Consider the following 71,472-nt stretch of genomic DNA (forward strand, 5'->3'; position numbering starts at 1 on the left):
CGCTCACACAAGAGGGAGTGCCGTTCTGTAGAGGAACGATTTACCACCATTACTATCCCCATTAGTAAACTGGTTGTCAACACATTCACGTAAGCACTTTGTCTTTCAGTGATGAGAGAGAGAGAGAGAGAGAGAGAGAGAGAGAGAGAGAGAGATGAGAGAGAGAGAGTGATGAGAGAGAGAGAGAGAGTGATGCTCTAGAGAGAGAGAGAGAAAGAGAGAGAGTGATGCTCTAGAGAGAGAGAGAGAGAGAGAGAGAGAGAGAGAGAGAGAGAGAGAGAGAGAGAGAGAGAGAGAGAGATGCTCTAGAGAGAGAGAGAGAGAGTGATGCTCTAGAGAGAGAGAGAGAGAGAGAGAGAGAGAGAGGATATGGTAAATCCCACATGCTCGTGACATGCTCGTGGAGATGGTCAGAGCCAAACAATCTCGTGGAGGAGGTTAAAGTTACAGTTAGTAACAGTACATTATTGCTTACTCACACACTACTAAGGTCAAGTCAAGGTCACGGATCATTTTTTCCTGACCACCCAAATCTTCAACTGCTTTCTTATTGATTTAGAACGAGCTGTCTGAAGATGAATGGGTAAATCAATAATTTGCTAAATGCTGAGCACGCACACACACACACACACCCACACACACACACATACACACAGCCCAGTCACATTTAAATCTGGTCGGAATTAGTTGGCTGGGAAGACCAGCAAATTGAAACCCAAACACCACCATCTTCGTAGCTCCCATCAGGGTCTGAGAGGAGAAACACTGGACAGGCACTATATTAACCACCCAACAAATGTATTATCTCCACATCAACAACTCTAGATGGGGAAGGACTCGAAGACCCACTCTGAGTTACACTTCACTCACAGTGTTGACTCACTGTACATCACCGGAGCCCCTCAATGTTTCCCTGGTTGACTTTTACATGAAGAGTTACATCAGCTGATGGCAGCTAAGTGTTTATGTACCTGTTTATGTACCTGTTTATGTTTGAGTAGCTTTCAAGGCTAATGTGTGACAGACACAATAGCAGCAGCTCAACAAATGGCTGTGTAATCCCGGAAACGTGGCCAACAGAGTTCAAGCTTCCGTGCTCGAGCGGTAAAAGAACAATTAGCCAACAATCTGAAACGCTCAGTAAAAGTGCAAAGACGTGTCCTGTGGAACTTCTCTCCGCTACTCTACAGGTATTACTAAACATCTGTGGAGTTGACAACTCAAAAGCAGTAAATCACCAACAGTATCCAACAGTTTCAGAAAACAAGGTACTTAAAGTTTTAAGAGTAGCAGAAATAAAGTTGAATATACTGGGCACTTTAGGCCACATACTGTAGTAAAGGAAGTAAACACACACCACAGTCAACATTTGAACCATTATGTTCCTTTAGTAGAAGCTAGTGGCTTAGATTTTTCTTCTCCATTGCTGAATTGCCAGGCTTTCATTTTGGAGATGTCCCCCTCTCTCGCTCCTCTCTTCTCTTCTCCTTTTCGTGAAAGGTCTGTCAATCACTTGATTCGCGTTTGGCACACTTGTCCTTTATTAAACCCTTGTCCTTAGATGTTTGGACCGGGGAATCGTCTTTAATGTTTTGTCATGTGTATTTCAATACGTTCCCAGCTCCTTCGCAGCTAGGATCCCCCTGGGAACGGGTCCATCGTTATCCTTTTATCCGTTTAATTCTTTTAGCATGTGACATTTAATCACCTGATCCTCACTCTCTTTATTCAGCACCACATGCAGACATTCTCTCTCCCTTCTCCTCTGTGTCCTCTGTTTCACTCTCGTACTTGGGACAATGTGAACGGGTAAGCAATGCCATCTGGCATTCATTACCTTACTCTAAGTTCAGGTCACTTTTAGCGGTCATTTAAAAACGTTACGTTTTATTTTTTTTAAATGGAGTACCACAAATTCGTCACTGAAACAGAGGTATTGACATGTAAAAAACATTGCAGCCATCTTAGACCTGTGAGTAGCCTTCAGAAACACCTTGCCTGCAATAATTTGAACATTACAACGTGCCTTGAAAATTATCCCATGCATGTATTCCCTTAACATCCTCTTCGCATATACTATTTGTCTTAAGGGTAGGGCAGCATTGGGGTTTGTTCATTTCACACTCCGTTGACAAGAGGCTTCAATGGTAGGCTTGACACACAGCGGTGTATCTGCCACCTTATTCACAGTACATGTAAGAGAGACACCTGCTGGCTGACTGTGATACTGCACGTTGTGCATCTGTGATTTGATGTCGGAATTTCCATTGTTGCATCTCAATAATATCTCCTTTGTCCTGAAGTGTGCACTTGTTCACTGCGCTCCACACAGTTTGCATTGCATTGGCGTAGGCCTGGGCTAGTGGGAGTTTCCACATACCTGTAATTTCCTTTTAAACCCACAAAGGGGAGAAAGGAGAGATAACCCTCATACCCCTGTAATGAATGAAGGTTTTCCCAAAGAGGAGAGGGCTTTAACCCCTCATTACCAAGTTCCTATGCTGACCACCTACACACATGCATTTTGGGGTTCTCAGATACTTTTCTCAGATACATACACGTGTTTATGAGCTTTTTTAAAATAATTTTTATTTGTACCCAAACAATTCAACCCAAAAGTCCTGTCTCCGTTAACTTCCTGTCTTTTTTTACTCCTGTCTGTGTTGTCTCCGCGGAACCTTTGTGTCACCAACCCCGACTCACCAAACCCATGAAGCTTTCGAGAATGATCCCCAATGCTGTGTGATCATCACATCCTTCCTTGAGCATGGCCCAAATGATTGAGTAATCATTGCACAACACCATTGGAAAGAGTTGAAAATGAATTCATAGTCTTTCGTGTTTTATTGCCTTGGTGGAGCTGTATTCTCCTTGGCAACCACAGCTGCCTCTGCTAATAAGAGCTGCTCAGTAGAGCACAGTGGGAGGATATATATAGAAAGAAGAGGGATAGAAAGGGTGAAGAGACGAGCTTGAGAATGAGGTAACGGTTCCCCCTCAGGAAGAGTCTTAGGCTACATGCTAATCATCGGAGCATTTCCCCTTCTGGCTCATTTCTGGGTAAGATGGGCACGGCTGCCAGTAAGGGAGAGTAGTGATTTACCTCACACCAGGAAGGAGAAGTTTTGGTAAGACAATGTGATATGACATACAATAATAATGGAGAAAGGTGGGTTGAAAGACACACGAAACCGAGGCCGTGTAATGAATGATTTCAATAAACTGGTTCCCGTCAACCACAAAAGACACAAATATAGATTACACACAAAGCCCCGAGCCCATTCAGTGCCCAGGAGATATTCAGTGCCTTGAGAAAGTATTCATGACCCTTGACTAGTTCCACATTTGGTTGTGTTACAGTCGGAATTCAAAAGTGATGGCATATGTTTTCCTCTCTCGACCCATCTACACACAATACCTCCATAATGACCAAGTGAAAACGTGTTTTTAGGACAATTTGTTTTACAAATGTATTGCAAATGTAATACAGAAGTATCTCATTTACATAAGTATTCACACCACCGAGTCAGCAATTTCAGTTGTGACTCTTTCTGGGTAATCCTCTAAGAGCATTCAACAACTGGATTGTAAAAGATTTGCCAATTCAAAATTCTTCAAGCTCTGTCAAATTGGTAGTTGATCATTCATGTCAAAACTGTAACTCGGTCATTGAGGAACTTTCACTAGCTTCTTGGTAAGCAACTCCAGTGTTGATTTGGCCTTCTGTTTTAGGTTATTGTCCTAGTGAAAGGTGAATTATTCTCCCAGTTTCTGGCAAAATGAAGACACGACCAGGTTTTCCTCTAAGATTTTGCATGCTTAGCTCCAATATGTTTCTTTTTTATCCTGAAAAACTCCCCAGTCCTTAACAATTACAAGCATACCCATAACATGATGCAGCCACCACTATGCTTGAAAATATGGAGAGTGGTACTCAGTAATGTGTTGTATTGGATTTGCACTTTGTATTGAGGACAAAAAGTGAATTGCTTTGCCACATTTTTTGCAGTATTACTTTAGTGCCTTGTTGCAAACAGGATATATGTTTTGGAATGTGTTTATTCTGTATAGGCTTCCTTCTTTTCACTCTGTCAATTAGGCAGTGGTGTGAAGTACTTAGGTAACAACACTTTAAAGTACTGCCTAAGTAGTTTGTTTGGGTATCTGTACTTTACTTTACTATTTATATTTTTTGACAACTTTTACTCCATTACATTCAAAAAGAAAATAATGTATTTTTTACTCCATATATTTTTTGTGTGCTTTTGAATGCTTAGCAGGACAGAAAAATGCACCCATTCACGCACTTATCAAGAGAACATCGCTGGTCATACCTACTGCCTCTGATCTACCGGACTCACTAAAAACAAATGCTTTGATTGTAAATGATGTCTGAGTGTTGTAGCGTGCCTCTGTCTATCCGTAAATGTAAAAACAAGAAAATTGTGCCGTCTGGTTTGCTGAATATAAGGAATTTGAAATGATTTATGCTTTTACTTTTGATACTTAAGTATATTTAAAACGAAACACTTTTAGACTCATACTCTATTATTTTACTGGGAGTCTTTTCACTTTTACTTTTCTCTTTACTTTAACTCAAGTATGACAATTGGGTACTTTTCCACCACTGCAATTAAGTTAGTATTGTGGAGTAACTACAATGTTTTTGATCCTCAGTTTTCTCCTATCACAGACATTAAACTCGGCAACTGTTTTGAAGCGGTTTACGTACTTTCTGGCAACTGAGTTAGGAAGGAGGCCTGTGTCTTCGTAGTGGTTGGGTGTGTTGACACACCATCCAAAGTGTAATTTATTGTCAAAGGGACGTTCAATGTCTTTCTTTTTTTAAACCCATCTACCAGTAAGTACCCTTCAATTAGAAAACCTCCCTGGTCTTTGCGGTTGAATCAGTGTTTGAATTTCACTGCCTGACTGAGGGACTGTCACAAGGTACAGAACAGCAGGCAGGCTCAGGCTCAGGGTCAGGGCAGGGAAAATGGTCAAAACCCAGAAAACTAGAAAACAGGGACTAGAGATGAAAACCAGTAGTGCGGGAAAACTGCTGGTAAGCCTGAGGAGACAAGACAAACTGGCAATAGACAAACAGAAAACACAGGTATAAATGCACAGTGGAAGATGGGGGAAATGGGCGACACCTGGAGGGGGATGGCGGTAACTTACAAGACAGTTCAAACAGATCAGGGTGCGACACCGTGCAACTTATCTCGTGGCTCGTTAAGCAAATGTTTACTCCTGCACTTATTTAGGGTCGCCATAACAACGGGGTTGAATACTTATTGACTCAAGAAACTTCAGCTTTACATTTTGTATTATTATTATTTTTTTTGGGGGGGGGGGGCAGAATTCCACTTTGACATTGTGCGGTATTGTATTTAGGCCTGTGACAGTATTTTATTACATTTAGTACATTTTAAATTCTGGCTGAAACACAACAAAATGTGTAAAAAAGACAAGGCACTGTCGACACAGCATTTACACAGAGCTGACGACTGTTAAATGAGACTATTGATACTACTGTGTTCCCATCTCTGAACCCATAGTTACTGATCAATAGTGTTGGCATCGGGGGTAGGGGTCTGACCGTTTACTACATACACCTACACCGCTGTGTATAGATGGGATACCTTGAGGTGGCGAAGAAAAAAAGCTTCACAGAGAGAGTATGAGCATCGTGCATGACCTGCCTGTTATCTATTTTAACCTTGATGTTCGACAACTTAAAATGTTATCGATCCAATTCCATTTGAAATCTTCCTCACAGAGCAGTATTTTCCCTGAACTGCTTCCTTATATCCAAAACCTCCAAGCACTCAGACAGGAGGTGGTGTGTAACGTGAGAGTGAGAGGACACAACACACTGACCAGAAACGAGTCTGAATATGTTTTTTTTTTAAACAGAGAGAGAGAGAGAGGTGGGATGGTATAAAATGAAGGTTTCTCCCTAGGTAAGCAGGCTTGAGCAACACAAACAAGGAGAGAGGGAAGGAAGCAGGAAGAGAGAGTAGATTCTGGCATGTAAAAACGTTATATTCAACATTGTAGTCAAAGGGACAGAGGAGGTGTGGAGAAGTGCAAGCATATTCAAAGCCTCACTTCTACCTCTGCAGTCCTACTATAAGGATCCAGGTGGACCCCTAAAGACCACCAGGCAAACACCGACTCCAACAACCAGAGACCACCTGATTAGGACCGAGGGTGAAAGACTGACAGGCAATAGTAATCTGGTTAACCTCATGTAAGTGACACAATTTGATCATTTAATTCTTACGATTCTAAGCCGTGGAATGACCATCTTGTTTTAAGCTCATTTAGCTATTTGATTTTTGAATTGTAGGTATGCAAATATTTATCAAAACGTATTTTATTAAATATATAGCCCATAGAAATGCGTTGAATAGCACATTCATAAAAGACAGTCAAAAAAGAAATAATGAGGAATAAGGTCTTGAAGTGTTTGTCCTATATTTAGGAAATATAAGAAAGCTCAGGAATATATATATACAGTGGCTGACTGTTACTATATATATATATATATATATATATATATATATATATATAAAAAGGGGGGTAGGCACAGAACTAACCTCATACTTCCATTATTTTTTTTTTTTAATATAGTACCGGTTACCTTCACACTTGTGGGGGTCGTGTTATTGACAGTCCCCCTTTTCCATAGAATGGACATAATAATCTGTAGGCCAAACCGTTCGGACACTACAGATGTTTTTTCTGAGAAGACACATTTTTGGGATGTCTCATGGTCTGACAAACACCGCTGTAGCTCAGCCACCTTCCACGCAAATGCAGAAGGCTGCCACAGATTGCAGATATTTCTAATGTAAACTGACAGATTTTGATGGGGATTTTTTTATTAAGTTACTTAGATTGATGCACCGGTACGTCAATAGACTCTATGAGGTTCAATAAGCCATGTTGTGTTGTGTATTGTTGTGTATTGCAACCTGGACTCAGGGCTTGACGTAACATAGTAAAATTAAATCCAGGAAACTCTAATTATTTTGATATGTTACGTTTCGTATGGTTCATCCATTTTGTACGATATGTTACAAATTACAATTCGTATGATACGTTACGATTTGCAATTCGTTCAATATTTTATGAATTTCAATTCATATAAAACGTTACGAATTTACAAAATGTATGATATGTTCCGTATTCCAATTTGTGTGGCTGATTAATGTTAAGGTTAGGGTTAAGGGTAGGGTTAGGAGTTAGGATCAATTGTTAAGGTTAGGCGTTAGGGGAAGGGTTAGTTGCAAAGTAGCTAAAAGTGGTAATTAGCTAAAATGCTCAAGTTGTCCTTGATGAACACAAAACATTTGGGTTGTTAGATGTTTACTTATACACCTACCCATTCACCCCGTCCAACCACCCTACTTTTGATTTTGCATTAAGTAACCTTTTGTCTCGTGTAACCATACCAAACGTAACATATCATACTAATTTGAGTGTCCCAGATTTACATTTACTATGTTACGTCTAGTCTATGAGGCCAGGCTGTGCATTATTGTGCATTTTAGTGTAATGCAATTATGTGGGGGCACCATTGCTTGTGCAGGCTTAATTGTATTTCTATATGACAGTGTTGAGAGTGAACAATGGCTGTAGAACCTCATGATGTTTGGTGTGTCTGTTTAACAGAAGCCACGCCAGGTCAGGAGAGAACATTGATCAAAATGATATTCGGTAAGAGGATGGTCAATGTCCATTTTGATTGAGCTTGCACTAAGATTTAAATATAGTGATTGTGAGATACTCAAGGTTAGGTATTGGGACACTAAAGCAAACGTAATAAACCACTCCCCACAACTATAGAGCCCTGAGGGTAACGTTAGTTCAGCAGTGCCAGTCTGGATAATATTTAACCAATCCCAGACAATTTTGTACAGACTATGCATACATAGTGTACCTGTAAAATGCCGTCCAAATCCCATGAATCGACCTCGTGGAAATTGTGTCTGTTGTAATTTAGCTATGCAAATATCCACTGGTCAGGAACACTCACAAGCAGCTAATTTGGTTTGGATAGCTCCTATATGTTGACTGGGTATTTTTGACGGTCAAATCATCTTTGGTTTGACACCGTCAGATACTGTCATTGCTGTGGAGACGATTCAAATTCACAAATTCACACTCTCTCTCGCTCTGCATCCCTCACTCACTGTCTCTGTCTCCCTCCGTTCAGACTCTTTATTTCCGTGTCTGAACGTTTTGTTTATCACAGTTGGGTGGCAATAACATGAACAGTTCATGGTGACACGTCGATTGTACTGTACTATGGAACAGCGTTTTGTTATCTATTGCTGATATATTAACGTCTTATTCAGAAGATATTTGGGTTCGGCGGGGCTCATTTAACGGAGGCGAACTTTGAAACCAATAGAAAGCTCTGCACTTGCATTACTTCCTTGTTCTGAAGTTGGAAAACAGTAGTGTGATGAGAGGGCCAGGGGTCACACCGTGGGTCATCGTGGATCGTACAATCAGCTTCTGTTCTCAACAGAGGACCATTCTCTTTAATCCTGTCCTCTCTTTGTCTCTCTCTCTCTCTCTAACTGTCCCTCTCTCTTGCTCACTCTCACATAACCTCTCGGACAACGCGAGACCACATAGGTTCTGCAAAAGTAAACCAGGCAATTTGCACGAACATAGACTGGTTTTGACTGTGTTGATCCCTTGGGTACATTGTCAACCTTAGGTATGACTCCTTGATGCTTTTGTGTAGCATGACCACAAAACCACAGATCTGTATTGAAGTCAGAGTTAATTTGTTAGCATTGTTCAATGAGGAAACAGTCGGGCTCACAGTGAAGTAAGTTATTGGGTTATGAATCACTTAGAGTATGCAAGCTGTTAGTTGACATCAAAGAAAAATGTACCTATTGTTGACCATTGACTGGAAGGAAGGAAACATTGAGAATCCCAGAAGGAAACGGACCGATTATTTACTCCAGTGACACAATTAAAACATTTCCAGAAATGTCACCCCTGTGCCACACTTAGCCTGAGGGGTGGAGGGATATTATATCAAGCTTTTGTGGCAATACGATTGCCAAATCCCAGAGTGAGGAGGTTTTTTGAACAAGTGGAGTTACAGTAGAAAAAACAGTCTCCGTCCCAAAATATGATTGTGATCACGTATGCATTCCTGGGTTATGAGACATATGTCCTCTGGCTCAGAGAGCATCGTCGGACTGGAACTACGACTGATTCTACAGACTCCTAATTATTCAGTCAAAACAACAGGACAGGACTGGCCCACGCCCTGACCTGAAGGCGACTCACTACACACACCAGGTGCTGGTGTTTGAGTGTGTGCGTGCGTGCGAGTGTGTACGCGCGCGTGTGTCTTTGCCCGTCTACGTGTGTCTGCTCCTGTGTGTCCGCGCTTATTTGTGCGCGTGCATTTTTTCATACATTCATGGACGAGAGATAGGAGAACAGAAAAAGAGAGAGATAGCGCCACCAGATCAGTCGAGCTAGTTTGTGTGAGGAGAGAGATAGAGGAAGTACACATGCAGAGAGAGGAGGGCATAAGGTGTCCTATTACAGATAATGGTTTGGTGTTGTTTGGCGAGCATGGGGCTGGGTCAATCACAACAAATCCCTGTGGATTTCAGCAGCACGGATACGCACAGGAACACACCGGCAGTCGCTAATACAGCAGCATACTTTTACAGCAGCAGGGCAAGTTAGGCAGCCTGCAGGACAGATCGAGTTTCGCCGCCGGTGAATTGAGGGACAAAGAACAGGGTTTCGAGAGGGCGAGAGAGAAAGATAGAGAGAGAGAGAGAGAAGGAAGAGAGAATAACCATACGGACCGGCACAGAGTTGTGAGAGGTAAAACTGTGGAGGTAGAGGGATAGGAGGCACAAGACGAAAGGGAAGGGAGACTCTGTCGAAGGGAGTTCTACTCGCTCCAGAGACCGAAGGGCAGTGCATCTTCTGTACCCTGTGACCTGTGAGTCTGGGCCAGCTGAGAGGGGACTTCAGCACCATGAGTGTGAGTAGAGATGGAGACCACCGTCTGTGAAGATAGGGGATCAGGCCAATCGCCCGGTGGAGTAGCATCGTACGGTAGTGGTTTACAGGTTCACAGGGGTGAGACTTTAGAGAAAAACGAAACATATGGGATGACATGGCCATGTGTACCTGTCTATGAATGTACAGTCCGTGTGTTTAGCGAACAATTGTTATATATGCAAATAGTCCCTTGCAAAGCAAAGCGATCCTCAAGTGCATTTTAAAGTATTGCCATGTTGAAGTTTTAAAGTCTCATTTTGAGGCGACTGTTCTGGCAATGTCTAGATTCTTGTGAGATCGATATGTGTGAAATAGACGTAGATTCGGGTTATTGGGATTGTACACGTCTGTAGTTTTTGTGGTCAGCCTGCAGCATTACGTAGGGAAGACGATGTGCCTTGGTGCTGTGATCAACGGTCAGTTCGTGTACGGAACTGGCGTGCATTTGCATGAATGTGTCTGTGTGTTTGTTGCTGGAGATTAAAACTCACAAGTAACTTCTCTAAAGGCCTTTCTTGCTCTCTCACGTTAAAATGCAATCCGCAAAGGAGAGAGAGCACCTTTGAATACGCCAAGGTGAAACATGCCAAGTGATTTTATCAGTGAAACCTTCTGTGGCCCAGCTCTGCTTCCCTAGGTGCTTCCTCAAATGCAAACTTGGTCTAGTCCCAGTGTTTACTCTACTGCATGGGCCAAATGGGCCAAACTACCTGAACACACATCTGTCTTGCTCCCTCACAAGCATGTACATCTGCATACATCTTTCTACATGTCACTTCTATATATCTAACTTATCCTCTCTCTCGCTCTTGTTTTCTCTCTCTCTCTCTTTATCTATGTCTTTCTCTGAATATCTCTCTCTCTCTCTCTCTCTCTGTCTCTGTCTCGCTCTGCATATTTCTCTCTCTCTCTGGGATTTTATTCCACCACACCTTGTAAGTGTATGCCAACTGTTTGTCAAATTGAATTCTTGCAATGAGTTCATCATTGACATACAGCAGATTGTCTGATTCAGGTTTCGGTTGTGCTTTTAGATATCGTGTTGCAAAGTAGGCGATCCTTCAAGATGCACATTTGAGTAAATGAATGGAGAAGGGCCAGCAGTTAGTGACCTCCAGTTTATATGTGGTCTATAAATCACTAGGAGTCTCTGTTTTCAATAGTTTGCTATGCGCAGTATATTGCTGGTCACCTTTGATGAAACCTTGCAGGCTTTTCTGTTGAGTTTGGTACTGGGCAGTCAGCTGTCAGCTCCTAGATGGCTCACCCTCCTCTTCTCCCACCTCTTTCTCTCCTTTCTGCTCGCTCTTTGTAACCATATTTCCTGGTCACACAGCTTGCTGATGTTCACCTAGATACGTTTGTGTTTACAGTACATCTACGTGCAGAGTTCCACAAACCAGCAGCGTCTCTATGACTCATGCAAATCATAAAATATTTTGAATGACACACTCGCACGTCTCTGTGCGTGTGAGTGTGTCATTCAAATCAACATTTCCATACGGTCCGTGTGCACAGGCATGCAATTCCGTGTTGTGTTTAATGCTAATCGTATGGGAGCGATCTCTTTCACTTATCTGCCGTTGTCGTTCAACACTTTTCCTAAATGAGTAAGCATTTTCCTTAATGAAAGACTGGTACCATACCCTGTAACCGTCCAAATTATTTTTATATAATGGAAGATTATACAGTATGTGAATCAAATATCAATATGAAGTTAGCTTTTTAGGTAAACTTGTGTATCTCTGGTCTTACTGTTGTGTTACATGTGGAAGAACTCCAAGGCAAATTGAACGCAAACTCATGTCTAGCAGTTACTTCATTTGAGGCTTTGCCATAGGACGCTTACAGTCAGGCACAGTGTGTCCGCCTATCTGACACACATAGCCCCCCCCATTTTTAGAAATGTTTGCAAATGTATACAACATTTAAAACAGAAATACCTTACTTACATAAGTATTCAGACCCTTTTGCTATGGTACTCTATATTGAGCTCAGGTGCCTCCCGTTTCCATTGATCATCCTTGAGATGTTTCTACAACTTGATTGGAGTCCACCTGTGGTCAATTCAATTGATTGGACATGATTTGAAAAAGCACAAACCTGTCTATATAAGGTCCCAAAGTTGACAGTGCATGCCAGAGCAAAAACCAAGCTATGTGGTCAAAGGAATTGTCCGTAGAGCTCCGAGACAGGATTGTGTCGTGGCACAGATCTGGTTAAGGGTACCAAAAAATGTCTGCAGCATTGAAAGTCCCCAAGAACACAGTGGCCTCCATCATTCTAAAATGAAGTTTGGAACCGACAAGACTCTTCCTGGAGCTGGCCACCCGGCCAAACTGAGAAATTGGGAGAGAAGGGCCTTGGTCAGAGAAGTGACCAAGAACGCGATGGTCACAATCAAAGAGCTCCAGAGTTCCTCTGTGGAGATGGTTGTCCTACTGGAAGGTTCTCCCATCTGCAGCACTCCACCAATCAGGCCTTTATGGTAGAGTGGCCAGACGGAAGTCACACCTCGGTTAAAGGCACATGACAGCCTGCTTGGAGTTTGCCAGAAGGCACCTAAAGGACTCTCAGATCATGAGAATCAATATTCTCTGGTGTGATGAAATCAAGATTGGAGGAAAATTGGCACAATCCCTATGGTGAAGCATGGTGGTGCCAGCATCATGCTGTGGGGATGTTTTTAGCGGTCAGGACTGGGAGACTAGTCAGGATCGAGAGAAAAATGAACGGAGCAAAGTACAGAGGGATCTTTGATGAAAACCTGGTCCAGAGATCACAGGACCTCAGACTGGGGCGAAGGTTCATTTTCCAACAGGACAATGACCCTAAGCACACAGCCAAGACAACGCAGGAGTGGCTTCTGGACAAGTCTCTGAATGTCCTTGAGTGGCCCAGCCAGATCCCGGACTTAAACCCGATCAAACATCTCTGGAGAGACCTGAAAATAGCTTTGCAGCGACACTCCCCATCTAACCTGACATAGCTTGAGTATGTCTGCAGAGACGAATGGGAGAAACTCCCCAAATACAGGTGTGGCAAGATTGTAGCGTCATACCCAAGAAGACTCAAGACTGCATTCGTTGCCAAAGGTGTTTCAACAAAGTACTGAGTAAACTGTCTTACTTATGTTGTAAATTTAATATTTCAGTTTTTATTTTTAATACATTTACATTTTTACATTTAAGTCATTTAGCAGACGCTCTTATCCAGAGCGACTTACAAATTGGTGCTTTCACCTTATGACATCCAGTGGAACAGCCACTTTACAATAGTGCATCTAAGTCTTTTAAGGGGGGGGGGGGCGAACAGTTTTGACTGGGCTGAGCGGGAACTGTACTTCCTCAGTGTTAGGGAGGCGAGCAGGCCAGAGGTGGATGAACGCAGTGCCCTTGTTTGGGTGTAGGGCCTGATCAGAGCCTGGAGGTACTGAGGTGCCGTTCCCCTCACAGCTCCGTAGGCAAGCACCATGGTCTTGTAGCGGATGCGAGCTTCAACTGGAAGCCAGTGGAGAGAGCGGAGGAGCGGGGTGACGTGAGAGAACTTGGGAAGGTTGAACACCAGACGGGCTGCGGCGTTCTGGATGAGTTGTAGGGGTTTAATGGCACAACATTTCTAAAAACCTGTTTTTGCTTTCTCATTATGGGGGTGTAGATTGATAAGGGGGGAAAACAATTGTATCCATTTTCAAATAAGGCTGTAACGTTTCTGAACGCAATGTATGTCCGACTTCTCTTTTTCAACGAAGTTGAGGTTGTTTTGTTTTGCTGAAAATAGGGGACGCTGTATATTAATACCACTTGAGAATGGCTCACTACCATGTTGCTTGATGTCAACACATACAGCACAAAATGATTCACCTCCCTTGGCATTTTTTAAAGTTTGTTTCATTACAGCCTGTAATTTAAATGTACTTTTATTTGGATTTCATGGAATGGACATACACAAAATAGTCCAAATTTGTGAGAAAAAAAAACTTGTTTAAAAAAATTCAGAAAAAAATGTAAACGGAAAAGTGGTGCATGCATATGTATTCACCCCCTTTGCTATGAAGCCCCTAAATAAGAACTGGTGCAACCATTTACCTCCAGTAGTCACCATAATTAGTTAAATAAAGTCCACCTGTGTGCAATCTAAGTGTCACATGATCTCTCACATGATATCAGTATATGTATATATATATACACCTGTTCTGAAAGGCCCCATAGTCTGCAACAATACTAAGCAATGGGCACCACCAAGCAAGCGGCACCATGAAGACCAAGTAGCTCTCCAAACGGGTCAGGGACAAAGTTGTGGAGAAGTACAGATCAGGGTTGGGTTGGGTTATAAAACAATATCTGAAACTTTAAACATCCCATAGAGCACCATTAAATCCATGATTAAAAAATTGAAAGAATAGGGCATCACAACAAACCTTCCAAGAGAGGGCCACCCACCAAAACTCATGGACCAGTCAAGGAGGGCATTAATCAGCGAGGCAACAAAGAGACCAAAGATAACCCTAAAGGAGCTGCAAAGCTCCACAGCAGAGATTGGAGTATCTTTCCATAGGACCACTTTAAGCCGTACACTCCACAGAGCTGGGCTTTACAGAAGAGTGACCAGAAAAAAAATAAGCAAACATGTTTGGTGTTCGCCAAAGGCATGTATATGGAAGACAGTACTCTGGTCAGATGAGACTAAAAGTGAGCTTTTTAGCCATCAAGGAAAACACTATGTCTGGCGAAAAAAAACAACACCTCTCATCACCCCGAGAACACCATCCTCATAGTGAAGCATGTTGTTGGGATGTTTTTCATTGGCAGGGACTGGGAAACTGGTCAGAATTGAAGGAATGATGAATGGCGCTAAATACAGGGAAATTCAGTTTCAGTCTTCCAGAGATTTGAGACTGGGACGGAGGTTCACCTTCCCAGCAGGACAAACACAATAAGAATACTGCTAAAGCAACACTCAAGCAGTTTAAGGGGAAACATTTAAATGTCTTGGAATGGCCTTGTCAAAGCACAGACCTCAATCCTATTGAGAATCTGTGGTATGACTTAAAGATTGCTGTACACCAACAGAACTCATCCAACTTGAAGGAGCTGGAGCAGTATTGCCTTGAAGAATGGGCAAAAATCCCAGTGGCTAGATGTGCCAAGCTTATAGAGACATACCTTATAGAGACTTGCAGCTGTAATCGCTGCAAAAGGCGGCTCTACAAAGTATTGACATTGGGGGAGTGAATAGTTATGCACGCTCAAGTTTTCTGTTTGTTTTTGTCTTATTTCTTGTTTGTTTCGCACAAAAAAATATTTAGCATCTGCAAGTGGTAGGCATGTTGTGTAAATCAAATGATACAACCCTCCCAAAAATCTATTTTAATTCCAGGTTGTAAGGCAACAAAATAAGAAAAATGCCAAGGGGGTGAATACTTTCACAAGCCACTGTACCAATAAAAATCTAAAATAAGTATTTTTGGATTTGGGGTTTAATGGTATAATCTGTAAACAAAAGCACAGAAGTGTAAATACAGAAGACCAGCAGCAGGTAAGCACTGAGTTTACCCAGCCACTAAGAGCCCTGTCCCTCCCTATAGCAACCACTTTCCTTGTCCCTCCGTCAGTATGACCCTCCATATCTGCGGGATGGCGTATTGTATGGGGGGCACCCATATTTAGGACAGCCTCAGTCTCAGCAGGACTTGGGTTCGCTGTTGCTCAGCGTGTCATGAAGGACCAGGTGACAGACCGTAGACTTTACACATAGTGTATTAGTCTGGTGACAGATTTGTACAGTATTTGTGCCGCCAGTTGGAGAGATCTGACTAAACAGCCAGTACTGTAGATACCTAACAGACTGCTTGAGAGGCCTGTGATGTTGTTGTTTTCACGGTCGTGAAGGTTGTTTCACCAGTCAGCAGGTTTCATCCACCGGGGTAATGACTTATGACTCATGACAGCTATGATGGCAGGTACTTGCGTTGCTCTACAACTGAACAATTCTATAATCATGAACACAATGTCATTTAGAGAACAGTAAAGCCGGGGCAGAGCTGTCAATTACATAACTTGAATTAAGTCATCTATAGCTTGACTCATTATATTACTGTGTGTATATAACATGCTCCACCATTTAAGATCTATTGTCCCTAAATGGAGTGGAGTCGAACAGTGCAAAGCAACTACACAAAGAGCAGAGAGCCACACCTGAGCCTGTGTCATATGACTGTCTCTGTCTCTGTGTCGGACCGGGCCTTGGAATTGTGCCCACAGCACTAGGAGTGACAGTCAAACACAACCTTGTGATGGGAGGCACCACTGTGTTTCGTGTGTGTGCTCCTGGTCCAATCGGTCATGCCTCCCCTTCTCTCGGCCCTAGAACCTCACACTCGTACGCACTGTCACACATTCTGCACTGAGCACAGTAAGATTCCCTTTGTCTCATTCACTGTCCTCTCTCTCTCTCTCTCTCTCTCTCTCCAGACTGACACCTGGCTCGCTGAAGAAAGCAATAGACCATTAAATCCTAGACAACAAGGTAAGCCATTGTTGTGGAATTGATACATTTTGAAATGATATTGCACATGTACTGAATACTATGCAATGTCACACTGTCCAATGATGCTTTAGTTGCACGTGTCTACGTTTGAAATAGCTACAAAATGCTGATTGCTCTGTCTCTATCTTCCTCTCTCTCAGTTGTAGTGCGGCCTGGTCGGAAAAGAAAACTCATGACGGCGCCGAACTCCCAGAAAGGGAAGTCCTCGTCGAGGAAGAGGGTCCTGATCACCGTGTTGATGGTACTGGTAGTGCTGGGGATCCTGGTCACGGCTGGATACTTCAGTGAGTCCAGCTTCAACACCCATCATAACTGCATCCCAAACGGCACCCTGTTCCCTACGTAGTGCAGAGCGCCCATAGGGATCAAGAGTAGCGCAGTCAAAAGTAGTGCAATATGTAGGGAATAGGGTGCCGTTTGGGACTCAAGCCCACCTCTGCACCCTCTTCCCAACCTTTGCTAACACAAGACATACTAGTACTTTACCCCCTCTGTGCAAATGCTCAATGATTCACAATCAAACAGTAGCGTGAATGTTTCATTTCAGTCGCCAAACCATATCATTTCAAGAACCTGTATCTGTCTTCTGTACTCTCTCCTCCTTTCACCCCCCTTCCATTCTGTCCCCAGTCACACAGCTGATCAACAGTAAGTACTTCTTCTGCTCCCGGTCGGTGAAGTTCATTCCCCTGGACAAAGCGTGTAATGGGATGGCGGACTGTTCAGGAGGAGAGGACGAGCTCACCTGTGTGACCAACATGACGGTCAACACTACCTTCCCAGGTAAACACACACACACATGCACAAACACACAAGCATGCATACATGAACACACACACACGGACAGGTACTCACACACACACCACTCCATCTATACATCTTTATACATCTGTCTCTGTGTCACTTCTATATGTTTCCTCTCATTCTTATTCTCACTCACTCACTCACTCACTCACTCACTCACTCACTCACTCACTCACTCACTCACTCACTCACTCACTCACTCACTCACTCACTCACTCACTCACTCACTCACTCTCTCTCTCTCTCTCTCTTTGTCTCTCTCTCTCTCTCTCTTTGTCTCGCTCTCTCTTTGTCTCTCTTTGTCTCTCTCTCTCTCTCTCTCTCTCTTTCTCTCTCTTTCTCTCTCTTTCTCTCTCTCTCTCTCTCTCTCTCTCTCTCTCTCCATTTCTCTGTGCAGTGCGTCTGGTCTCTGAGCAGAGTGTTCTCCAGATCTACAGTGCCGGGACAGGATGGAGGAGTGTGTGTAGTGAGGACTGGACCCAGCAACACACAGAGAAAGCCTGTCAACAGCTGGGCTACACCTAGTGGGTCTCCTCCCAACCTCACTCACTCACTCACTCACTCACTCACTCACTCACTCACTCCCTCACTCACTCACTCACTGCTCACCTAGCAGCTTAGCTACAGTTTCTCCCTTAACATATTCAGTTTCTCTTGAATGTCTTTAAAATGTCTCTCCGTCTCCACTCGTTCCCACAGTAAACCCGTCAGTAGTACCATCTCAGTGAGGAACTTGTCCTCGTCCCTGAAGACAGGACCGTTCTCAGGGGTCAGGGTCGCAGCCGAAACCACCCCCATTTACCAGACTGTCATTGACCGGTAAGCATTAGAAGACGGGTGGTAAATTGAGCCTGTTACCGTGGTGTGACTCTACTGTGTACTGACGCTCACTCGGACACTTTCCAGCTGTGAGATTTAGTTTCAACAGAAAGGAGAACGGAATCAGCACAAATATACACAGTTCCTTGGTATCAAATACGGTTGGATAATTATCTTAATAAATGGAGAATTGAAACCGGTCTAAATGAATGTTCCCCACTTTGGGTACTTCTGTCTGTACTTCTCTTATGGTACTTGTCTTATTTTTGCCGGGCTATAAATGTAAACAGTCATTTGTTCTTTATTGAACTGCCTTGTAAAATAAAAGTTGACTAAAAGTCAATGACTATATTGACCATGCAGCTATGCCTGCATCACTGTTACACTGTTCACTATGCAGTGTTTCTGTTGGTTCACGCCCATCCCCCTGCCACTGTTTGTAGTAAGATGGCTAGTTAGGCTCAGGCAGTTGTGACATGCCAAATAGAAGGCATGAATGCCACTCATGACAGATTGGATGGCACCACCATGTCTGTTTACTCTAAAACAGCCAAAGGAACTGGAAAAACAGGTCCTCTTTTTTTATTTTCTTCTGCTTCCTTTTCTTGTCTCTCTCTACTTGTGACGTGTACAACTGAGTCATTGTTACGCATACTCCCTCTCCAACTCCCAGCGTACACGTTACAGTCATCTCTCTCTCTCTCTCTCTCTCTCTCTTTCTCTCAATGTGTGTTTCTGACTGTGCAATGCTCTCTGTTTTTCTGCCACAAACCATTTAGGAGTTTCTGTTCTTTCCCCGTCCTTGTTTCCGTAATTAGAGGAAACAATAAGTACGAGTATGTGATGTCTGACTGACACTAAACCAACACTGAAGATTAACTCTGGAATCTGTCTCAATGTCGACCTATGATGTTTGGTATTCGCGTTTTGAATGTGTTTCTATGCACACCACATGGGATGTGTGTATGTACTGTGTGTTGACTTCCCCTCTCTGTTTGATTCCAGCCAGGTGTGTAACTCAGGATCCGTGATCTCCCTGACCTGCTCCGGTAAGCCTCTGCCTCTGATGCCCAGCCTCACACTGCAGTGCATTCGGAAAGTAGTCAGACCCCTTGACTTGATGTCACGTTACAGCAAGGGTGGAAAATTACTGTCCTCGAGGGCCTAATTGGTGTCACAGTTTTGCCCCAGCTCACACACCTGACTCCAATAATCACCAAATCATGAGCTTCAGTTTAGAATGCAATTTGATTAATCGGCTGTGTTTGCTAGGGATGGAGAAAAAGTGACACCTCTCAGGCCCTCGAGGACTGGAGTTGACCACCCCTGCGTTACAACAGTATTCTAAAATGGATTGAATAAAATAATTCCTCGACAATCTACACACAATACTCCATAACGACAAAGTGACACCACTCCAAACAGGTTTGTAGACATTTTTGCACATTTATTAAAAATTAAAAACAAATCCCTTATTTACATAAGTATTCAGAGCCTTTGCTAAGAGACTGAAAATGGAGTTCAGGTGCATCCTGTTTCACCTGTGGTAAATCCAATTGATTGGACATGATTTGGAAAGACACACACCTGTCTATATAAGGTCCCTCAGTTGACAGTACATTTCTGAGCAAAAACCAAGCCACAAGGTTGAAGGAATTGTCCGTAGAGCTCCGAGACAGGATTGTGTCGAGGCACAGATCTGGGGAAGGGTACCAAAAAATGTCTGCATCATTGAAGGTCCCCAGGAACACAGTTGGCTCCATCATTCTTAAATGGAATAAAATTGGAACCACCAACACTCTTCCTGGAGCTGGCCGCCTGGACAAACTGAGACATCAGGGGAGAAGGGCATTGGTCAGAGAGATCACCAAGAAGCCGATGGTCACTCTAACAGAGCTCCAGAGTTCCTCTGTGGAGATGGTAGAACCTTCCAGTAGGACAACAATCTCTGCAGCATTTCACCAGTCAGGCCTTTATGGTAGAGTGACCAGATGGAAGCCACTCCTCAGTAAAAGGACCATCATAGCCCTCTTGGAGTTTACCAGAAGGAACCTGAAGGACTCTCAGACCATGGAAAAACAATTCTCTGGTCTGATGAAACCAAGATAGAACTCTTTGGACTGATTGCCAAGCGACACGTCTGGAGAAAACCTGGCACCATTCCTACAGTCAAGCATGGCAGTGGCAGCATCATACTGTGGGGATGTTTTTTAGCTGCGGGGACCGGGAGACTAGTCAGGATTGAGGAAAAGATGAACGTAGCAAAATACAGAGAGATCTTTGATGAAAATCTGAGTTCTCAGGACCTCAGACTGGGGCGAAGGTTCACCGTCCAACAGGACAACAACCCTAAGCACACAGCCAAGACAACGCAAGAGTGGCTTCGGGACAAGTCTCTGAATGCCCTTGAGTGGCCAAGCCAGAGCCCGGACTTGATCCCAATCAAACATCTCTGGAAAGACCTGAAAATATTTGTGCAGCAATTCTCCCCATCTTATCTGACAGAGTTTGAGAGAATTTGCAGTGAAGAATGGGAGAAACTCCACAAATACAGGTGTACCAAGCTTGTAGCGTCATAAGACTCGAGGCTGTAATCGCTGCCAATGGTGTTTCAACAAAGTACTGAGTAAAGGGGCTGAATACTTCTGTAAATGTGAAATCTCTGTTTTTTATTTGTAATACATTTGTAAAAAAACAAAACAGTTTTTGCTTTGTCATTATGGGATATTGTGTGTAGATTGATAAGGAAAATAAACTATTTAACCTAACAAAATGTGGAAAGAGTCAAGGGGTCTGATTACTTTCCGAATGCACTTTATGTCACCTTCCTCTCCCACTCTACTGGACTCCCCCACTCTTTCCCCCCCGACTGATCATTGGTAAAAGACTTGAGTGATATTCATCATCCAAGTTCTCTAGGAAATGAGTTATACAAGAGATAGCAACAGAAAGACCGACACACAGAGACAGACAGATGGGTTCGGACTACAATCTCCATCTCCGACAGCGATGGAGAGTGCAGGCAAACATGACAGGATCCAAGCAACAAGCCACTTTGTAAAGGGTCCGTGCTAGATTGAGTGTGTTACTTAACTAACAGGTAGCAACGCTAACTGCCAAAGGTCTAATTAGCATTTTACCCCACTGCCAATTCTACATTTTCTCGTCAAACTACCTTCGCGTACAAGGCAACGTCTGTTCTTTACTAAACTGTCTTTCCCCTGTGTGTGTGTGTGTGTCAGACTGTGGACAGCGGGGGAGATCGGACCGTATCGTGGGGGGTGTGGATGCATCTATAGAAGAGTGGCCGTGGCAGGTGAGCCTGCAGCAGAATGGACAACACACCTGTGGAGGGTCACTGGTGTCACCGCGCTGGGTCGTCACAGCAGCGCACTGCTTCTCTGGGTCAGTACCACTGGACACCCAATAGGGTGGCAGGTAGCCTAGCGGTTAAGAGTGTTGGGCCAGTAACCGGAAAGCTGCTGGTTCAAATCCCTGAGCCCATCTAGGTGAAAAATACATTGATGTGCCCTTGAGCAAGGCACTTAACCCTAATTGCTGTCTGCTAAATTACAAAAATGTAAAATCACATACACCCTAGAATGTGTGCGTATCCACTCTGGATATCTACAGCTAGCTTAACCAGACATAAACGATTTAACTCTGACCATCCAATGTGGAAACTCCCCTAAAGTAAGAAATCGTATACTATGCTTAAGCATCTAGAGACAGAGGTCCTGCTGTTAACCCCTGTACCTCTTCCCTCTCCTGGTCCTACAGTAGTAAGAAAGAGCTGAGTCGCTGGCAGGTGGTGTCTGGGAGGACTTACATGGGCACCCTGGGAGGCTCATATGTAGACAGGATCATACTGAACGGACAATACCACGCAGCCCGCAACGACTACGACCTGGCCATGATGAGGCTGACCCAACCCATCACTGTAGGAAGTATGTCACTTCCCCAACGTGACATTTTAGCAATGCACAGACTGTGGTACTGAATTTGCTGGACAGTTCCCGGTTTCTCAAAGGCTAGACATAACAAAAGCCCCACATCCACCTATTTTTGTTTTGAATTGACTTAACACAAAGAACATTTCCCAGCACTCTCAAAAATGAGTGCTAAAACACTACATAATGACATGGAAATATCTACTCGTAAAAACAGTTCGATTCCAGGAAGAGAGAATGCATTCATGGTAGATTCTGACCTCTAGTGGCCAATTGATCAAACTGTCAATTTCAATGAGTCTTGCAGCATGGGACATCCCTCTAGGGAAATCCTGTATATTTAGACTGTAATGAGAGTAGACTGTGTTTGATTTATGTCATTAAAGTTCCGTTTCCTCCACCAGACTCTCGTCGGCCCGTGTGTTTGCCCCCTAAGAACCTGGGACTGAAGGCAGGAGACACTATGACGGTGACAGGCTGGGGCTACCTGGAGGAGAAGGGTGAGCACAGAGCAAACAGAACTTGCCTTTCTATCACCCTCTTCATCTCTATCCAACAAGCACACATGCTCCAAGTGTTAGTCGTCACTTTCTCCTCTTCTCCGTCTCATCCCTCTGTCACCTTTTCTCTCTCAGGTAAAGTGTCTCCTGTCCTCCAGAAGGCTACCCTCCCCCTTATAGACAGCGCTCAGTGTTCCAGTCCCACTGTCTACGGTTCCTCAATTACACCCAGGATGCTTTGCGCTGGTTACCTGAAGGGCAAAGTGGACGCATGTCAGGTACGAAGTGGAATGTTCACTTTGAGAGACTAAGATAGATTTTGGCGTGAACACGTTCAACGACTCGTCCTGTAAGAAAACAAAAAACGGAGAGGAGACCTTGTGACACTATCGAGTATCCACCCTCAACTTTGGCAGTTGCCATATGTGTATAGTGCGCAATTCCGGTGTACCTAATGCCATTGTTGGGTCATGTGTTGTAGGGAGACAGTGGTGGTCCACTTGTGTACCTGTCAGAACAATGGCAGCTGGTGGGGGTGGTGAGCTGGGGGATCGGCTGTGCCAGAGAGGGTCGACCAGGGGTCTACTGTAACGTGGACGATATGCTCAACTGGATCCACACGGTCATGGAGGTATGTATATATGTCTGTCCACACAGGAGAGGCAAGGAGCTAGTGCATTTCAATAGTGTTTCTTTGCACTTCGTTCTATGTAAAGTCTAGATGAGGTATGCTGCTGCCCTGATAGTGTGTTTTACACAATGTAATGGTTTGACCATGTGTACTTTATTCTTCTAGAAAAACCCTTGAAGCCTCAAACCATGACCAGGAGGCTCTATCGCGTTGGGCTACCCGATTTCAGCGGATCTACGTAGAGCTCTGTCATGGGAATAGAAGAGGAATCCTCTTCAAAGTGCAATTTTAAAAACCCTACAACATTACATAACTCAAACCAACACGCACACACATGCCCGCACACTCAGATAGGCACAAAAGCGCACGGACGCAAACACACACGGACACACACTACACTCCTTCTTTACTATAACAGGTTATTCACGGAGTGGCTTGTGCCATTTTTTTGAGGTATCTCAGGGACCACTGACGTGGCAGTGTAAAACGGTCGCTTAAAGGCGACAGTCGGTCTGGGTTCCCAGACGGCACCCTATTGTCTTTTAAAGTGCACGACTTTTGATCAGAACACTCGGGTGAAAGTGAAGCACTGTGAAGGGAGTAGGGGTCCATTTGGGACGAAGCCGGGGCTTTTCACATGGCTGAGCACTTGAGACAGGACTCTCACCAAGTGCCTCTGCCGTCTTTCTTTTGTCAACGAGGTTGCCGAGAAGGGTGGGTGAAATGTCTTCATGAAAACATGTGTCGATAAAGTAAATGTGCCATGCAGTTGAAAATGTGCATTTTTTTTACCAAATGTTAAATGAGTATGGGTGCTGTGACGTGACGTGAACCTCTCTTCATAGTGTATGTCAATGGAGGGGTCATTAGTCTCATCGAAACACCGTGCTGTAAATCCCATCATGGATTCACTTTCAGGTGGTCAGACCTATTCACGGTCTGCCAATCGACTTCCAGTGTGCAATTGGAATAATCCCTACAATATTGCACATTTGCAAAGGTTCTGATTAATGACGTGTGTTTTTGTTGTTGACATTGTGAACATTTCCTTTCTCTGTATAGCTGTACATATTGTATTACGACACAGAAGTTGTCTGTGTAGGATCAGAATGTCTGTATTGCACGTTGTCGTTGGTATGTTTTATAAAGGGATGCCTGTGTTAAATAAATGATCAGATTGGGATGAACGTTGAGGAATAGGATGTCTCGGGAAGTATGTGACTGTAATGATTAAACCCTGTATTCATGACGCGTAAGGCTGAGTCATCCAGTTGGCTATATGGGGATGTTACAAGACAGTAGTGACAGTAAAGTTTACTCCACAGCCTCAGCAACAGACAGACACAAATACGACAATAACTCCTTTTATGCAAACCTTTATTTCATATATATATATATGTGTACTTGTTTTCTACAATCCAGAGAGAAAAAAAAACGATTGAGGTGCATAGTTATGAGAGGGGAGAATGTGGGACATTACTACAGAGACATATTAAGGGGAGTTGCACATTCACTTTATAGTTCAACGAAGCGTCTTGTTGGAGACCGAGGGAGTTGAGTTGGGTCAGTCATGGACTGCCTCACAGTAAGTGGGTGAGTATGTTTTGGTGGGTAAGAGGGCGAGCTGTTTTCCTCAACACGAGCCACATTATAGCCCTCATACTCAGCTTGGGCTTGACAGTGGTCGTTACAATTTAGCAAGACATTATGGAAGTACAGCACTCGTTAAACCCCAACAACAAATAGCAAGTGTAGTGCACTTAGTCATCAGTTAGGATGATATTGCCACTTGAGTCCATTCAAGCCTGGCCGTGTGGCGACTACTACCCACAGGCAGTAAACGCCGTGGGTGAGGCCAGTGAGGGAGTGAAAACAGCCCCTCAGAACCCTGGACAGCTCCTTGGAGTAGAGGATGATGGGTAAAAACGGTGTACACCTATAGGTGTGTGTTGTGATTCTAACCAGCAGTAACCTGGCTACCTGTGAGCTCAGAGTAAAAGTCACATCTATTTAAATATAGAGTAAACTGTGCTGTGGGTAGCTTGAGTTGGCTACAAATGCACATGCACACCCATTGTAATAAGGATTCAAATATATACTTTTTTTTGGCTTGTTTGTTTCACTTGGCCTTGGTGGGCTAAAACAGCGCACAACTGAGCCTATAGAAAAGGAGTTTTAGAATGCAGTTTGGCCAGGGGACCTGTACTGTTCTGTACAGTATACTGCAGGTTGGAACAGTGGGTGTTCTCTGCACTGGAATGTGGGAAGCAGAGAGCAGACTTCACAAACTCTTGGCCTGGCAGTGTGAGTAGGAGTCGCTCCGGCAGTGGGCCGCAGGAGACCCATATTAGTATCAAATCAGACGACTATTACATCTACTATATACGAAGCAGACAATGTTAGGACTGAGTGGATATATATCTATTTCTGTCCCCTGACTGCCATTGTGGATCTTTATATTGGATAAATATACCCTGTGGCAATGTAATCTACAATGCTTTGTTAGAAACTTGGAGTGTCCTTTCTTTGAGCTGCAGAACATTCACATAACGTCATTTGTTGAATTTCAAGGTTGTGCAAGTTTGATGAGAGTGTATCAAATGGGGCTTAATAAGTGCTATAACAGTACTCGTAATACTACCAGCCATGCTGTTAGTCTGTGCTGCCTGAGACGTTGGCTCTCAGGGTGAGTCGTGTGGATCTGCCACGGTTCGATGCAGACTTGAGCTGATCGCAGCTTTTAGTCCATCCATAACATGCGATCCACAATGCATCGCTGCGGCTATGCGACTGCCTCTAGAGCAGCAATACACTGGGCATGCTCACTGCTGCGATCCTTCTGAATACACCAACAGAGGCTTGATAATACAAAGACACTGACAGACAAGGATCAACTGAACAGTATTGCTTTTCTCCCAAGAGGCAGGCTTTGGTGCTTTTCCTCCAATGTCAAAGGAGTAACGGTTCACTGACTTCACATGGAAACAATAGTGTGTGTGTGTGTGTGTGTGTGTGTGTGTGTGTGTGTGTGTGTGTGTGTGTGTGTGTGTGTGTGTGTGTGTGTGTGTGTGTGTGTGTGTGTGTGTGTGTGTGTGTGTGCGTGCACGACTCTGCGTGTTTCTGGTTTTCTACGGGGTACCACAATGGACAGAAGAGCCACCATGGACCACATAATCACAAACAGTTGGTACATCCGTGCATAGAACAGACAGCGCACCACCTTACCCACAATCCTAGATCCATGAGCGGATTCACGAGCTGTTTCGCGACCACAATAGCAAATTCAAGTTGTCAACCTCGCTCCGCCCATTAAACATAGGTAAGTACGTGTGAAATATGGAAACCACGGTGGCGGGTAAATGGTGAACAAGGTGATACGTGATTCTGCAAGGACCCGCGGAAATGTCGTTGCTGTATACCGTCTGCTGCCTCTCTAAAGCTACGACATTACTTGGCAAACGTAAGTCCAGTGCCACTAGTGCATCCATCAACTCGTCCTATAGGATTAAAATCACTACCGTGGGATATGGGTACGGCAGTGCTCTGCCTGACAGCGTGCCCTGGCTCTCCACGTCACCGGGGCCCCTTGTGGTAACATAAGGAAAAAGGGTACTGCAGGTCAGGTGATAAGGAAGACCTTTCCGAAGGTGCCAACCCCAACGCGGTGAGGGAATAGAAGGAGGGAGGTTCGAGAACGGATTACGCCGGGACAGACCTCTTGTCCGTCTCAAACCCGTTATCTCGCTATCACCACACACATTCTGGTTACAGTCAACCCGGCGCAACCGTCAACCCTACCTGCAAAGTCTCCTAGCACACCTCTCTCTATTCCTCACGTCCACCACAGTCCAGACGTCGATAAGGATACCCCATGTTAGTGAAGTGCCTACCATGCCCCTCCTAGGTCTACAGCACCGCCCTCTCCCTAAAACCCCTGCCCATTGTATGATCTCAGGGCGAGGAGAAGGTGTGGAGAGGAGATGGAGGGGCCTATTTACATTTCCATCTCAGATGAGTAAACCCTACGAAGTGGACATACATGTATAGTCCTAGTTCTGCAACCGCTATGGTACTTTATGCTCACGTGGATGTATAGAGGTGTGGCCGTCATTTCAAGTGGCACCTCTGAATTTGACCCAAATGTGGACAAACTAATAACACGTTTGCCTTCGAAACAGGTTGGAAATAAATGCATTTAGACAGATATGTTATGGCTTTGTCGTGGACTATTATCGCTCTGAGAATTGCATGATTTTCATTAACGAGGCAAGATGACATTCATTCTTGAGGGGACAGAGTCCTAAGGGGAATGCTTGGATTGAGTGACAATGGATCTTTGTGCTACTTGAGCCATTGCGGTCCCTGGCTCAAATCCCGACGCCCACAGCTGTCTCTATTTCTGGGGGAACAACCAACAACAGTGGGTATTCATAAAAGAATCATGCACATTAGTAGTGGGGATTTTGGTTCATATGGTGATTTGAATACGGGACACAAGGTCAAGGGGTATTGATGATGAGCCTGCTTGGTATTTGGCATCAGAGTCATCAATACAATGTTTTGCACTGTTGAAGTCGTGGGGCATTGTCCTGTATTAGGCCAATGGCCTCATTAGCATGTTAGTTCTATGGGGGTGAAGTGGATGTGAATGAAGTAGCCTACAGATTCACTATACATACAGGCCAGGTGATGGCAGCACACTAGACAGCAGTCTTTCCCGGGGTATGGACGTGTTTCATATATAAGCAACATTCACATGCGAAAAAAATGCATTTGTTATTTGTTAGAAGCGGCATCATAAACTTGAATTAATTTTCATATATATATATATACGTTTTTTGGTGTGTTTTTCACAGCGGTTTTGAGGCTCCCGAAAAGCGAAGGGAGCGGGCAGTGAAAACAGGCACCTGTGCGTCATCTAATGCAAAAATGACTCAAACAATTTCTGGGCTGGATCTAACATTACACTCCAATGACTCCCTTCTTCCTCTTCTCCTTTATCACACTCCTTTCCTCCGCAGTGACGTTGTCCTCATGACCAGGCCACTGCTTTGCCTTCCGAAGCTTCTGAACAGTATTTGTGTTCAGTATGCAGATCTAATGAAGAGCCTTGACCTCAGTAACTGTATCGTTGAGAATTGTGGTATACATCTTTCAGTTACTGTGTATCCTATGGAATAGGCACAATTGACACTGTATGAAATTTGTTCTGCATCAAAAATGGACTGTAAACGTTCCTTATAGTTAAAGGAGGGAAGCTGTTTGCTCCCTGTAAAAGGTTTGCAGAGAGTATAAAGAATCTCCATTGGCAACCTTAAATATGGCTCTTAATCAAAAGAGCTGAAGAGATGGTCAGATTATTATATATTATATAGCTGTTATAGATATAAAAAATGGCAGTTAGTAAAACTTGACAGTATGGGAGTTACTGTGTGTGTTTGTGTTTTTAATGCAGGTTGGCATTTATTGGGATGAATCTTGTCCTGGAGGCAGTTCTGCAGGTTGGTCACTTCTGGCCAAACCACAAAGTCTTCAAATGTGATTTTTTAACCAGAGGAGGCTGGTGGGAGGAGCTATAGGAGGACAGGCTCATTGTAATGACTGGAATGGAATAAATGGAAAGGTATCAAAACACATGAAACATATGGAAACCACGTTCTAATCAATTCCATTCCAGCCATTACAATGAGCCGGTCCTCCTATAGCTCCTACCACCAGCCTCCTCTGGTTTAAACCTGACCTTTACCCTGACCGTAATTACACTGATAACCTTATATATAAATCCTAACCTTAAATCTAGCGGAAAATGCTCAGCTCTGCACCCATAACAAGATTCATCCCAATAAATGTCAATCTGCCGTTTTTACGTCGTGAACATGAATGAGTAACTGGTGAGACGTCGATGTTGATTCCAGAAATGCTTGTACAGTAAATAGACTTTGAGCTGATTCAGATAAATGCCTGCAATTAAACCCCAATCTGAATACACAATTACATAAGGTGTGTCATTGGAGTGTGTCTGATCCAGCCCTGATCACCTATCATGTTCCCCAAATCTCAAGCACATATGACATATGATTTCACATTGGTTCATGTTATACTTGTGTCATTAGATAAAGATAAAACAGTCCATTGATAATATCTTTCTTTCTATGTCTGTGCAATATATTTGCATGTGTACATGTACAGACATATACTGTATGTACATATACACAGGTGTATATGTTTCATGCCTTCGGTGTGGCTTTGTTGTCCGCTTTGGCTGCGTTGAGTTCATTGTCTGTGTTGTCCTGTCCTGAGCTCACAAGGCACTCTTTACTGAGAGAGAGAGAGAGAGGTGGGGGGGAGAGGGGGGAGAGGGAGGGGAGAGAGGGGGAGGGGGGAGGGGGAGAGAGAGAGAGAGGGGGGAGAGAGAGAGAGAGAGAGAGAGAGAGAGAGAGAGAGAGAGAGGTCAGAGTCCGTGTGAAAAACAAAAGGCAAGTAAAGAAATGTTGATAAAGGCATGCATACCAATGTTCCATGACAGTTTCAAAGGGGGGAGGTGGTAGCCGAAGAGCTGTCGGTTCGAATCCCAGCGCTGACGGGAAAAATGTGAAGGGGGTGAGCTGGCAACCAGAGGGTTGCTGGCATTAATATCTCAGATGCCCTTGAGAAAGGCAGTTAACTCCCAAACAGCTCAACGGGCGCCACTCTGTGGTTGCTCCTGTGCTGCTCCCAGCCTGTGTGCGCTATCTCTCTATCTGAAATGTATTATTATTGTTTTTCAGCTGCACACACTCACATAATACATACTAACTTTATACTCTGCCGTCACTTATACACCTGAGTTGTCATCACTTATGCAACTGAGTTGTCATCACTTATGCAACTGAGTTGTCATCACTTATGCAACTGAGTTGTCATCGCTTATGCAACTGAGTTGTCATCACTTACTTCTTCTCTGCAGACTTTTTTAGGATGAGGAGCACCACAGTCTTTGTCACCATGACAACGACGATCAAGCCAATGACCCCGCCCACGACAGACACAATGATGGTGGTTACGGTATTGTCAACCACTTTCACTGGGGAGACAAGAGAGAGGGCGGAAGGGAGGGAGGAATGGGATGGTGAGAGGAAGAGAGGGTTCTATAAGAATAGCACTCAGCTGTTTCCCTATAATGAGAGCCAGGCGTACCTTCTAGGAGAAGATGAAGAAGTAACTTGACGCAGATCTTTGACATTAGGTCAAAGGTGAATCTGTAAACATTATAAATGTATAAAAACAATACATAGATCATGCTGCAACATAACACTTGACCATGGAACTGATATCAGGGTATTCTTGAGCCATTATATGCTGGGTGGCTCGAGCGTTGCGTCGTGCAGAAGAACCGCCTTTAGCCGTGGTATATTGGCCATATACCACACCTCCTCATGCCTTATTGCTTAATTATAAACTGTGTAGTTCCAGTCCTGAACGCTGATTAGCCCGACAGCCATGGTATATCAGACCGTATGCCACGGGTATGACAAAACGTTTATTTTTACTGCTCTAATTACGTTGGTAACCAGTTTCTAACAGCAATAAGGCACCTCAGGGGTTTGTGATATATGGCTAATATACCACGGCTAAGGGCTGTGTCCAGGCACTCCACGACGCATCATGCCTAAGAACAACCCTTACCCGCGGCCATAAACCACACCCCCTCATGCCTCATTATACAATGTGAAACTTAGACACATGACAAAGGAATCAGATATTTGCCTCTACTTCCACCTGAAGGCATCAAAACGACTGGTGAGCGGGTGGCCTAAACCAAAATGATGAACATGTCGTCAGTGAGTATGTTGTATGCAGTCAAGGGAGGGTGCAGTGCCTTACACTCATCCACTACGAACAGGGTGAAGATGGCGCTATGGTTGCGATGCTTCTCCTTGGGATTCCGGGCGAAACAGGTGTACTCTCCCTCGTCCTCGAAGGTCACGTTGAACAGCAGGATGGAGATGTTGTTGTGCTTACTGCTGCCCACAAACTCTATCCGCTCGTGGTACACCTGCACCCGGGGTTCCACACCTTCTATGGGGATCACTCCCTCACACAGCTGGAGAGGAATAGGGAGGGGGAGAGGGGAGAATGGGAGGAAGAGGAGGAGAAGAGGTGGGAGAGGGAGGGGGAGAAGAGGAGGGAGAAGGAGAGGGGGAAAGAGGTGGAGAACAGAGGTGAGGGGGAGAGGTGTTGAGATATGAGCGGGAGGTCAAGTTGCTCACTGAGGGGGTGTTAGTGATGGAGATAACTCCTCTAGGTCAGTGTCTTGCCTTCATGAAGGTGCCGTTGTCGTTGTATTGCCAGTTGAAGTAGAGGTTCTTGATGCCGATGCAGCTGGAGTAGGTGCATGGTAACAGCACCGTGCTGCCGTTCATTGCCTCCATGAAGGGCACCTTCCCCACTGAAACCTCCAGCGCTGAAGCACACCATACCCCTGGAAAGGACGGAGGTGGGAGGGAAGGAAGAAGAGAGAGAAAGAGAAAGAACGAGAGAGAGAGAGAGAGAGAGAGAGAGAGAGAGAGAGAGAGAGAGAATATGATTAGATTTGTAAGTAAACAATTTGGGATCCAATGATGTGGCAGACTGGAAGACAGAAATGTAAATTCTCTACAGAGAGAGAAAGAGAGAACAAGGAAGGGAAAGTGTGAGGACATCATTTGTTTTTCACCAGCAGCAGTAGCTTGCATTACCGTCTTCTCTTATCTCTGGCTATTTTTATAGAGGCCTGGCTGTTAAATGGTTGTTACTATCATCACTTACCCAAGGAGCTGGCACTGGGGCACAGTACACACACACGCAGTCCACCTCAACAAGCTCTCACAGTCTCACGTCAGAATGATATATTCACCGATGTTCCTCAAAAGTCAAATTTCTAAGTTGTTTAAGGTGAAGTTTAGGCATTAACTCTGAAATCAAGGGTTAAGGAATGAGGCTTAGGGTTAAGGAAGGGTTTATGGTCAAGGGTTAAGGGTTAAGGGTTAAGGAATGAGGCTTAGGGTTAAGGAAGGGTTAATGGTCAAGGGTTAAGGGTTAAGGAATGAGGCTTAGGGTTAAGGAAGGGTTAATGGTTAAGGGTTAAGGAATGAGGCTTAGGGTTAAGGAAGGGTTAATGGTCAAGGGTTAAGGGTTAAGGAATGAGGCTTAGGGTTAAGGAAGGGTTAATGGTTAAGGGTTAAGGAATGAGGCTTAGGGTTAAGGAAGGGTTAATGGTTAAGGGTTAAGGAATGAGGCTTAGGGTTAAGGAAGGGTTAATGATCAAGGGTTAAGGGTTAAGGAATGAGGCTTAGGGTTAAGGAAGGGTTAATGGTTAAGGGTTAAGGAATGAGGCTTAGGGTTAAGGAAGGGTTAATGATCAAGGGTTAAGGGTTAAGGAATGAGGCTTAGGGTTAAGGAAGGGTTAATGGTTAAGGGTTAAGGAATGAGGCTTAGGGTTAAGGAAGGGTTAATGATCAAGGGTTAAGGGTTAAGGAATGAGGCTTAGGGTTAAGGAAGGGTTAATGGTCAAGGGTTAAGGGTTAAGGAATGAGGCTTAGGGTTAAGGAAGGGTTAATGGTTAAGGGTTAAGGAATGAGGCTTAGGGTTAAGGAAGGGTTAATGATCAAGGGTTAAGGGTTAAGGAATGAGGCTTAGGGTTAAGGAAGGGTTAATGGTCAAGGGTTAAGGGTTAAGGAATGAGGCTTAGGGTTAAGGAAGGGTTAATGGTTAAGGGTTAAGGAATGCGGCTTAGGGTTAAGGAAGGGTTAATGATCAAGGGTTAAGGAATGAGGCTTAGGGTTAAGGAAGGGTTAATGGTCAAGGGTCAAGGGTTAAGGAATGAGGCTTAGGGTTAAGGAAGGGTTAATGGTCAAGGGTTAAGGGTTAAGGAATGAGGCTTAGGGTTAAGGAAGGGTTAATGGTCAAGGGTTAAGGGTTAAGGAATGAGGCTTAGGGTTAAGGAAGGGTTAATGGTCAAGGGTTAAGGGTTAAGGAATGAGGCTTAGGGTTAAGGAAGGGTTAATGGTTAAGGGTTAAGGAATGAGGCTTAGGGTTAAGGAAGGGTTAATGGTCAAGGGTTAAGGGTTAAGGAATGAGGCTTAGGGTTAAGGAAGGGTTAATGGTCAAGGGTTAAGGAATGAGGCTTAGGGTTAAGGAAGGGTTAATGGTCAAGGGTCAAGGGTTAAGGAATGAGGCTTAGGGTTAAGGAAGGGTTAATGGTCAAGGGTTAAGGAATGAGGCTTAGGGTTAAGGAAGGGTTAATGGTCAAGGGTTAAGGGTTAAGGAATGAGGCTTAGGGTTAAGGAAGGGTTAATGGTTAAGGGTTAAGGAATGAGACTTAGGGTTAAGGAAGGGTTAATGGTCAAGGGTTAAGGGTTAAGGAATGAGGCTTTTTTTTTGTTTTAAGCCTAACTTTTTATTGCTGGATCTCAACCTTTGGAATGAGAGGCAGATGCGTACACCAATCTGTTATCACCGCCCACAACACTCTAGCAAAACCGAAACCTACTTGAAGGTAACAGCGCTCACCGTTGCCCCCTATTGGTCGGTTTCTATGCCATCACCTGACGTCCTCAGACATGGATGGACGTCAAATACTGACTTGTATCACGGGTGACCTGGCTGGTCAACCTAGGCCAACATAGACCTGCTTAACATGACACACTGGTGTGTGTCTGCATTTGTGTGTGTGTGTGTGTGTGTGTGTGTGTGTGTGTGTGTGTGTGTGTGTGTGTGTGTGTGTGTGTGTGTGTGTGTGTGTGTGTGTGTGTGTGTGTGTGTGCGCGTGCGCGTGTTTGAGTGTGCGTGTGTGTGTTTGAGTGTGTGCCCATGATAAGTCATCATGCCTCCCCCAGTCAAAGCACCCGCGTGGTCTCCAAAATATTTGAGTCCTCTGCATTATACTGCATCCAAATCAAGTAACCTACTCAAACATGTGTTCATGTGAGAGCGAGTGAGAGATGGAAGGTGAAAGAGGAAAAGAGGAAATGCGTGTGTGTGGGAGTGAGCAGGAGGAGGGACAGAGAGAGAGAGAGAGAGAGAGAGAGAGAGAGAGAGAGAGGGGGAGACAAAGAGAGAGAGTGGAGGAGGAAAGAGAGAAAGATAGAGAGAGAGAAGAGGCAGGTTGTTTTCTGTCTGGTCCTGTGGGCCATGCCGTGCAGCACGCTGCAGCATGGCGGGCGGTGGTATTCTCACCACGCGGCCTGGCATCAGCGCTGGGAGGACTGCACAGGGGCTATTTTTAAATCCTCTCGAATCCCATCTCAATATTTCATTCTGGGAAAGAAATAGTGAGTGTGTGTGCCGAGTGTATGGGTGGGCCTGTTACCAACCCTGGTACGAGTGAGTGTTTTCTGGACGGTAAATGACTGAAGACTATAGTACTGCAGTCCCACTAGCCTTGCACAACATGGCAATAGATCAGATCAGGAGAACCAAGCAATCCAATCAGCTAATTACCTCAGCTTAGCTCAGCTCAGCCGAGCCCCTGCGTTACCATAAGCATAAAGTGAAAATTAAATAAAACATTACCCTTTCCAAAATAATTGAAATGATGAATCAATGAAAATAATTTTGGCCAATAGACAGATGGGTTGGTAACCTGGGTACCAGTCTGTTTCTGTAAACATTCCACTCTAAACATGGCATATGAGACGCAAGGACTGGAATGTTAGCAGAAACAGACTGGTACCCAGGCTAGTGGGTTGGCAACGACAAAAAACGCAAAAGGCTGTGTATTGTTGTTACTCTGGTCGGTCAGAAGCGTGAACGCAGACGGCTTGTTTCAGCTAGTTCATGGGGCTTGCGAAGCAGGAGTCCCCACTTAAAATCTTCAACGTATTTCTTCTTCTTATCATTTTTCTTTAGCACGCTACTCCTCTACTCCTCTAAGCTAGAACGTGTCATTCAAACTTTAAAACATGCAGACTGGTCTGGAGTGTGTTGCTTGTTGTAAGGTTCTGCTTTTCTTTTCCTAGTCAACCTGTTCTTTTCCTTTGTGTTCTGGAACGAAGCTCTGTTTCTTTGTGTTCTGGAACGTAGCCCTGTCTTTCATTTTTGTTCATTGATTTCACCTGTGTTCGTTTCTCACCTGGTGTCATCAGCTCCCTATTTAGTTCAGTTTTTTTCTGTATGTATGGTTGTGAGATATTTGTGTTTGACTGCCTGCCTGTGTTTGACCATTGCCTGCGACCACGATTCCGGCCTTCTGCGAAGGCTTAATAAACATCTGCCGCGCTCTTCTGTGTGTAAATCTACACATTTTTCTCCCTGAGTATTCATTACACTTGTATCCAACTTCTTGATATATTTCATAGTTTTTAAACTATGAAACTTTTTGTCTTTTTTTGTCCTCCGTCCACTTTCAAGAGATTTCCTCAACATTCTAACGACCCCATTGCAACTTTTGACACAAATCATCTACTTTGACCACTTTGCCAACAACTTAGACAACAATTGAGAGTATAACATATTGGTCTACTTCCCTGCTTTTCAAATCTGAAATTGGAACAGAATTATCTGTTAGAATTATCTGTTACCAATCTGTGACTAGGGTGGGTATGTTAGTTATTTCTTGTCTAGGGGTTTTGTATATCTAGGGTTTCTTGTAAGTCTAGGTTTATTGTATGTCTATGGTGGCCTGAATTGTTTCCCAATCAGAAGCAGCTGTTTATCATTGTCTCTGATTGGGGACCATATTTAGGTAGCCATATTCCCTTGGGTATTTCGTGGGTTCTTGTCTATGTGTAGTTGCCTGTCAGCACTCGTTTTGTATAGCGGCACTTTTGTTAGTTTGTTCAGTGTTGCATTTGTTTAATAAATTAAGAATGTACGCTTACCACGCTGCGCCTTGGTCTCCTCCTTGCAACGGACATGACACTAGCTCCTTGTCTCTAGTCCCTAACCTCTAGCCACTTCAGTCCAAATAGTCTCGGTCATATTTATATTGCATCTGAAATCTAACCCTGTAATCTGCATTGTGTAATCAATATGGGGTGAATTCCACCTAGAGAGCTAGTTGGCGCTATTGGCATATAGTTTATACCCATCCAATCCACTGTCAGATCTAGACAGATTGTTCTTTTTACTGGGCCGCTGTGGCTGAGAATGACAGTGTTGAGAATGACAGACGCTAGCATCAATCACAGTTCAGCAAAGAGAGGGAACTGACTGAGAGAAGGAGAATGAGCGAGGGGTACCTGCAAAACAATCCAAGCTCTCTATTTTGCATTATTTCAATTTTGCCTTCCCGGGTTATCTCCCTTACCCATTTCTAGGGATGCACGGGCATAGGCATATGGTACACACAAACCCTTGCACGCACGCACACTTCCCTCTTCAGCATCGCAATATATCCCTCCCTCCATCCATTTCGCTCGCGCTCTCTCTGTAATGCAGCAGAGTAATGCTGCAGCGGCTCAAAAATACTCTGTTTCTCGCTCTGCCTCCTTCTCCCTTGCTCTCTCTGCTCATCCACTCCTCATCTTTACACAATTTATAGGCAACTGTTTTGTGGTGCTTTTGGTTTTGGCCCAAGGGGGCTCACGGGCTCTGAGGCAAAGGGTTTGGCCGACACTCTAAGCTGTATGATGCCAGCAGTGCTGGGCCAGCTAGGTTGGGGACATCATGGCCGGTCAGTCACGTGTGTGTGTGTGTTGTGGGTCCCAGGAGGGCAGGACAGAACTAATCTCTCAGTGGTTTTAATTAAAGAAACACCCTTTTGCTCGCCGGCCTCGACTGCCTGCCTGCTGCCTGGCAAATATATTACCTCCAATCACTTTGTCACACATGCCCAGACGAACACACACACACACACAGACACACACACAACACAATCGTTGCCTCTAAGAGAGGGAGCGAGAGAGAGAGAGAGAGAAACAGGCTGCCGTTGGACCGGTGTGTTTACTGCGAAGGCTTGACTCCTCGTCGATTAGCTGTGACTCGGCAGACTGTTCGTTCTGTTGACACAGTCAACATACAATTGTGATGACACTGCTGTTACCGTAGTCTGAGAGTTTTACATTACCGTTGTACAACACTGTAATATCCAGTGAATGAAGAACGGTTCTGCGCACCTGATACATGATATTTGCCTTGTAGTTTAAGAGCTTGTGTCTAATCGCACTGCTCATTTCACGACTGAGCACATTTTTAAGCATGTGGGGTGTGTGTGTGTGCCTAAATTCTTAAACCTACCTGTCTGCGTCTCTGTGAGGTGTTTACTTGTTTGTCCTCTAAACTACATCTGTCTAGACTAGCAACCCAAACTGGCAGCCTCCCTGTCCTCTCCTGACTCCTTTAGTGGCCCTTGTGAATGCATCACAGCTGTGATATCTCATGCTAATCTCAGATTAAATCAAGAACAGCTGTCCTCAACCCCCCACCCCCCACACACACACACACACACACACACACACACACACACACACATCCGATGACCAAGGGGATACACCAGTCGCTAAAGTTAGATCAGTTATGATCCTAAAATGAGCGACAGAGACAGTGGTTTGTGTGGGGACAAGGCTGGATTATATTCCTAATCTCATCCTTTTGCCATTTTCATCTCGTCCGGGGATTGATCACTAATGTAAAGTGACTGCTTGCTGGCTTGGAACTCCCTGTCAGATGCTCCATTCAAACTGCTGTTGTAATTTCTATTCCAAGGGAGTTGGGAACAGAGAAAGGGCACCCTTCTTCAAAACATCCTCATCTGAACTGCCTGTACCAGAACCCAGGAAGTGGTCGTTGGAGTGATTACATCCCCATCTGAACTGCCTGTACCAGAACCCAGGAAGTGGTCGTTGGAGTGATGCATTTCAGAAAGAACAGAAAACAAATAACAGAAAGAACACAGCCCTCCAGTTACTTATCTCCCTTCTATCGTTCTTAGTTGTGTAGTCTTACTCCCCCCGTCCCTGTCCCTCTCTTCCCCATCTAAACCATTCCGCCGCCCCTGCCTCTTTTACCTCCGTCCCACCATCACTCAGAATCTCTCGCTAACTATTCCTCCTCTCCTCACCCCTGCCCTGTACATCCCTTCATTGCACTAAAAACTCAAGAGTTGGTTAATAATTAATCTGCCCTTGGCTCTCCCCTCTCCTCTCGTCTCTCTCTCCTCTTCATTACAGGCCCGCCACCACTTGTCTCTACAGGCTGCGTCAGAAATTGGGGAAGACTCTCTATTTCCACTCAAACTTTAACTCATCCCTTCTTTCATGGAAGCTCCTAATGTAACCAAGCTCCGGTAAAATACATCTATTTCTGTATTCTCTCCATCCCTCTTCACGTTCCTACCTCTTCACTGAGTTGACCCTTCTCTCATTCAATTTCTCTTCCTCCATCTTCCTCTCCGTGTGCGTTTACTAGTGGCCGCCTGGCCTTAGCCTGGCGCTTGGTTATCCATCTGGTCCCATGAGCCCTCCACTTGGTGACTACAGATGTAGGTTGCTCTATTGCATATGGAAATGCATCAGGAGGGTTTTATAACACAGTCAAACAGAAGCCTGTGAGTCACTCCATAGACCTGAAAGTGAGACTGAAGTTCAGTAAGTACACGCAGCCTGTGCAGCAGGCCTCTCTCTCTGTCTCTCTGGCCCTCTTACAGGCACACTGCTCTCTCAGCTACAGCACACCAAACCACAGTGCAGAGTGGAAGACATTGTTCCTTCTTGGATCGCTGTCAAATCAAATCAAATCAATGTTTCTGTGTCACGTGCGCCGAATACAACAGGTGTAGACCTTACAGTGAAATGCAGACTTACAGGCTCTAACCAATAGTGCAAGAAAGGTATTAGGTGAGTAAAATAAAACAACTGTCAAAATACAGGCTATATACAGTAGCGACTCTACGTACAGACACCGGTTAGTCAGGCTGATTGAGGTAGTATGTACATGTAGATATGGTTAAAGTGACTATGCATATATGATGAACAGAGAGTAGCAGTAGCGTAAAAGAGGGGTTGGCGGCTGGTGGGTGGTGGCTGGGACACAATGCAGATAGCACGGTTAGCCAATGTGTGGAAGCACTGGTTGGTCGGCCCAATTGAGGTAGTATGTACATGAATATATAGTTAATGTGACTATGCATATATGATAAACAGAGAGTAGCAGCAGCGTAAAAAGAGGGGTTGGGGGGCACACAATGCAAATTGTCCGGGTAGCCGTTTGATTACCTGTTCAGGAGTCTTATGGCTTGGGGGTAAAAACTGTTGAGAAGCCTTTTTGATCTAGACTTGGAACTCCGGTACCGCTTGCCATGCGGTGGTAAAGAGAACAGTCTATGACTGGGGTGGCTGGGGTCTTTGACAATTCGGTAACATTGCTTCAGCTACACTGGAGAAAGCCAAGGAAAGGTTGTTTTGGAGGGGAAAAAAAACGAACAAACATGGAAACGCGTATGCTAGAGGTATCCAGTGTCCTTTTAGCTGAACCCTCCAACCCTCTCAAGAGAACACGACTCACCTCAAAAGCAACACCACATAATGACAACGGACCCCTATTAGAACAGAACAGAATTTGGATTTCTCTGAAAGACGGCATCTTCTTTTCCCAGTATATGTGAGTCTTGGCGGATTTTGAACTATTGTCTACCTTTACCTGTGGTCTAACGTAACGATAAAACACTGAAAGCGGAGCATAATGGCCTGGGATGCCAAGACGGTGATCATTTTCCTACAAGTTTTTGTTGAGCACATCAGCCCTTAGTCATTATCTTTTGAAATGGTTTCCAATTGCAGGGGACTATTACAGACTGTGTGAGGCACCTTTCAACTTATTTGAAAACAGGAACACACAAGAATTCAAGTCCACAATAGACCCACGTACCAGAGCAAGCATCCTGATGAGAATTCATTAAAACAATCAACTCCTTAGCGCTGACCTTTTGGTGTAAACTTTCCATGTGCTGTATTTAGGCTCACAATTTACAGCCATAACTCATTTCCCTTGCAACCTATATGGGAAATCTATGGACGATTTACTAGAACGTAAATTTCGTACGAAATAAAAAACGGAACTTGCTATCTGGTTCATTTGGACTGTTTTTTTTTAGGAAATATCCAAGAAAAACGCTGATGCAGTCCTAGTTTTCATTATTACCTAATCAACCCCATTCTCCCAAGGTACCTTAATTCATGATGTCATCAAACATTCCCTCATAACCTTGACAGACACAATCCTCCTGTCACAACTTCCGCCGAAGTTGGTCCCTCTCCTTGTTCGGGCGGCGTTCGGCGTCACCGACTTTCTAGCCATCGCCGATTCACTTTTCATTTTTCCAGTGGTTTTGTCTTGTCTTCTATCACACCTGGTTCCAATTCCATCAATTACATGTTGTGTATTTAACCCTCTGTTCCCCCCCCCATGTCCTTGTTTGGAATTGTTTCATGTAGTGCTTGTGCACGGTATTCTGGTGATTACTGAGTTTTGTTTGACCCATTTCATGTATTGTTCTGTTGACGGTGGTTTTATGTTGATTAAATGACACCGTTGTAAATCAGTTTCCGCTCTCCTGCGCCTGACTTCTCTGCCGCCAGTACGCACCTCATTACACCTCCAGTAAATCTAAATGGCCCAAACACCTATGATTTTAGTACAGCAATTCAAACCATCAGGTGTGCAATACAAAAACAAATGCCACTGCAGTTTTTCAGTCTAACATTACAACCACGGACCACAGCAAGGAGTCTATCATTACATGTTACAATCCATGTAGATTAATGTCGCAAACAATGCCAGTGCGTAGTGTTAGTATTACAACACGTTGCTATGTAGAGGCCGTCAGCACGGTGCAGTAATTGCACACAGGGGAGGAGTGCTGAGTGTCCGTGTGTGGCCAGTGGAGTTATGTAGCTCTGGGGAGTAGATCAGTAGATCTGTATGTGGGTGAGGGTTGATGACATTCAAAACTGTGTGTCTCTCGCTCTCACTCTGGGTGTGTTTGTGTGTGTGTGTGTGCTTGCCTGCTTGTGTGTGTGCACATGTGTTTCTGAGAGTGGGGGAAGGGGGAATTCTTACGGTATTGGCCGGGCTGTAATAACTATTCGGCCTGAAAGAGTGGCGCGTGTCTGAAGAGGAAATGACATCAGCCCAGGGTGTGGGTGCTGGTATTGGCAGGGGCACAGACCAGCTTAAGACGAGTATGGTTATGAACACCAGGGCAGCTGGTGCTGCCGGCCCTCCCCATGATTGTGGCTCAGTCCAGACTAATCTGTGGATCAACAGGATGTCACGAGCTCATAACCAGGACAGTGTGCTCATAACCAGGACAGTGTGCCCATAACCAGGACAGTGTGCTCATAACCAGGACAGTGTGCTCATAACCAGGACAGTGTGCCCATAACCAGGACAGTGTGCTCATAACCAGGACAGTGTGCCGATAACCAGGACAGTGTGCCCATAACCAGGACAGTGTGCTCATAACCAGGACAGTGTGCCCATAACCAGGACAGTGTGCTCATAACCAGGACAGTGTGCTCATAACCAGGACAGTGTGCTCATAACCAGGACAGTGTGCTCATAACCAGGACAGTGTGCCCATAACCAGGACAGTGTGCTCATAACCAGGACAGTGTGCCCATAACCAGGACAGTGTGCCCATAACCTGGACAGTGTGCTCATAACCAGGACAGTGTGCCCATAACCATGACAGTGTGCCCATAACCAGGACAGTGTGCTCATAACCAGGACAGTGTGCTCATAACCAGGACAGTGTGCTCATAACCAGGACAGTGTGCTCATAACCAGGACAGTGTGCCCATAACCAGGACAGTGTGCCCATAACCAGGACAGTGTGCCCATAACCAGGACAGTGTGCTCATAACCAGGACAGTGTGCCCATAACCAGGACAGTGTGCTCATAACCAGGACAGTGTGCCCATAACCAGGACAGTGTGCCCATAACCAGGACAGTGTGCTCATAACCAGGACAGTGTGCTCATAACCAGGACAGTGTGCTCATAATCAGGACAGTGTGCTCATAACCAGGACAGTGTGCCCCATCCATAACACACACGGTGATAATTAAGTGCACGTGCCGCAGCACTTTATATGCAAACACAAATCTACACACACGTGTTAACGTACACATTGCACTCACGCACGCACTCACACACACGCACGCACGCACACACACACACACACACACACACACACACACACACACACACACACACACACACACGTTTGAAGAATAAGACCGTCTGGACATTAAAAAGGCAAAGTTTAACTTTGTTACTGGAGACAAACACGTTCATGGTAAAAGGTCAACAAGTCAACTAAAGCTCAACTAGTGTCCACGCGTACGGTGTTGGTGTCTCTGAGACCAGACTGTTGGTCAGGTAATCGAGCCAGAGGGAGAGGGAGATGCAGAGGGAGACAGGGGCATCCCTCTAATCCCATTCACACTCTGACAATAATACATCTCCTCTCCTTGTTCCCAGCCACTTCGTCTACTTCTGCTGAGCTAAGTGTTTAACATTCACTGCTGCTGGCTGGGAACGTTGTTGCGCACCGGTTGTTTCAGCTCCGTGTGATACCCTACATGCTATTCGTGGCTATACAGAGTTACGTCATACATGATAAATAATACTATGCCTAAAGGCTTTAGCATCACATCCACAATGAATGGGATGTGTTGTGGTGGATTTGCAGGAAATTGATTTCTTCCCAATTCCATCTCTGTTCACAACATAACAAGCCAACATCACAAGCCATACCAAATAACCTCTGAAAAAGGCCATACCCTTTATTTATAGTGTGGCTAAGAGCACAGGTTCAGCTAGGAAGAGAGAAGGACCCCCCTTTGTTATATAATGTTACCTCCAAAGGCATGGCATGCGTATTGTGTATTATCTCAGGAGTCTATTGTCATGACTGTCCATGAGAATCCAAATAGGTCAGATCAATTTTGCAATGAATAACTTCAATCAGAGACCCCCTCTCACCCGCAACATGACTCAGGTCCTGTTGTAAATCAAGAAGAGAAGATTCAGGTCTCCCTCCCCAATATTCTCCACAGGAATCTCCTTTGTTACAAGAGACTTTTCCCTCCGAAACGCTAACACATTCAGAAGCTAATAGTATAATAGTATAGGATAAAGAATCTTTCCCCCTCCCCCCTTAAAGACCTAGATGCACTATTGTAAAGTGGCTGTTCCACTGGATGTCATAAGGTTCATAAGGCGTCTGCTAAAATGTAAATGTTAAATGTGGAACAATATTTCTAATATAGAACGTGGGGAATGGCCAAAGGCGATCTATAGAAAACGAATGTAATTCTGCGATGTCATTAAACATGATACAAAGGAAATACTGTAACTTGGAAAGTATACCCACTACGTGTACGAAGTGTCCGTCCTATGCGTTGTACATGTAATATGAACCATTATGAAAGTGCTTTTTGTTAACTTCTTCGAGATAGGGGGCGCTCTTTTAATTTTTTGATAAAAAACGTTCCCGTTTTAAACAAGATATTTTGTCACGAAAAGATGCTCGACTATGCATGTAATTGACAGCTTTGGAAAGAAAAAGAAAAAACTCTGACGTTTCCAAAACTGCAAAGATATTATCTGTGTGTGCCCCAGAACTAATGCTACAGGCGAAACCAAGATGAAATTTCATACAGGAAATGCCCCAGATTCTGAAGGCGCTGTGTTCCAATGTCTCCTTATATGGCTGTGAATGCGCCAGGAATGAGCCTGCACTTTCTGCCGTTTCCCCAAGGTGTCTGCAGCATTGTGACGTATTTGTAGGCATATCATTGGAAGATTGACCATAAGAGACTACATTTACCAGGTGTCCGCCCGGTGTCCTGCGTCGAAATTATTGCGTAATCTCTAGGTCCATGCGCGTTCCATTTCTTCAGAGGAGAAACTAAACTGCCACGAATGATTTATCATCGATAGATATGTGAAAAACACCTTGCGGATTGATTCTAAACAACGTTTGCCATGTTTCTGTCGATATTATGGAGTTAATTTGGAAAAAAGTTTGCGTTGTAATGACTTAATTTTCTTTTGTTTTCTTACCCAAACGTGATGAAGAAAACGGAGCGATTTGTCTACACAAATAATCTTTTTGGAAAAACTGAACATTTGCTATCTAACTGAGAGTCTCCTCATTGAAAACATCTGAAGTTCTTCAAAGGTAAATGATTTTATTTGAATGCTTTTCTTGTTTTTGTGAAAATGTTGCATGCTGAATGCCAGGCTTAATGCTATGCTAGGCTATCAATACTGTTACACAAATGCCTGTTTAGCTATGGTTCAAAAGCATATTTTGAAAATCTGAGATGACAGTGTTGTTAACAAAAGGCTAAGCTTGAGAGCAAATATATTTATTTCATTTCATTTGCGATTTTCATGAATAGTTAACGTTGCGTTATGGTAATGAGCTTGAGGTTGTATTCACGATCCCGGATCCGGGATGGCGAGAGGGATGTGATTTGAGGAGCTATAAGAGATATTGTTTTATTTAAACTTTGCATGCTCACGAGTGAGGTCAGAGAGCATGTCAGCCTGACGGGAACCGCCCCTTTCGAACAAACTGAATAAATGATGGGTAAAGAAATGAACATACCAGACCAGAGAGACGTCAAGCTGCAGCTGCACGTTTAAAGGGGTCTGAAATTTGAACCTCAACACGAGGTAGAGATGATAAACTCACCTCCAGGACAATCACAGGTATGGCTGATTAGCTGCCCTAAGTAATGTAAATACCAAAGCAAATTTAAGTAGGACCATCCTACTACTCTACTCAAACCAGTGTATTACTCTACCATCGACCTGGCTGGTTAGCCTATCTTCAAAGCATCAACTCAAGGAGCGAATGGAAGGAAAATCAACTCTGTAGTTCTGTTCATGACTACATGACAAGTCACCGGATAACAGACAACTATAAAAAAGAACAACAGTATGAAACTTTGCTAGAACCATTTTAAACAATCAGAGCCTTATAAATGCGAAAAGGTCCAACTCCCTTTCCAAGGTGGGCCTGTCCGCTGAGAGAAATCCAGAAAAACAAGACATTTCATGTAAATACATTCATGATTTCTTACCCAAAGAGGGCGGCGGTTCATGTGCAAAGTATATGATTACTGTAAGTGAGAGTAGTTTCTAAATGTACCAATGTTAAGTGTCATTGTCCCTCTCTGCCCCCCACATCCCCACACCCCCTCCATCTCTTTTGTAACAAGCAGCCATGTTGTGTCATTCCACTAGGGACCTTTTTTAACATATTAAGTGTGTATGTTTATCTTGTCTTACCATTTAATTAGCTAGTAAATAAATTCTTAAACCAATTTGTGTAGTACTGAATCATAATAAGGCTCGGGTTCTTGCAAATGCAAGGAGGTTATGACTGTTCCGAATGATGGTGTGATACGAGGTTATGATTAATACGTTGACTGTTTATAGATTGATAAGTAAAGACCTTTTAGAGTTTCATTCGGGTGATGGTAACTATTTAAAGAACCACTCTCGTGGTGCCCCAAATCTGAATAGTTAATTGTTACATGATAATTTTAATCAGGTAAAAATGAAACATAGTTGTTGATTATATAAATATACAGATGAATGTTAAAGTCAAGTCATGACACTATACACAATGGGTATTTATAGGATGTCATGTGTGTGTACATGACTTAAACGGCTTAAAATCATCTGTATTTTTAGCTAAACAGCACATATCCAACAGATATCCACCGGGGTAGTTTACATGTCTCTTTCAGAGATAAAGCATCACTACCCCTCCAGCAGTTCAATGCCTTGGTAATGGTCAAAGTTATATATATATAGATTAATTAAAAATATCAATATGAGCAATGCCAGAGTCCGGAATATAAATATATATGTATATGATGGTATGTATAGACCGTATATGAATAGAAAAGGGGTGCATAGCAGTAGTTATATGGGATGTGCCTTGACCAGAATACAGTATATACATATGAAGTGGGTAGAGCAGTTTGTAAACAGTATTAAAAAGACCCGTGTTCAATGAGTCTCTAAGGTGCAGGGTAGAGTCCCGAGTGGTACCAGTCTGATGGCCTGGAGATAAAAGCTGTTTTTCAGTCTGTCACAAACTCAAATGAGTGCACTGTGTCATAGGTTTTAGGATGTGAGTACTGTATCTTAACCAAAGTAGGTTGTTTTAAGATTGTTTTATGCATTAGTCGGTGTCTCTATAAGCTACAAGAGGAGGTCCGAAATAAAGCATGAAAGTGCACAGCTTGAGCTAATGGCCACAAACCCCATACAAATGATAATTACATTTAGTCAGTTCTATGCATAATATGCTTAGTATTTTTCCAATGTGTCATGCACATAAACTCAAGATGCATGTTTTATTGTTACAGAGTAGACACCATCATGCCCTGTGCATGCACATGTAAAACAAGTAGTGGTTTAGCCCCCCTTGAGGTTCATGAGAGAACAGCCAAGGAAACAAGAGAAGGGAAGAAATCCTTTGAAGCAGCAACACACGATGAAAAAATAGACTGAATGACACTGAAGAAGTACATTGAAAAAAATGAAAAAATATGCACAAATACCAGTCAAAAGTTTGGACACACCTACTCATTCAAGGGTTTTTCTACATTGTAGAATAATAGCGAAGACATCAACACTATGAAATAACACATATGGAATAATGTAATAACCAAAAGAGTGTAAAACAAATCAAAATATATTGGTGTGGGGGTGCTTTTCTGGTGACACTGTCAGGGATTTATTTAGAATTCAAGGCACACTTAACCAGCATTCTGCAGCGATACGCCATGCCATCTGATAACATGGAGTCTGAGCTTGCTTAACATATCAAGAATTTTGCAGACCAGTTTCATCCCACTGAGCACAGTCCTGAAATCACGATGGTTCAACTTAATGTCATTGAAATGACATGGAAACAACGTTGATTCATCCAGTGGGTGCCCAGTCGGATGGGCTTAGAAGCCTTGACTACTTGCCTACGAATATGCACATTGAAACAACATCCCTGTCCCAGACAACTGGTCAATAAATGGAAGGGTAAGTGATATTGAACAGAGAGATCTATATATGAATGTAGGCATACATTTAAGATATACAATATACCATACCCCCATTCCATGAATTCAACTTTGACCTACCAGCACCATCACCCACTGTCACAGGACACCAACACCCACTTACCCCAAGGCAGCTCAACTTGTCCTGTCCCTATGCTCAACTTGTCCTGTCCCTATTCTCAACTTACTCCACGGGGTAAGTTGTGCCAAGAGACTACTTTTTTTTGGACAAGCTATGTTTTCAAAACTGTTATGTTTACATAAATTCTGATTATTTCCAGGGATACACAACGTCCTGAAATATATGTAGAGATCTTTGTTACAAAGAATACTATATTTACTTGACGTAGTAAAGATGTCTCAACTTAGCCCAATCTCCCCTACGTTGATTACCCATTTGTCACCCTCAGGGTGAGCGTTCCTGTGTGTCGTACAAGTAGTTTTCCTCCATTAGACTTACAGGAAAAATAGATGAATAATGCCAGAACAAATGTTGGCCATTTCACGCCTGCTCACTCACTTCAAGCACAAACAGACGAGAAGGGGCTTGGATTTTCATCAGGACTGCACAGCCCTTAGTAAAGGTGCAGAAATTGCTCTGCCATTTCCTGGTTGCAAAAAGAAAATCAAATAGTTTGCTTAATTTCAGTTTATGTAACAGAATAAGAATTCAGAATGTAGAGAATCATTGTACTATCTAAACCGGTGTAACCTATATTTTCAATAACCCCAAAATATTTCATTTTCAGCTGTTTGAAGCTGATGTACAAAACCAAATGTAAAAGACTCAATTATGAAACTTTAGAACGAGGAGCATAGAAATAGTGCACACAGAACAGATCTACCACTTCTTAGACTTTCTTTCAATGAGAATGACAGATATATCCACTGTAATTCGCATTTGTATGTAAATTTGGTCGGGTTAGTCAAAAAGCATCTTTAAGCACAACAAATTTGTAACATATCATACAAATTGCAATATTTTCTTTGTTGAAAATGCAGCAAGTAACATATCGTACCAATGGGATAACATTGTACAGAATTGGATGACGTAGTATACAAAAAAATGGGGACCGCATTTGGCTCGTGAGCACCACTTTCAAAACTACTGGCTGAAATTATACCAAAGTTTGACATTGCATCTTTAAGCCTTATATTGGGTGTTTGCCTGGCTACATCCTAATGTGCAACTAAAACATCGTAATTCCCTGACCTTCTGTCCATCACCTGAGGTGAAGTACAAGTCTCACAGCTAACATCTCTCATACTGTAGTCTAACAGTCTCAACTCTGCTAATGTAGAACGACCATAGGATCTAATGATATAACTGCCGGGCCTTTCTATGGGAACATTTTGGTCGCACAAACGTTCCAGCAACATTAAAGATCCTTCCGGGGTCTCTGATGGATGTCTCGAGGGGGTGTTGGCTTGTCTTAGGCCTGGTTGGTCGATATGTGAACCCCACTCATTTTATTGGAGGTTAAACCCTCCACTGTACGCTTGGGGGATATATATGGGCATGCACATTAACCCTTCGCCCCCCAGCTGTAGAAAAAATACCTGTACTCAGCCACCTGGCAGAGAATCCAGAGACAACAGGCCAAGTCATACACACAGGCAAAATATGCTACTTATCAGGTACAGTATGTCTTAATCTAATATCATGTCAGATTCCATCTCAAAGAAATTTGAAAAAAGCCTATTTATTATCGGTAGCTCTCTGCTGTGTCGGCCTCTTTAGAATCGTATGCTAATTTAGACTCGTAAACATGTTTTAAGATGTTTTGTGTAATCTTGTGATCTTGTTCTTATTTGATGCTGGATTGGCGTCAGTGCCAAAAAGGCACTCACCTCAAAAGATGCTGAGGTGTCTTAAGTTATCCCACGAATAATTGTGTCCATATTACAGTACGGGCTAACAATTAGCGATAGCAAACTGACGTGATCATGTGTGGATTCTCCAATACATAGGGCATAGTTTGTCTAAAGCTTGAGTAACTATACTGTGTTATTGTGCATTATACAGCACTATATGTTAAAACAATATGGAATATGATACAATATCTGGCTGTCAGATATTCTACTACAAAGCTAATATATATATTACAGCAATTTGTCACCCAGATATCACCCAGATATTTAAATATAGGGTACCATGTGGTTATTGGACCATTCTTAGTGGTCACACTAGTCTGTACAAAACATAGCATAGCAGGAAGAAGACTGTGGAGAATGATAATACACGCATATTTTGAGTAGTTATTGATCCAACCTGCTCATTATCAGACTTTTTATTTGTATATTAAATATGTTTTCCCCAAAATCTATAAATACAAAACATGATATTCCTCCGTACATTCCGATACACTTCCCTCCCTGTATTAACACCATACAATTCATCTCATCAGCTGTATGAGTTAAATATGTCCCTGATTAAGTGTCATGTGTAAATGTAGCGTGGCAGAATGAAGTGTGCAGTAGAATCTGCATCACTAGATCCTCTGATGGGAAGACAGTGTAAAGGGCTATCTTTTGACAACTAAACTGTGTTCCTCACATGACATCTTCCATCCCACTGCCTCATCTAGATGTATATTGTCTTGTCCCATGGATCATTCTCTCCATTCCCCCCTAAAGCATGGCAAAAGATGTAAATATTGGACATGATCATACTCATTGACTTGGCAGGTCCATTGGCAGTGCCCATAATTCCACTTTCCCTAAACAGGATCCATTGTTACCAGCATCTTCTTAATGACACAGAATCTACGCAAGGATAGCTCAAATTGATGCCCTCCACTCACTCTCTTAGTGAACTGTAAAATAGCAAAGAACCAGCACTCAGCTGCCCCGGCGTGGCTAAAACACACGACTCAGAGTCTCCCAATATAGAAAAGCAGGAGCCATGTATCCAAATAAACCCCATGGCTTACAAGCAATAAGTATGCAACCCTTTCTGCCGGCGTCGGACACATTTCTGCAAGCTCGGCAGGAACTGTAGTGATTTGGCTGGCACCCCAGGGGTAGATGGAGGAAGACGGGTGCAGAGAGATAGAGAGAGAGCAAGAGAGAGTTAGAGAGAGAGAGAGAGAGAGAGCAAGAGAGAGTTAGAGAGAGAGAGAGAGAGAGAGAGAGAGAGAGAGAGAGAGAGAGAGGGTTAAGGAGAGGAGAGGAAAAATGGCAGTATAAAGTCAGCTCTTGGACTCACCGAGCAGAAGTGTGACGACAACACTGGCGTGGACGGTGTCTCCTGAGCTCAAACACCTGGACATAGAGAACCTGCCGCTTCCTTTGGACTCCATATCCTACTGCGTCCGTCTGTTTATCTGTCCGTCCGTCTGTTTATCTGTCTGTCTGCCCCTGGATACGCACTCTGGGTGTGCGGGTGTGTGTTGGCTGGCGCAAGCAGGGTGGGATAGAGGGGAGGGGTAGGGCAAAGTAGGACGCAGAGCGAGCAAATAAAAAAAACAATACTTGTCACTCTGCAAAGTCCTGCGATGAGTGTCTCCCTCCTCTTCTCTCCTTCTTTGCGATGAGTCCCAGAGGAGGAGAAAGAAGGTGAAGGAAGGCTAATTGCTGAATTATGAGTTCTGTCTACACGTCTGTATGTGCCAGGCAGAAAACAGACAGAAAGAGACAGACGAAGTCAAGGCTGCTGCACCTGATCCAGGCTTTCTCTCTCTCTCTTTGCTTCAGTCCCTCACTCTTGCTCGCCGACACACTGATTATCCACTGAATCCCACAGCCTGAGAGCTAGACCAGGCAGAGGGGAGGGAAAAAACTCACTCAGAGAAAGCGAGCGTCTGCACCGCAGAGCTGTGGAGCAGTCGAAGGCAGTCAGGGGAGAGAGGATGTCTTCGTTCCCTCTGATGGAGAGCTGCATGCGGGGGGAGGGAGCGGAGGGGACAGCAGAGCCTGGAGCTCAGGCACAAATGCTGCAGGCAGCAGGCAGGCAGTATGTGTCTCCCTAGCCGGCACACGGACGAATAAGTGGGGAGGGGGAGCCACTGCAGAAGAGTCATGGAGGACAGAGCGAGAGAGCGAGAGGGAAAGAGGGGAGGGGGACGGAGGGGAGAGGGGAGGAGTAGAAGAGGGGGCCTTCAGGCTGATTGCATCTGGGGGCTATCTCACACACAGTGCTGGGTTCAGCCCTGCACTGGAGGGTCCTGGAATCCACCCTGTCTACCACTGCACCCGTGAAATGCGTACAAGCACTTAATCAACAATAAAGTTCAAGAAATAGAGTTAAGAAAATATTGTTACTAAAGTCACATTTCAAAATTGTAACATTTCTAAACAGATTTTTTTTTTAAATAAATCAAATCAAATCAAAAAGTAACAAGAAAATGACATAACAATAACGAGGCTTATATACAGGGGGTACTGGTACCGAGCCAATGTGGGGGGGGTACAGGTTAGTTGAGGTAATGTGTAGTGATAATGCATAGACAAAAACAAAGGGGTGGGGGGTGACCATTTGACTAATTGTTCAGCAGTCTTATGGCTTGGGGGTAGAAGCTGTTAAGGAGCCTTTTGGTCCTGTACTCCGGTTCCATTGCCATGTGCTAGCAGAGAGAACAGTCTATTTTTGGGCCATTCTCTGACATCGCCTAGTATATAGGTCCTGGATGTCAAGAAGCTTGGCCCCGGTGATGTACTGGGCCATACACACTACCCTCTGTAGCACCTTACGGTCAGATGCCGAACAGTTGCCATGCCAGGCAGTGATGCATCCGGTCAGGAAGCTCTCGATGATGCAGCTGTAGACCCTTTTGAGGATCTAGGGACCCATGCCAAATCTTTTCATTCTCCTGAAGGGGAAAAGGTTTCACAACTGTCTTGGTGTGTTTTGACAATGATAGTTCATTGCTGATGTGGACACGAAGGAACTTAACACTTTTGAACTGCTCCAGTTGAGCCCTGTCAATGTTAATGGGGGCCTGTTCGGCCCTCCTTTTCCTATAGTCCACGGTCAGCTCCTTTGTCTTGATCACATTGAGGGAGAAGTTGTTGTCTTGGCACCACACTGCCAGGTCTCTGACCTGCTCCCCATAGGCTGTCTCAATGTTGACGGTGATCAGGCCTACCACTGTTGTGCAAATTTAATGATGGTGTTGGAGTCATGCTTGGCCACGCAGTCGTGGGTGAACAGGGAGTACTTGAAGAGACTAAGCACGCACCCATGAGGAGCCACATTGTTCAGGATCAGCGTGGCAGATGTGTTGTTGCCTACCCTTATCACCTGGGGACGGCCAGTCAGGAAGTCCAGGATCCAGTTGCAGAGGGAGGTGTTTAGTCCCAGGGTCCTCAGCTTAGTGATGAGCTTTCTGGGCACTATGGGGTTGAACGCTGACCTGTATCCAATGAACATCATTCTCACAGTGTGGAGTGCGATTGAGATTGCGTCATCTGTGGATCTGTTGGGGCGGTATGCGAATTGGAGTGGGTCTAGGGTTTCTGGCATGATGGTGTTGATGTGAGCCATGACCAGCCTTTCAAAGCACTTCATGGCTACTGTGCGATAATCATTCAGGCAGGTTACCTTCGCTTTCTTGGGCACAGTGACTTTGGTGGTCTGTTTGAAACATGTAGGTATTACAGACTCGGTCAGGGAGAGGTTGAAAATGTCAGTGAAAACACTTGCCAGTTGGTCCGCCCATGCTTTGAGTACACATCCTGGTAATCTGTCTGGCCCCATGGCTTTGTGAATCTTGACCTATTTAAAGGTCTTGCTCACATCGGCTATGGAGAGTGTAAGCACACAGTCGTCTGGAACAGCTTGTGCTCTCATGCATGCTTAAGTGTTGCTTGCCTCGAAGCGAGCATAAAAGGCATTTAACTCGTCTGTTAGGCTCGCGACACTGGGCAGCTCGCGGCCGGGTTTCCCTTTGTAGTCCGTAATATATTTCAACCCCTGCCACATCCAACCAGCATCAGAGCTGGTGTAGTACGATTCAATCTTAGTCCTGTATTGACGCTTAGACTGTTTGATTGTTCATAAGAGGGCATATCGGGAATTCTTATAGATGTGTGGATTAGTGTCCCACTCCTTGAAAGCGGCAACTCTAGCCTTTAGCTCGGTGCAGATGTTGCCTGTAAATCCATGGTTTCTGGTTTGTGAAATGTACATACGGTCACTGTGGGGATGACATCATCGATGCACTTATTGATGAAGCCGGTGACTGAGATAGAATACTCCTCAATGCCATTGGATGAATTCTGAAATGTATTCCAGTCTGGACTAGCAAAACAGTCCTGTAGTGTAGCATCTGCATCATCTAACCACTTCCATATTGAGTGAGTCACTGGTACTTCCTGCTTTAGATTTAGCTTGTAAGCTAAATCTAGAAATATGGTCAGAATTATGGTCAGATTTGCCATGTCTTGTCTCCATGACTCGACTAATTCCTTGTACCGTTCCATCAGTTCATGTTCAATCCAGTTGGATTTCAAACAAGGACAGTTCATTTCTCTCGGAGAGATTAAAATCCGAGGGATTCCTGTAACGCAGGTTGTAACCAGTGAAGTCATTGAGGTCGACGGCCAGATCAGATGCCACGCCAGATATTTGATGCGCGTGCATGCATAGTAACATGCCGTCATTGATACACGTTCAGATTGTATGGGGTCTTTATAGCACTGCTAAAACATCTCTGTCGCATCTGCTGTTTCTGCAGCAACATTGATCGTACTTTATCACAAATGCGTTTCACTCTAACAACAAACTCTCCAAATAATGACGAAAATCTGAAAATACCACTAAAATGACCAAAGTTTAAAAGAAAGGCTATCGTAATCACAATCACGGTGATTGATTCCTGTGTGCACGTACAGAATGTCCTGTACATTTTGCTTTGAACTTGACTGACCACGCCTCACTCTCTGCCTCTCTCACACCCCCACCCCCACCCTACCCTATCACCCATATGATTGAGGGCCCTGAAAGCGTGACCTCCACCCCCTGTCACCGGTTGAGTGGGAGTAGGTGTCGGGTGACCCATTCCCAAGGCGGTGGGCGCTTGATGCCTGGGGGGGAACTATGTTGGTGTGTAGGGGTGTGGAGATGAGGGGTGCTGCAAGGTGAGAGGTACAGAGACCCGCTAATACGTGTCACTGTAATTGATCTATGAGGGTTCACGTGACAGAATCCAGAGGGGCAAGGGTCAATGGTTATGTAAATGAGGATACTAAGAAAAATGCTAAATATTAAGCAATATTGTAGCTGAACATTGGCACTTTGATAAAGACACCCCCATACTGTACACTCCAATTCAGTCCTTCCAACCAATACTCTTGAATGTGTAAATGTGTGTGTGTGTGTGTGTGTGTGTGTGTGTGTGTGTGAGAGCTGTTCTATATGAGGTGATTTATGCTTGTCATTCAACATGATGTCAACCTTGAACTGAGAACAGCTGTCACCCTGGCAGGGAAAGTGTGTGTGCGTTTGTGAGTGTGCTTGCGTGTATGCGTTCGTGCATGTGTGTGCGGCACGCAATGCAGGGGTCTCCCGGGGAAGGTGACTCCATCCTTTTTTTGTAAATCAATATTTCTATTATTAATATATAGGAAAAACCTTGCCAGGCACAGTCCAATAACAGAGCAGAATCACAGCAATAATTCATATAACTGTGTGTGTGTGTGTTAATTGAATTATATATCGTGGAAACACTCCAATGCCCTCCACATTCCAGTACACTCCTCATATAACACACTGCATTAGCAAATCAGCAGTGGATCATCGACTTGAATTATTCATTGTTCCGTTCTAATAAAACCACCTCATTCACCATAATGCAATTGTTTTAGCTGACAACGGCCGTGAGGAGCTGTATGAGTGGTTTGATATGGACGCCGTCACTGAGGCAGTTTACAGTGCTGGAGAAGTGACATGTTCCAGGCGGATTGGATAGATTTACGATTCGGGCACCTTCCCACCACACACACATAAATCATACGTGCACACGTGCATGTAGACAAAGCCAACACGCACGCACACACGCACACACACCGACACAAACACACATGCAGTCCTTCTGAGTTCAGGAAGATGTGACCTTGGGATACATATTGCAGCATTGTGTGATTATGTGTGTTAGTTGAGGAACGGGGGTGGGGGGTGGGGATTGGGCAAGAAAGCAATTCCCATAATGTACTCTGCAGTATGGGGCTGGGCCGAGGAAGTAGTGCGGGTGTGACTGCTAGCAACTGAGAGAGAGATGGGATAGGGGAGAGAGGAAGAGAAGGAGGGAGGGGAGTCGGACGGTCGGGACGGGATAGGTGAGACCATGGAGTGTGGCGGGGGGGTGGAAGTGGGATAGAGTATAAATGAAAAGAGGATATTTGGGGGAACGGACAGTGAAGAGAGTGGTTACAGTGGGTGATACATGCCCTCGTAGCTATAGCGCTTATGACTAGCAGCAAGCAAAACAATGCCGACTACACGGGGTTCTGAACTCTGTCACTGAGCGCTGTCGCTGCACTTAAACGGAACAAACTGAGAATTTGGATTTCTGAAGCACACAAGGGAGCCCTATGGCGTACGAGAAAGAAACGCCCAGAGATACCCCCCTCACCTGAAGACAGACCAAAAAGGAGAGCTATGGGTGCTGAGGAGAGGGAACCATAGCGATCCTGTGAAACTACTGTCTGTAAATCTACGAACGGAACAACATGAAGTGGTGGGAGGGACAAGAAAGTGACCGCTTCCCTGTGCTACTGCAACTGAGGGGAGCATGATGAAGCAGCACTCTTTGGCAGCGTGAGAGAGTAGAGGAGGGTTGGGCAGCAGAGGGATGCAGAGGGATGAAGAGGGGAGGAGAGGGGAGGGGAAGCGAGGGAGGACAGCATTGGAAGACAGCTGGAGGGGAGACAGAGGAGGGAAAAGTCTTCAGAGACATTTACTCGTACAGAATGCTCAGCACTGACCTAGCATTCACTCGCCTTAGTCTCTCTCGTTCTATCATTCCTTCCCTTTTGGTCTCTGCCTTCACTGTATCCCCTCCCTTTGAGAAGGTAAAATGGTGCCTCGACCCTCATCTACCTGAGATTTAAGAATGTGACCTTAGCCATCCCAGTAAGAACTCAACGAGACAAAGAAAGGCATGGAGGACAGAGCCTCCCTCCCTCAACTCCCTCCCTCCCTCCCTCCGCTTCTCCCCCACGCTCTCTCTATCACACACGCTCTCTCTTGCTCGTAGCAACCCGGTGAAGGTACAGTGCTCAGAGCAAGGCCTACATGCGAGGACAGGGATGGGGATAGGGTGGGCCGTAAAGTTCTCATTTTTGTTCCTTCTTTCACTCGTTGTTTTGCGTGTGAGGAGTCATCTGTTGACAGCGAGTCGGTTTTATTTCTTTGCCACGGGGACTGTGACAAGGTGACTGACCGCCCTGTCTGAAGGTTTGAACCGCTACGTCGGGGCTCTGGTGAAAGGTTGTGGCCGCACATACCTAATTATAGTTATCCTCGTGTATGTTCAGTGTGGTAATCCAACGTGTGTGTATGGGGGATTGCTGTACGTGTGGAGTAAAATAAAATAGCGACAGGTTGAGGAGGTAGTTTGTCCAAATGATATGTTCTTGTGTAATGGCTGGCAGTGACGTCATTGTCTAAGAACTAATACTGTGTGTACCTGTAAGTTCTGATGGAGGCATGCCTTGTTTTACTGCAGTTTACTGCAGCTTCATGTCGTGAGTGAGGCAACAACAACAAACAAATCTATATTTCAGAACAAGTGTGGTTTGCTACACCGGCTACAATATTTTAAGAATCGCCGTCGTAAAATACACGATACATTCAACTTGGAAATTCGTCTGTATTCGGTAAGCAATTGTAAACGGAATCCTCTCAGGTGACGGCTCCACGATAACTTCAGTGTCTTCATTTTCAGCACTGTGTGGTGTGCTTCTATGCGGGAGAGTAAGAGTTTGCACGGAGTGCTATTACTATAGTGTACGCAAACTACATTCAGCCAATCACCTCTGTTTGTGGCATCCATAATTGAAGACCGGGTCTTAAGTGAGACTGAAGTGTATGTCTGCTAAGAGCTTCGCAAAACGTACTGTTCAGCGAGATGGACTGCGGTGTTCTCGCTGGTGTATTTAGAAGTTGGAGTCAGTACGACTGTTGTAAGGAAATGGAGTACAGTATGTCAGAGATTCAATAACCCTGTGATGTTGACGGGCTACTGTTAAGACGCCAGCGTGAAAAATGTTTACCGATGACATTTTTTGGGACAAACATTGACCCAAACATCTGATGATTTGAATGACGTACAAATCTGATTGGTGCCTGATTGATGCCAGGATCAACATGTTTTGTCTATCTTGGTACGGCACTAAATTAAAAACATCTGGGCTGTAAGAGTGTTTTTCTGATGGACATGATCCGTTACAATTGGCCGCAATCTTTGCATGGACACAATGCATTTTGGCGAGTCCTCTGTAGACAACTTTTTTTGCGAGACAGGATTTACCATTAATTGTCGTCATGTCATCATGGCGGAGTCAAGCTTTTATGCTTGTGATGGGTAAGTTATTAAGTGCATTGATGGCTAACCCACTAACAATTTGACAACACCACAATCGTCAAAATAGACAAGTTAAGAAACACTTATGTGTTTGTTTTAAAGCAGTTAACAGTATCATTCTGAGGTGTTTGGAAGTCCAGGTTGCTGGTTTTGCAGTCAGATGACTGTGTTAAATGGCTGGGGTCCAGCAGGGATGTATCCTCTGCCCGACAGAGTTCCAGCATCCACCACCATGTTCTCTAGGGAGGCTTCCTCAGACTTACCCAAAACCTTGGTACTCTGGGAAAGAGGAGGCAAGGACTCATGTGGGGTTGGCTATTTTCATGGTCAATAGTGAATCGACAAACCAGACAGAGTTATGGACAACGGAGCTGAACCTATTAATAGGCCACAACATGGAGTTTTCCAAGTAAATAAGACCAATCTTGTTTAGCACTGAGAAACAACCGTCATGTTGTTGCATGTTTGGGTAAGTTCATAACTATTTAATTAATTTTGTTTCAAATTTGTTTACATTTAGTGATGCTCCGTGTTATTAATATTCATCAAGAGTGGTTTTGAAACTATTCTATCTAACCTTTCACAGAAATAGTACTTTTGTCTGAGACCAAAAAGTGCATACAGTATATTTGTCAGTTTGTGAAAACAATAATTTAAACTCACCATTGGGCTTATTATTCAATATGTGGCTCTCATCAGACCCAGTTCTGCTGAGGAATGTCTTTTATAATCCGCATGACAACCGGGAACTAAATATAGATTTTAGAGATGGAGTCTGATTTCAGATAAGCTTTATTTCTTTTGATCAGGATTTCCCGGAATTGAGAGGTGTTTTAAGGGAGCGGAGGAAAGAGAAAGCGAGAATAACTCCAATGGGCTGATGACTTAAGAGCTGAGGACTGGAGAGCTGGAGGAATTAGTTGTATTGTTTGTTATGTAATGCAGTTAAGATCCCAATAGAGAAACGAATGAATAATGTAGCTTGGCTAGGCTCTTCCTAATTCTATATTCTGAGACCAGATTTACTGACGGCTATTTAGAAGTTTTGACTGATTCAAGTAGTGCACTCATGGCAAAATACTTTCAGTGTTGGCAGCTCTCTCTCCTTCCACACACACACACACACACACACACACACACACACACACACACACACACACACACACACACACACACACACACACACACACACACACACACACACACACACACACACACACCTGACTAGCGCTATACCTAATTGCTGACACTGGACAGCAGCTGCTGCATTTTTGACCAAGCACGTCTGAGTAGGATTTGACCTGTGAAACGGAGTGTGTGTGTCTATAACTGAGTTCGTGAGCATTAATTTGCATGTGTGTGTCACCTTCAGTCCTGTCTGTGCCGGAGACCCCTCTGTTGGCTTACAGCGACACACTCTGCAGTGATCTTTTGGCCTTGCTGTTATCTTAACCCCTGCCAGGCCCATTTATTAAGAACCCTCCCAATGAGACCCAGATACCTGCACTACATGTGTTACATATCCACCCCCCCCCCTCTCTCTTCTTCTCCAGGCTCAGCAGAAAAGCTGACTTTCCTCTCTCTATTTGTCTCACTTTCAGACAGCCAGAGGGAGAGAAAAAAAGGAAGTGTAGAGCGAGAGAGAGAGAGAGAGAGAGAGAGAGAGAGAGAGAGAGGGGAGGGAGAGAGAGGGGAGAGAGAGAGAGAGAGAGAGGGGAGAGAGAGAGAGAGAGGGAGAGAGAGAGAGAGAGAGAGAGAGAGAGAGAGAGAGAACCTATCTGCAGCTTGAGTTGCTGTTTTTGTCTCTCTATCCAGCTAGATTAAGTCTTTGGATGTTGCTACAGTGCTGTCTAACGGTAGTAGCTACACACAGCACACTGGTGCATCGGCCATAACCCAGCCTCACAGCCTCCACACTTCACCCGCTATCATTAATCACCCCTTCTCACCGGTAGTAATTCCACGGGGACGTTTTAGAGCTAATTTGTCAGGGGTTCGTAAAACAATTGCTGACAATAAAAAGGCACACTGTAATATTTCTATGCTCATTTTTTATTTCAAAATACAATAATGAATACAGCTCATTATTAGAGACAAGCATTTCTGGTGTTCGGTGCGAGAGGGGCCTGGTTAGAGCCATGCGTCACAGAGGAACAACTGCAGCAAAAACATGCATGACCACACGGAGACAGAGAGACAGAACGCAGAACTCTGGGACTATCCCGGCTAGCTATCCCGGCATTCAGGAGTCCAGCGGAGACGTCCGAGTGAGTGACAGGGGAAATGGAGGTGATGTTTGTTTCATCAGGCTAAATGTATTGATTGTCCCCTAGCCGTCGGTAGCAGTGTGTGTCGGTGTGTGTGTTCGTGTATAAAATTGCAGTACAATATAAATTATTATTATTTTCAATTCTTGAGGTTGCTTTGGATAATTAAGTCGGATTGTGACTTAGTTGTGGTCTCTGGTTGTGGCAATAATCTTCCAGACTCATTTCTCACCGTGATTCCAGCTGATGTCTCAGACTCCCTACATACTAATTTACACACCACACTCTCAATTGCACATAAGTTGAATTCATTTACATTAGCCATTTAAGTAAGTCTAGCGTGTACGCCCTACAGGTAGAGATCAGCATTGACCTTCCACTGTTTAATTAATGATCGTTCAGATGTGAGCTCCTCAAACTCAGGCCAACTTCACCAAAGACCAAGCAATGATGGCTACAACAGTTTCCACAGCTAGAACAACCACCACGTCATGGCAGAAAGTACAAGTCACATGACTGCGTGGTACAAAATTCAACAATGTCAAAGTACAATACTCGACCCAAGAGAAATCTAAAACTAGAACGGCTAGGAGATCTGAGGAGACAAATAAAAAGTAGAAGAGAAAACATGCTTTGGCAGTGAATAACGTAAAGGCAGCCAATGACAGGCAGAGACAGCCAATGACAGGCAGAGACAGGCAGAGACAGCCAATGACAGGCAATGACAGGCAGAGACAGCCAATGACAGCCAATGACAGGCAGAGACAGCCAATGACAGGCAATGACAGGCAGAGACAGCCAATGACAGGTAATGACAGGCAGAGACAGGCAATGACAGGCAGAGACAGCCAATGACAGGCAGAGACAGCCAATGACAGGCAGAGACAGGCAGAGACAGCCAATGACAGGCAATGACAGGCAGAGACAGCCAATGACAGCCAATGACAGGCAGAGACAGCCAATGACAGGCAATGACAGGCAGACAGCCAATGACAGGCAATGACAGGCAGAGACAGCCAATGACAGGCAATGACAGGCAGAGACAGGCAATGACAGGCAGAGACATCCAATGACAGGCAATGACAGGCAGAGACAGCCAATGACAGGCAATGACAGGCAGAGACAGCCAATGACAGCCAATGACAGGCAGAGACAGCAAATGACAGGCAGAGACAGGCAGAGACTATCTCCAGGTGAGGTAGGGCACGTCTGGGCACAGAATCAGCGTGGCCCATGGCTTTAGCACTTTAAACCACATCAGACAGTACCAGAGGCACCCAGTCATATAACTACAGTTACACTCCCATAGCCTGTCTGCTCCCCCAACAATGTCTGTTGAAAAAAATGACAAAGCCAAGACTTTTAGACACAAGGAGCAAATGAAGACGACATATTACAAACATTGTCTACAATAAATAATGTTACTCATTTGCCGTTGGGATGTTGTTGAGCAATTCCAACGTTCACCTGTCCTTTTGGATACTTTTTGTGATCCTTCACAGACTTGCATACATGATCACGCTCTCATGATAATGTAATTAAAGCCCTACTACGTCTCCAAAGGTAGTTTGAAACGCAATGGGTGGAACGTGGAATGATTGATTGTATAGCAATTACATCTCACGTCGTCTCCCAAATACAATCACAACCAAGGTCAATGCTCATTCAGATAAATATGTAACGTCCGAAGAACGTCCCAGATCAATCACCTCAGAGGAGAGAGGTCCCATACATTCGAACATTGATCGTTTAAGACGGCGAGGACCACACCTGAATTTAGCGACAGCAATCAAAGCACACCTCTAGAGTACAACTAGGTATTAGGACAAAACTTAGAAATATATGTATCTGTATAGAAATGTTACTCTTATCTGACTTTTTTTTCTCTGTTTTCCCTGAAAGTGCTCAGCTTGTGTGTATGTGTAGGCCTCTTTGTGTGGACTTCTGATGTGCAAAACAGCTACGTGGCTCGTATGTGGTGGTCGAAGCTTATACGTGTTGGTTCGCGTATAGTCAATGTGTCTGCGTGCTCGCTTGAGTGTCAAGGGTTACTGCAGGCGGACAAAAGGGGGACATCATTTGGGGATTGGGCTTTTTGTGCAATGTGTATTACGATATCATCAAAGACCAACAGATTAATGATCCATCCATCATCGTAGGCAGAATTGTGCCCGTCATAATGTGTGCAAAAAAATATCATGCTAATATATGATGCAGTAGTAACTTAGTATGAGGAAGCAACACAGGATAAAATATCATATTGGAGGTGAAGCAAGGGTTCAGAAGGGTTGGCGACTGATAGAATCATCCCTGGCTTCGAACACTCTAAGGACACTCAAACGCATATTCACACACGTGTATACACCCACACTGCCCGCAGTGACATCTGAAGGTCATTCACAAGCTTATACCCTTGTACATAAAAAACGAACACACACACAGACAAAAACAATCCATCCATACCATTCGCACACAGAATGGTTGTCATTTTGGACACACACAAGCTGTTCAGAAAAAAACAGGGAACTTTTTTTTGCCCCAGCCATCGCTATGTAATGTGATAGAGCAGGAAAAAGAGAGAGAGAGTCGGAGAGCAAGAGAGAGAGAGAGCAAGAGAGAGGGAGAGAGGTAGAGAGAGAGAGAGAGAGATGGAGAGAGAGAGAGATAGAGAGAGAGAGCGGGATCTTTCCCAGTAATCACGGCTGTTTTAATTTGTGCCAGTTTGCTACAGTAGAAAAATATTCCTGCAGCGGCAGGACATGTTAATTATTATGTGGATCATAATGAATTGATATTTCTCTTGGAGTTGATACATTTTTCGTAAGGGAAAATCTGGTCCAAGTGTAAATTACAAATGTCCAAGTGTAAATTACTTCAGAACCCTTTTTAAACCTCAAATACAGTACACATTTTAAATGTCCTGCATTGTACTTCACATGTCCTACGTCTGTATTTTAAGAGAGACTAGAAGCGAGGAAAAAGGGGAAAGAGGAATGTCGTTTGGAGGCTGCCGTCCACTTGCCCCCTCCGCCTTTTGTGGCTTCTTGTCAAAGCAGAGAGAAGATAAGATGGCCGACTGAAGACAGAGGCAGGTGTGGCGTGGCTGGCGGCTGGGGCTTCCCACAACGGCAATTTTGTTTGGCTGGACAAGGGGAGGGAAGGAGGGGGCGTGGGGTGAGGCAGATGCTGGACAAGGATTCAAGGAAGGGTCTCTATACATCTTCAGGCAGGAATGCTTTCCTGGAGGTTATGGTTCATCGGAAACAGAGGGGCAGGGAAAGAAGAGAGCAGAGATATATATGAGCTCAGCGATACAGTACATACTGTATAGTACATCACATCCAGCTATTGAACATATACAAGGAAACAGCACCCCTAAGATCAACACACTGAAGATATGTCCCACAGAATAAAGTCACGTGAGGGTAGAAGACAAGATGGTTTAAACGTCTAGGTCAGTGCTTTCTAAAGTAGGCACTGGTTGTCTTGCCAACCGGCCTTGTTTTTTCAAATCTGATTTCCATGCTATTGTTGTTGTACATTATTTACATCCCACTGTAGGACCAGGGGGAAAAGTCAGGGACTAAACTTGTACAATCCCATACACCAAACACAGACTGCACCACACACACCCCACATTGGCTAGGGCCACAATGCAAACACAGCAATAGCTACTGTGCAGAAACAGGCAGGGTTGGATCTCTCATGGAGTTAGTGTGGGAAACAGGTTAGATACGAGCCACTCAAAACCTAGTAAAAAACATGCAAACACATTGCCCTGAGACATGGCTGTAGACTCCCATAGCCTGCAAAAGAAGAAGCTGTGACACGTGCTTGGTCCCTAAAGACCATCTACTGTCTACTATCAGTAATGTTTCAACTAACTATCTACTAACCCTATCTCTAACTTAACTCTTATAGTAGCCCTAAACTTAACACTTACCCTAATCCTAGCCCTAACCTTAACCCTTATTCTAAACCTAACCTTAACCCGAGCAAGCAGTTTCTTATCAACAGACGGTTTGCTGATAGTGTGACCATGAAAATCCAGGCCTATCCAAATAAAGTAGGACCGAAATTCATCCTGGAACCTTGCATGGCGGAGTCTACAGCCACGTGTCAGGTCAAACAAACACCTGACTGCAAACGAATGGACAAAAATCGAACTTGAGATACAGTGAGAACACGTAACTTTTCCTTCCCCCATCAATCGTGTTCGACGACAGATTTGTGCAGAAAAGTTCTGTGTTTGTATCTGAAGTTAGGATTGAGCCCCCTACAGACTTTCAGAATCAGAACCGATCCGATCTAAGGCCTGGAAGAGAGATCATCAGGTAGAAAATAGGTTGAAGGTAGAAGGGAGAGCAGACCAGAGGGGAAAGGTAGATTAGGATTGACCGTTCTATTGGATGAGATCAGGACAGAGGTTGAGAGTGAGACTGTGTGTCAACAGTCCTTTCCATGTCTCCCGTCCTTCACGACCACTGATACATGAGACGACAGCACACTGTTTTAATCTATTGTCCTTTCACTTCAGCGAACCTTGGGCCTCCAGGACCATGCAGGCTGGTTATAGCTACCTGGCTCATGGCAATATACACACATACACATGGGGCACGCGCATGCACGCACACACACACACACGCACACACACACACACATACACACACACACACACACACACACACACACACACACACACACACACACACACACACACACACACACACACACACACACACACACACACACACACATAAAAAACGCAGACACACATACCGGCAGGAACACACATTCAACACAAAGAAGAATAAAAGAAGGGGAAGAGGGGATATTTATTTGTCAGCCTTGTTCAACCATTGTCAGGATGTTTTAAGAGAAATGTATGAATCCACTTTACACCGGACATATTTCTGGCACGTGTTTCCCATAGCATCTATATTTTGTGACGTTTCTGGGGTTATTCCAGAATGTTGTGACTTGTTAGGTATAAATGATGGACCACCCTCGTCAGCGCACATACGTACAGCTGAAAGAGAAAGCTAATTGAAGTAGATTTTAAGACTCTCCAGTTTTGCCTCAAAGGCATTGCCTCAAGTAGATGATAGAAGACGAGAGCGAGAGCGCTAGAGAGAAGGACAAACAGCAAAGAGAAATGAAAGAAAGAAAGAGGAGGATAGCGCAAATCCGGGGACGCGTCATTAGAATTTCACAACCTTGGAGAAAGAGTCCTAGAGCAAAGCAATATACAGATGTAGGATTTTAATATGATCACCCTGTTGCAGCACAACTTTCCCGGAAATGCAGGAAATGTTACACTTGTGCTGTATTTGAGGTTTAAAAAGGTTTCTGAAGTTTGTAATTTCCACTTAGAAATGTCAAACTTGATTTTCCCTTACACATATGTAAAACTCCAGAAGAATGTCCAACTTCCCATTTCCTGTTGCTGCAGAATTATTTTCATGCGGCAGCAAACTGGCTCAAATCAAGATCCTACATCTGTAGAGGTATCGAGGAAGACATAGGACGGCTAAAGAGGAAGACATCACTTCAAGAGAACTTCAACAAAAGGGCGGTTCTCACTTGGTTCCCTCCTCGGTGCCCCCCTCTGCATCCAGCTTGCCCTCTTCCTCCATCTTCTGCTCGTCGGAGATGAGCTCCTGTTTCTTGTGGCGCCTTATACACTTTACCACCACCATGGACAGGATGAGCAGAGCCAGCGCACCGCCGACTGACGCCCCGATCGCCACCGCTATTGTCGAGTCCCGCGGGGGAGGCACTGTGGGGGGGGGGGGAGGAGGTGAGATAGTTCTGTAAATAGAGTGTACAGTTGGCAAAGGGCTGATTTAACCAGTGTGAGGACACAACAAAAAATCAATCACTTCAGATCATGTATTTTCAGACTCGCGAAGCAACAGCAGAGTAACTTGCCCCTGTCCCTCTTCCTGCTCCCCGCCTAGCCCCCCTGTCCCTCTGCCTGCTCCCCCGCCTAGCCCCCTGTCCCTCTTCCTGCTCCCCGCCTAGCCCCTGTCCCTCTTCCTGCTCCCCGCCTAGCCCCCTGTCCCTCTTCCTGCTCCCGCCTAGCCCCCTGTCCCTCTTCCTGCTCCCCGCCTAGCCCCCTGTCCCTCTTCCTGCTCCCCGCCTAGCCCCCTGTCCCTCTTCCTTCTCCCCCGCTCCCCCTGTCCCTAGCCCCCTGTCCCTCTACCTGCTCCCCACCTAGCCCCCTGTCCCTCTTCCTGCTCCCGCCCAGCCCCCTGTCCCTCTTCCTGCTCCCCGCCTAGCCCCCTGTCCCTCTCCCTGCTCCCCGCCTAGCCCCCTGTCCCTCTTCCTGCTCCCCCGCCTAGCCCCTGTCCCTCTTCCTGCTCCCCTCCCCCTGTCCCTCTTCCTGCTCCCCGCCTAGCCCCTGTCCCTCTGCCTGCCCCCACCTAGCCCCCTGTCCCTCTTCCTGCTCCCCGCCTAGCCCCCTGTCCCTCTTCCTGCTCCCCGCCTCCCCTGTCCCTCTCCCTGCTCCCCCGCCTAGCCCCTGTCCCTCTCCTTCCCCGCCTGCCCTCCCTGCTCCCCGCCTAGCCCCCTGTCCCTCTCCTGATCCCCGCCTTGCCACCTGTCCCCTTCCTAGCCCCCTGTCCCTCTTCCTGCTCCCCGCCTAGCCACCTGTCCCTCTTCCTGCTCCCCGCCTAGCCCCTGTCCCTCTCCCTGCTCCCCGCCCCCGCCTAGCCCCCTGTCCCTCTTCCTGCTCCCCCGCCTTGCCCCCTGTCCCTCTTCCTGCTCCCCTTGCCCCCTGTCCCTCTACCTGCTCCCCGCCTAGCCCCTGTCCCTCTTCCTGCTCCCGCCTAGCCCCTGTCCCTCTCCTGCCCCCTAGCCCCCTCCCTCTTCCTGCTCCCCGCCTTGCCCCTGTCCCTCTTCCTGCTCCCCGCCCCCCCTGTCCCTCTTCCTGCTCCCCACGCCCTAGCCCCCTGTCCCTCTTCCTGCTCCCCGCCTAGCCCCCTGTCCCTCTTCTTGCTGCCCGCCTTGCCCCCTGTCCCTCTTCCTGCTCCCCCGCCTTGCCCCTGTCCCTCTTCCTGCTCCCTGCCTTGCCCCCTGTCCCTCTTCTTGCTGCCCGCCTAGCCCCTGTCCCTCTTCCTGCTCCCCCGCCTAGCCCCCTGTCCCTCTTCCTGCTCCCCGCCTAGCCCCCTGTCCCTCTTCTTGCTGCCCGCCTTGCCCCCTGTCCATCTTCCTGCTCCCGCCTAGCCCCTGTCCCTCTTCTTGCTGCCCGCCTTGTCCCCTGTCCCTCTCCCTGCTCCCCGCCTTGCCCCCTGTCCCTCTTCCTGCTCCCCGCCTAGCCCCTGTCCCTCTGCCTGCTCCCCGCCTAGCCCCCTGTCCCTCTTCTTGCTGCCCGCCTCCCCTGTCCCTCTTCTTGCTCCCGCCTTGCCCCCTGTCCCTCTTCCTGCTCCCCCCCTTGCCCCCTGTCCCTCTTCCTGCTCCCTGCCTTGCCCCCTGTCCCTCTTCTTGCTCCCCGCCTTGCCCCCTGTCCCCCTGCTGCCTTGCCCCCTGTCCCTCTTCCTGCTCCCTGACTTGCCCCCTGTCCCTCTTCCTGCTCCCCGCCTTGCCCCCTGTCCCTCTTCCTGCTCCTTGCCTCCCCCGTGTCCTTGCCCCCTGTCCCTTCCTGTTCCCTGCCTTGCCCCCTGTCCTCTTCCTGCTCCCTGCCTTGCCCCCTCCCTCTTCCTGCTCCCTGACTTGCCCCCTGTCCCTCTTCCTGCTCCCCGCCTTGCCCCCTGTCCCTCTTCCTGCTCCTTGCCTTGCCCCCGTGTCCCTCTTCTTGCTCCCCGCCTTGCCCCCTGTCCCTCTTCCTGTTCCCTGCCTTGCCCCCTGTCCCTCTTCTTGCTCCCCGCCTTGCCCCCTGTCCCTCTTCTTGCTCCCCGCCTTTCCCCCTGCCCTTACGTTCTGTGACGACAAACATGTTGATGATTCCGTGGCCCTGGATGCGGTCAGGGGGGTTACGGACGTAGCAGTTATAGACTCCCTCGTCCGACAGCTGGACATCAGAGAGGGTGATGGACAAGTCGTTCTTTTCCAGGTTACCCACAAACTGCACCCGGTCACTGAACCGGTCTGTCCGCATGGGCATCATCCCCTTCTTATAGGTCATGAACTGGAGGAGAGAGGAGGAAGAAGAGAGTGATTAGCAGAAAGATAGACAGGAAACATGTCGTTGTTATTGAACCCAGGACTCCCTGGAAAACAGTGGCAATTATTACTGAGAACAGATGTAGGATCTTAATTTCTTCACTCTTTTTGTTATTGAGAATTTCCTTGCACTGCAGGAAATCCAGATGAGCTTCGTGATTTACATACATTCACTGAAAACCCGCAATAATACACGGTTATATTAACAGTATTGCACTTTTCATGTACTGTAGTCTAATTTTGTCCAGCTCATAGCTGTTGCGGCAGGATTATTTTGCTACGGCAATGCTGAACAAATTAAGATCCTACATCTGTAGACTATCCTGGCTAAATAAATAAAAGTCAAATGAAAGACGTCGAAATAGTTGGAGAAAGCATGGCTTTTAAAAAAGCAGATCGGAGACAGGAGAGAGAGAGAGGAGAGGGAGTTGACACCGGAAACGTAAGGAGGATGGAGAATGCAAAAGAAAAAATATTTGTCTTACTGTATATCATGGCAGAGTGAAGAAAGAGCCAGGCGTATGGTGTCCATTTTAGCCTTACATCTTACCCCTCCATGAGCCAGTCCTCACCTTCCTTGAGACAATCTGAGACTGAGGGTGTCCTGAAATGGAAACTGTGCATCTGCCGGACATTGACACAAGACAAGGGCAGACACACAGTCTGGTCTCTCACCATCTCCTCAGTCTCGTTGGTGTTCTCCTGGTAGGTCCAGTTCATGGCAAACTTGTTGACGTCCACCTTGTAGCAGGAGGTGAAGATGCACTGGATCTTCACCATGGTGCCGTTCAGGACGTTGATGCGGTTATGGACCAGCACATCCATACTGGACGCAGGGCAGGCTGAGGGAAGGAGGGAGACGGAGGGGATTGGTTAAGAAACACACAGATCGGCTACACATGGACGTATGGGTGTTGATTGTTTGCCGTTCCGCAGGAAGGAGTGAGTTCATTCAGGAGAAAGAGCATTCCGATTACACACATATGTATGGCGATCGTCACATAAACAAACGGCTACGGTGCGTATTTCAAAGGGTTCATTTCTTTGTCAGTGAAATCCTCTGTAAAGTGACCACCGTTAGCAGACAGTGACAGCGGTATTGGAATAATGCTTTAGCAGGGGTGTTCTGGACGCTCGTTGTCCTCACAACCTGGGAGGCATTGCGCAGCACAGAACCAGAACCGTAGCCACATCTCGGTATGCACATCGTGACTCACTCCTGCCCCAGGTTACTCCTAACGCAGCTCCAGACACACCTTCCTCCGCATCGCCCTGAACCATACCGAAAGGAGCATGTGAACGAACGCTTAGACAGCATTTTGAACAGCCGTTTGAAGCAGCGGTTCAGCTGTATAGGGCACAGAGGAATTCTACCCGGTAATTCTGCCCTGTAAATGGTTTCACTCATAGGTATAATGGAAATCATTGTTTGCGGATTGGCGTTTTGTTGCGGCGATGGCTTATGCACGAGCATTGGATAAAGCTGCCAAAAACGAGTCTGGCTGAATCTCCTGAATACATAACTCATTGAGGCATTGAGGCAGAACTGTGCTGTATACCTGTGTGTGCCTATAGTGCTGTGTCTGTGTACTGCGTATGATGACAATGCACAGTATTAGTGTGAACATTAGCACGTCTGTTTTTTTCTGTGTGTGTTTGTGTGTGTTGTGTGTGTGCTGGGCAGGCACCAGAACGAATAGGTTGGAAGGGCCTTTGATATCCATAGGTGGGCACATTTTTTCACGGGTCCTCCTATGTGTGCACCCGCTTGCTTGCGTTGGAAAGATTTTTCAAATACTGAGGAACTATCATTCGCAATGGATGTTTAAAAAAATCTGGCTTTGTTTACAATGTGTGAGGTGAAGAAAATATTACTGAGAACCTCAGCTCAGCATTTCAAATCATTGTCACAGGGTTTTAGTCATAAAAATCTGAAGTCAAATGACAAAAATATAAAAGTAGAAATTAAACTAAGGCCATATGGACACGTTGATACACTGTGGTCCATTGGCGGCTAAAGAAATTAGCATTCATCTCTCTACTCTGCCTCCCTTTGACTTGAGCTATTGATAGTGCAAAAAATGTATCAAATCATCAACTGGGTCCGGCAATAAGCTGTCGTTTGCGAACTTGTAGCTTTGTATCAACTAGCCCCTTCCAGACTCTCAGAGTTTCCCACGCCAGTGAGCTTGGGACAGACAGCGATTTTTATAACGTTTCCAATGGGATCATCCGCTCATGATACTTTGCATTTCCGACCACGGCTTGGTGATCGAGGACAGGAGTGTTAGAAAGAGTTTTCAAATACTGACGAACTATCATTCGCAATGGGAAAAAAAACAGACTTCGTTTACAACGTGTGATGTGAGGAAAAGATTACTGAGAAGATGGGCTTATTAGTGGTAGACGTGGTGAGTTAAGACATCAGAAATCAGACATTGCCAAATGGGCATTTTCCTGCAGGCCAGGAAAATTACTGTAATTAATACATGCATTAACAGAAATTACTGTAATTAATACATGCATTAACAGAAATTACTGTAACCGTGCTCCCGCTGCTGTTTTCTGAAGTCCATGATCAGCTCTTTCATTTTGTTGACGTTGAGGGAGATTTTCCTGGCACCACTCCGTCCTCCCTGTAGGCTGTTTCATCATTGTTGGTCATCAGGCCTACTAAATTAAATCAAATAAAAGTTGATTTGTCACGTGCACCAAATACACCAGGTGTAGGTAGACCTTACAGTGAAATGTTTACTTACATCCTCTAACCAACAGTGCAAAAAAAGGTATTAGGGGAACAATAGGTAAGTAAAGAAATAAAAACAACAGTAAAAAGACAGTGAAAAATAACAGTAACGAGGCTATATACAGTGGCGAGGCTATAACAGTAGCGAGGCTACATACAGACACTGGTTAGTCGGGCTGATTGAGGTAGTATGTACATGTACTATGCATATATGATAAACAGAGAGCAGCAGGAGCGTAAAAGAGGCGTTGGCGGGTGGTGGGTGGCGGGACACAATGCAGATAGCCTGGTTAGCCAATGTGCGGGAGCACTGGTTGGTCGGGCCAATTGAGGTAGTATGTACATGAATGTATAGTTAAAGTGACTGTGCATATATGATAAACAGAGAGTAGCAGCTGCATAAAAGAAG

The 71,472-nt window shown here is 45.1% G+C and overlaps 3 protein-coding genes across 6 annotated transcripts in view; 1 reads left to right on the forward strand and 2 right to left on the reverse strand.

Moving 5' to 3' along the window:
* Window positions 1-6,028: 6,028 nt before the first annotated feature.
* tmprss4a (transmembrane serine protease 4a) lies at window positions 6,029-24,501 on the forward strand. Of its 2 annotated transcripts, none has more exons than XM_029680473.2 (13): window positions 6,029-6,256; window positions 16,539-16,593; window positions 16,755-16,898; window positions 17,245-17,397; window positions 17,816-17,942; window positions 18,118-18,237; window positions 19,243-19,286; window positions 21,480-21,642; window positions 22,018-22,184; window positions 22,592-22,687; window positions 22,823-22,965; window positions 23,169-23,318; window positions 23,484-24,501. In XM_029680473.2, the coding sequence occupies exons 3-13, from the start codon at window positions 16,787-16,789 to the stop codon at window positions 23,493-23,495; spliced, it is 1,287 nt and encodes a 428-aa protein (XP_029536333.1). In that variant the 5' UTR covers window positions 6,029-6,256; window positions 16,539-16,593; window positions 16,755-16,786; the 3' UTR covers window positions 23,496-24,501. The 2 variants fall into 2 exon arrangements, with proteins under 2 accessions (XP_029536333.1, XP_029536332.1); XM_029680472.2 differs by lacking the exon at window positions 6,029-6,256 and adding an exon at window positions 9,479-10,045.
* Window positions 24,502-24,678: 177 nt separating this feature from the next.
* Window positions 24,679-51,361, reverse strand: LOC115141529 (sodium channel subunit beta-4-like). Of its 3 annotated transcripts, none has more exons than XM_029680476.2 (6): window positions 50,570-51,361; window positions 31,616-31,779; window positions 31,182-31,401; window positions 30,252-30,381; window positions 29,829-29,895; window positions 29,546-29,631 (listed from the first exon to the last, which is right to left on the reverse strand). In XM_029680476.2, the coding sequence occupies exons 1-5, from the start codon at window positions 50,661-50,663 to the stop codon at window positions 29,847-29,849; spliced, it is 657 nt and encodes a 218-aa protein (XP_029536336.1). In that variant the 5' UTR covers window positions 50,664-51,361; the 3' UTR covers window positions 29,546-29,631; window positions 29,829-29,846. The 3 variants fall into 3 exon arrangements, with proteins under 3 accessions (XP_029536334.1, XP_029536336.1, XP_029536335.1); XM_029680475.2 differs by having other exon boundaries at window positions 29,549-29,636; XM_029680474.2 differs by lacking the exon at window positions 29,829-29,895 and having other exon boundaries at window positions 24,679-29,636.
* A 14,372-nt stretch (window positions 51,362-65,733) lies between these two features.
* The window catches only part of LOC115141530 (sodium channel subunit beta-2-like), a 6,129-nt gene continuing 390 nt past the window's right edge, over window positions 65,734-71,472 (reverse strand). The window contains exons 2-4 of the mRNA XM_065027210.1: window positions 68,993-69,163; window positions 68,072-68,282; window positions 65,734-65,933 (exon numbers count right to left, since the gene is read on the reverse strand). Of these exons, the coding sequence (XP_064883282.1) occupies window positions 65,734-65,933; window positions 68,072-68,282; window positions 68,993-69,163 (582 nt within the window). The remainder of the gene's footprint in view (window positions 65,934-68,071; window positions 68,283-68,992; window positions 69,164-71,472) is intronic.

Source organism: Oncorhynchus nerka, linkage group LG14, assembly GCF_034236695.1.
Source record: "Oncorhynchus nerka isolate Pitt River linkage group LG14, Oner_Uvic_2.0, whole genome shotgun sequence".
Lineage (NCBI taxonomy): Eukaryota > Metazoa > Chordata > Actinopteri > Salmoniformes > Salmonidae > Oncorhynchus > Oncorhynchus nerka.

Excerpts from the sequence above, each read along its gene's own strand:
- tmprss4a (XM_029680472.2), top strand. Across the intron at positions 16,594-16,754 it reads ATTAAATCCTAGACAACAAG|TTGTAGTGCGGCCTGGTCGG; the intron begins GTAAGCCATTGT and ends CCTCTCTCTCAG. Across the intron at positions 17,398-17,815 it reads GGTCAACACTACCTTCCCAG|TGCGTCTGGTCTCTGAGCAG; the intron begins GTAAACACACAC and ends TTCTCTGTGCAG.
- LOC115141529 (XM_029680474.2), bottom strand. The coding sequence starts at position 50,663 with ATGGAGTCCAAAGGAAGCGGCAGGTTCTCTATGTCCAGGTGTTTGAGC. Across the intron at positions 31,402-31,615 it reads ACAACGGCACCTTCATGAAG|CTGTGTGAGGGAGTGATCCC; the intron begins GCAAGACACTGA and ends ATTCCTCTCCAG. Across the intron at positions 30,382-31,181 it reads CCTGTTCGTAGTGGATGAGT|TGAAAGTGGTTGACAATACC; the intron begins GTAAGGCACTGC and ends TTGTCTCCCCAG.